The sequence below is a fragment of the Amia ocellicauda genome, unplaced genomic scaffold (assembly GCF_036373705.1).
Source record: "Amia ocellicauda isolate fAmiCal2 unplaced genomic scaffold, fAmiCal2.hap1 HAP1_SCAFFOLD_90, whole genome shotgun sequence".
Lineage (NCBI taxonomy): Eukaryota > Metazoa > Chordata > Actinopteri > Amiiformes > Amiidae > Amia > Amia ocellicauda.
The window spans coordinates 5,588-77,676 of NW_027103015.1; the positions used below are offsets into that span (position 1 = coordinate 5,588).

The 72,089-nt window shown below is 42.3% G+C and overlaps 7 non-coding genes across 7 annotated transcripts; 6 read left to right on the plus strand and 1 right to left on the minus strand.

The window, feature by feature from the left end:
* Positions 1-13,341: 13,341 nt before the first annotated feature.
* Positions 13,342-13,432, minus strand: trnar-ucu (transfer RNA arginine (anticodon UCU)). Its single transcript is given in 2 exon segments — positions 13,342-13,377; positions 13,396-13,432. It is a non-coding gene; the product is annotated as a tRNA-Arg (tRNA).
* Positions 13,433-15,491: 2,059 nt separating this feature from the next.
* Positions 15,492-15,582, plus strand: trnar-ucu (transfer RNA arginine (anticodon UCU)). Its single transcript is given in 2 exon segments — positions 15,492-15,528; positions 15,547-15,582. It is a non-coding gene; the product is annotated as a tRNA-Arg (tRNA).
* A 4,003-nt stretch (positions 15,583-19,585) lies between these two features.
* On the plus strand, positions 19,586-19,676 carry trnar-ucu (transfer RNA arginine (anticodon UCU)). Its single transcript is given in 2 exon segments — positions 19,586-19,622; positions 19,641-19,676. It is a non-coding gene; the product is annotated as a tRNA-Arg (tRNA).
* A 1,728-nt stretch (positions 19,677-21,404) lies between these two features.
* trnar-ucu (transfer RNA arginine (anticodon UCU)) lies at positions 21,405-21,495 on the plus strand. The gene is given in 2 exon segments: positions 21,405-21,441; positions 21,460-21,495. It is a non-coding gene; the product is annotated as a tRNA-Arg (tRNA).
* A 7,179-nt stretch (positions 21,496-28,674) lies between these two features.
* On the plus strand, positions 28,675-28,748 carry trnai-aau (transfer RNA isoleucine (anticodon AAU)). The gene has a single exon. It is a non-coding gene; the product is annotated as a tRNA-Ile (tRNA).
* A 912-nt stretch (positions 28,749-29,660) lies between these two features.
* trnal-caa (transfer RNA leucine (anticodon CAA)) lies at positions 29,661-29,775 on the plus strand. The gene is made up of 2 exons: positions 29,661-29,698; positions 29,730-29,775. It is a non-coding gene; the product is annotated as a tRNA-Leu (tRNA).
* A 1,069-nt stretch (positions 29,776-30,844) lies between these two features.
* trnal-caa (transfer RNA leucine (anticodon CAA)) lies at positions 30,845-30,959 on the plus strand. Its single transcript has 2 exons — positions 30,845-30,882; positions 30,914-30,959. It is a non-coding gene; the product is annotated as a tRNA-Leu (tRNA).
* The last annotated feature ends 41,130 nt before the right edge of the window (positions 30,960-72,089 follow it).

Below are 72,089 nucleotides of genomic sequence, written 5' to 3' on the forward strand. Positions count from 1 at the left end.
GAGAGTCAGGTTTAAAATCCCAATTATTTTATAATCTGCTATTATTGTTCTCCACAATCTTAAATAGCCTTAATTCCCTGTGTTATAGCTCATGTTTTCTTGTGTATTTGATATGCAAATTCCCATAAATCTCCAGCATTGTCATTTAAAAATAATAATAAAATATATAAATACAAAATGTTATGTTTTTTAATTAAATTCCTTTATTGAGAGTTGAACACAGAAGAGTAAAACAGCACTCCTTGCTCTAAGCCTCTCCCAGCATGCATGGAGAGTAGCCTTTTCTACCCTGAGTCTACACTCTGAAATGTGCTGGGTAATAATTTGAACCCAATCATTGGGTTGTGTGTTGAGTCTAGTTTCTTACTGCTCTGAGATCTCAACCCAGCGTGTGGGTTATTTCTCTTAACTACTCGCCGTCACCTGCAGGTAACCTGCACGCGTTACAATGAAGAGCGTTTCAAATCTCTAAGAAGCAGGTAAAGTTTCTGTAACGTACCGTGGGGCACAGGAACACGGGAACCAATTGCAGTGCGTGGTAGAAGTGGTCAGACAGTCGTGGGTCAGATACGATCAGAACAGGGCAATCAAGGGCAAGGCAAAGACGTGGTCGTGGTCACAGGCAAGAGTCAGGCGATCAGGCAAACAGGGGAAGAGCAAGGTCGTGGTCGGGAAGTCAAGGAAGCAAGGCTGAGACAATGCTAAACAAGAAAGAATGCTTGGAATTGTAGAAAGAGCTGACAGAACTTCACAATGTGTGAGAGACAGTGAGGGGTTTATAAGTGGAACAGAAAACCAGGTTGGGAGGTGCAGGGTGAATGGCAGCAGAGGGGCATTGTGGAAGTGCACATGGGTTTCAGGAATGTGATTGAATGATTGAATGAAGGGAGCTGGGAGAGGTGACTGGGAATGGGTGAGTAGTACAGGTAAGTCATATTTTTATTTTATTTTTAAATGTAGGCTATTATATTTAAATATTATAGAATTAAACTATATATATATTTATATATATATATATGTGTGTGTGTGTGTGTGTGTGTGTGTGAACCCTGCAAATAGAAAAATAAGAATAGGTTGTAAGTTGCTGACTCGTGCTAATGTTTTTATATTTAACGTGTGTGTGTGTGTATATATATATATATATATATATATATATATATATATATATATATATATACACACACACAAACACAAACACACATATATATACACTGTATACAGCAGCAATTATAGCCATGAGTCTATGTGGATAAGTCTCTACCAGCTTTGCACATCTGGAAACAGCAATGTTTGCCCATTGTTTGTAAAATTGCTCAAGCTCCATCAAGTTGGATGGGGACCTTTGGTGAACAGCAATGTTCAAATCTTTCCACATATTCTCAATTGGATTGAGGCCCTGGCTTTGACTGGGCCACTCCAGGACATTCACCTTTTTGTTTTTAAGTCACTCCAGTGTGGCTTTGACTGTATGTTTGGGGTCATTGTCCTGCTGGAAGGTGAATCTTCTCCCAAGTCCCAGGTCTCTTGCAGACTCCAGCAGGTTTTCTTCCAGGGTTTCTCTGTACTTTGCTGCATCCATTTTGCCCTGTATTTGTCCTGATGCAGAGCATCCCCATAGCATGATGCTGCCAGCACCATGCTTCACAGTAGGGATGGTGTTCTCAGGATGATGTGCAGTGTTAGGCTTGCGCTAAACATAGTGCTTGGCGTTGAGGCCAAAAAGCTCTATTTTGGTCTTACCAGACTCATCTAGCCGAGATTTGATGTGAGTTTGTTTCAACAATGGCTTTTGTTTTGCCACTCTCCCATGAAGGCCACTTTTGTGAAGCACCCAGGCTATTGCTGCAGTCTGCACTGTCTCCCCCAACTCAGCCGTGGAAGACTGTAACTCTTGGTGGCCTCTGTGACTAGTGCCCTTCTTGCCCAGATACTCAGTTTTTGAGGATGACCTGATCTAGGCAGATTCACAGTCTTCACATTTTATCTCCATTTCTTAATAATGGCCTTTACTGTGTTCCAGGGGATATTCAATGCCTTGGAAACGTTCTTATTTCCTACCCCTGATTGGTGCTTTTAAAGAACCTTATTCCGGATTTGATTTAATGATGTAGTTTCTGTTAGGAATTGTACTAACCAACTGTGGGACTACTAGAATTACATTTTTATATTTTAATCAGAAGAATTCAAATAGTTTAAATAAAACAAATTAACTGTGTAACATGATTGTCACCGAAAGTTACAAAATTCAACAAAACAATCTGTAATTTGTATACAATACATTCACAATTAAACAAAATATACAAATTACATTTAATTTTACTTTATTTTCTCAACTCTGTCTTATCTTACTTTTAATAGGAAATGTAATGTATTTTTTACCCCTCATAAAATAACACAGTACCTAACCAAAATATTAGGAAATGGTATAAGGCAAGGCAAGGGAAAACAAAATCAAGCCATATGTATAGCTTGGTTATGTAACAGACAATCCAGAAAATATAGTAAAGTCTGTAAAAGAAACTCTCTGCACTGGACACGTTCGAAGCAAACATATGCTGACTTCACCAATTGTGCCATCCTATACTAAAGCACCAGTGTCATTGGACTTCTTTTGGTTTAGTTTATTCAATCAATAATCACAGGGTAGCCACAGAGTGCTTTACAGAGTGGTAAACACAACAAATGTACAGCAAAATAAAATAATACGTAAATACAAGTAAAATAAGTAAAATAAATATAGACCTGTAAACAGTTTACATGATCTAAAATAAAGTAAGTGAACATTTAAATAAATAAACCATTTTTGCACGGAGGAGAGAAAAACCAAAAACTAATAATGAATTAATAATATTGTGCATTATGTGAATAATGAATGGCAGAGATTGTTTTAGCAGTTTAGTGGATATAGGGTCTAGTGCGCAGGTTGTAGTATTCATTTTAGTAATTAAGGAGACCAATTCCTGGTGATTTACTGCGTTAAATGAGTCCAAGGTAGGCAGGGGCTGTGAAGGACTGCAGACATCGGCTATAGCATTTGTGTGTGTTTCCACTTCTGTCTGTTTTCTAATGCCGTTAACTTTGCTATTGAAATGATCCATGAAGTCATTGCAGATAATATTGGGGGGGATAACCTCTGAAGGCTTTAAATGCTGATTAGTAAGTGTCGATATTGTATAAAAAACCCTGCTGGTTTTTGTTCCAATTTAGGTTTTAATTACTTAATTGAATGGTATATTGCTTTGTTAGGTCAATTAAGGATTCAATTAAGCAATTTAAGACCCCAGTTGCAGTGAACATTTTGTCAGGGTTCACATCGCAAAAAGTGAGACAAATTCACCTCCATTTGCGATGTATTTTCTTCATCGATTCGTTGATTCTACGATGCATTAAAATACGTTTTTCCGACCCAAATCAAGCATCGAAAATGCTTATAAGCAATGCTGAGGTACCTCAGGACGCCATACAGCACGAAAAAACAAATACAAAGTAGAAAAAATGCAATCTGACAAAATAAATAAAACAAATCAGCTTTCAGAAACAAATCATACATGCGGAGTCTGTTTACAGCACTATGAAAGCCACTGACAGTGTGTTGTTTGCAAGAATAAAACGCCAGGGCGGCGTGGTAGCTGGGATGAGTTACTGCATCAACATAGATAGGAGCTCTTGTAAAGAATAGCCTGTGTCTATGTAAGGCCTGAAGTGACAATATTCAAAAGCCAGATGTTTGGAATTCTGTTTCCCTGTTTAGCATTCTTATGTACTTGTATATAGTTATTCCGGCTGGTGGTAGTCTAATATAAATGGCTGTAATTTCTGTTCTGGAGGTCAGATTTGAGTAGTTATTTTTACACAAGTTCATAAGACTTCGAAGTTTCACTGTCCAGTGTCAAAAGTCTACCTGGAGCACTAAAAAAGTGTTATATTTACAATAAATTCTTCTTATAAGCGCTTTTGATTTTCTTCACTTTTTTGAGTTCTGTATTAACTCTGGTGGGGCAAACACAATTATTTGTTATTTTCCGAATTTCCATTTTGTGCTGAGTGTTTCCATATAAGATACTTGCCTCTAGCCCTTGTAGTTACAGAGTTATATGACAACAGTAAAATCAGGCAAAAATGTGGGGCCTCAGTGGGTTAAATAAAGAAGTTGTATTGAAAGTCAATTGCATAACTGTATTAGTCAAGACAGATATTATGATCTGCATTCAGTCTGATGCTGAATGTTATGCATCTATAGAGTTTCAAACTTGTATTAGCACACCAGTTCCTCTCCTATGCAATGGTGAATGCAGGCATTATTTAATAAGTAGACAATGCAGTCAGAGTCTGTGAGCAGAGATGGATAGTACTGTGCAGGATTCTGGAAAGGCTTGACTACATACTACAGGAGAAGCATGGAAGTCTTGGTGGTATAACTTGGGTACAGGGATGAGCATAGGGCAGGATATTATCTACAGTCACACACCTGCAACATGCAATCATTAAACAACAATGCAAATATCTGTAAAATGCATTTCACAATCTAAAATGCATGCAAAGTAATGTAGATACGAATGCACATATCATATGTCATGAGAACAAATCATAATCACCACTTTTGATAATTGGTAGACCAATTTAAGTTGCTAATCAAGCAACTCGTGTTGCTAAGCAAAATTATATTTGATTAGCATAACTGCTATGCAAATTTGAGACAACAAAATGTACGCTGCAGTTGGAACAAAAACCAGCAGGGCAGGGGGTACTCCAGGACCGGTTTGAAAACCACTGGGTTAGACGATTGCACTGACTCCTTTTTTCACACGCAAAATTACATCGAGAGCAACAGACATGGACGGTCACTACTACTGAGTTCAGGCAATAATTACTATGCATGCTATTTAAAGTCGTTCACATTGTCTGTCAAACCCAGCGGATTGTACATCACGCGTCACACTCCCCTCACACACACGCACACAAAGTAAGAGATAGAGAGACACCGAGAGAGACAGATAGAGAGAGAGCGCTACAGTAATTAACGGAGCACAAGAGGTGGCCGCCGAGGCCACACAAAACACGACAAAGTCAGCACAGTTTCCAAATCGACCCTATTATTTAAAATATATTCAAACTCGGCATTTACGTTTTCAAAGGAGCACAATCTGCCGGTTGTCGTGGTTGGATCGATCCATAATAATGCTAACAATGTTCCAATTTCCCAAATTACTTAGCTAGCTAGCGTTAACTAATTTGACTCAGATCAGTGTAATGTGTGATGCGCTGCATCACTACACTGCATGCTAACGCCCGCAGTTTCACGCAGCAATGACGCAGTGACGCAAATGGAACTGGCTGGCACTTATTCTGCTCGGTGATATTCTTGGTTGTTCCATGGTGGTGCTAAGTTGGGGCTGTAGCCTAACCAAGCCATACCCCGCTGCCGCCCCTGACGCTGTGCAAGATTTCTATGAGGGCAATTATTGCTGTGAGTGACCTAGACAGATGTCATCATGGGCAGACTCTCTCTATATATATTTTTTTTCACAATAATGCATATTGTCTTGTGCATCATAATAATTTACCCTTGGCTAAATTACTGACCATGCCACTCGTTTCGCCCAAATAGTTTTAGATATAATGCGCACAACTCAGGTTTCCCCCTACAAGATCTTTTTAATCAAATAAAAGTAAGCAGAGACCGGAATAAATTGTACAAAATGTTTAACAGTTTATTACAAGGAAAAATCCAAGAATAAAAGCAGGATATGCAATAAACGATTCAATAATTATTCATCTTAAATGCCACAGGCGAACTGGGGTTAGTGAAGTAAAATAAACAAATAAACCACACTAAAAACCAAACTCTCAATGTGAAAACAAATCGTAATCATTGTAACAACTCAACTCCAAAAAAGAAACCATTCAAATAAGAAACCCCAACTACCCGTTCACCAAGTGGCAATTAGACAGATGACTTTTAAAACTATTGTACGTTACAAATCATAATATAACAGTAGTTTAAAGATGGATAAAAACAAAGCAAAAAATACATAAAATCCATTGTCAGAATGATTAAACAAAAGTTACCTAAAATGCAGTTTAAATACAGTTACCTCGGGGAGGACAGGTATGCAGAGCAGCTTCCTTCATCCAAATCCTGTCACAGACAGTTAGATGAGTTGGGAGCTGTGAACACAGGTGGGACTTGATAGGGGTGGGACACTTTCCTGGTTTTCTTCTATTTTTACCCCTTTCAGAGATCCCAGTTTAATACTAATGTCTAATCACATTAATCTGTGTCCCAGTCTGCCTCTTTCATATGATATGCAAGTATTACTGATGTAACAAATATCATTTTATTTTCTAGAAAGGGGTGAGGTGACACATTAGCTGACTAATGTAGGTAGAAACTTTTTTTTTTTAATCTATGTACTATTTGTCAATAGTGAAGTCATGCTGGATTCCAAGACGTGTCTCAGGCTGCCCTCTGACAGAGAAGGAGCTTATTAAGGGCATGTGTTGTGTGCAGGGTATTGTTATTGTTGCATTGCTATGACCAGCAGTACATATTGTGATATTGTGGAGCAGTGTAGCACAGTCACTCAGAGATGGCTCACACTCTGGGCCCTCATTCACCACAGCCCAACACTATAATGGGGATCCCAGACTGACGGGTAGTGGCAAAATAGTTTTCTGTTGGTCTCAGTGTAGGATGTTGTTAATATACACTGCACTGCTGGGTTTACAGGTCACAGTGAGTGTCTCTCCTGGCTGAACAGATTTCACTGATGGAGTCTGAGTCACAGTATACTGTCCGCTGGATTCTGGAAACGAAGAATAAAAACAATGCTTACATATATATGTAATATACATGAAAACAATCTGATTTGGTCTATGAGTTTGATGTGTGCCTGTTTAGATATTACAAAGAAATACATACAAAATGGAAATAATAAAATCAAAATAATTCCCACCCTGAGTGCAGAGTGTCCAGATTAACATGGTGATGAAAGTCATTGTTGATGTGTATTGTGTTGGCATGAAGGGCAGCTGTCAGTCATGAAGTGTTAAACTCACAGGCTATAAACACTCCCAGAGCACTGAAGCATGTGCTGCCGGTGCCAAGTGTCTCGTTGTCGGACCTGCTGCATGGATTCCCCAGATCACCGCTAGCTGTCACCCCTGTCTCAAGTTTTGTGGTTTCCCTTCTAATAATTTAATTATCAATTTCACCTGTCTACTGTCTCCCTGCCCTGCTGAGAAAATCAGCTCAGACCAGCTTCAATTCCAAGATGGTCTAAGGTGGTTCATGATGGGCAATGCTGGTCTATTGCTGGTCCAAGTTGGTTTAGCTGGTTTGATGCTGGTAAAGCTGGTAAATGACAATATGATGCTGGGAGATGGTCATTTGAAAGACCAACTTGGTCAAGCTGGTTGGTTGACCATGTAACCTGGCTAAACCTGGCTAAAGTGACCAGCTAAACTGGCAATGAGATGATCTTTCTTTCAGCCTTGATCAAGATCTAAAGCAATGTATGCTCAAGGTGGTTATTAGTGATCAATTATGAAGTTGCATGCACTTATCAATAATACACGAGAGTCAGGTTTAAAATCCCAATTATTTTATAATCTGCTATTATTGTTCTCCACAATCTTAAATAGCCTTAATTCCCTGTGTTATAGCTCATGTTTTCTTGTGTATTTGATATGCAAATTCCCATAAATCTCCAGCATTGTCATTTAAAAATAATAATAAAATATATAAATACAAAATGTTATGTTTTTTAATTAAATTCCTTTATTGAGAGTTGAACACAGAAGAGTAAAACAGCACTCCTTGCTCTAAGCCTCTCCCAGCATGCATGGAGAGTAGCCTTTTCTACCCTGAGTCTACACTCTGAAATGTGCTGGGTAATAATTTGAACCCAATCATTGGGTTGTGTGTTGAGTCTAGTTTCTTACTGCTCTGAGATCTCAACCCAGCGTGTGGGTTATTTCTCTTAACTACTCGCCGTCACCTGCAGGTAACCTGCACGCGTTACAATGAAGAGCGTTTCAAATCTCTAAGAAGCAGGTAAAGTTTCTGTAACGTACCGTGGGGCACAGGAACACGGGAACCAATTGCAGTGCGTGGTAGAAGTGGTCAGACAGTCGTGGGTCAGATACGATCAGAACAGGGCAATCAAGGGCAAGGCAAAGACGTGGTCGTGGTCACAGGCAAGAGTCAGGCGATCAGGCAAACAGGGGAAGAGCAAGGTCGTGGTCGGGAAGTCAAGGAAGCAAGGCTGAGACAATGCTAAACAAGAAAGAATGCTTGGAATTGTAGAAAGAGCTGACAGAACTTCACAATGTGTGAGAGACAGTGAGGGGTTTATAAGTGGAACAGAAAACCAGGTTGGGAGGTGCAGGGTGAATGGCAGCAGAGGGGCATTGTGGAAGTGCACATGGGTTTCAGGAATGTGATTGAATGATTGAATGAAGGGAGCTGGGAGAGGTGACTGGGAATGGGTGAGTAGTACAGGTAAGTCATATTTTTATTTTATTTTTAAATGTAGGCTATTATATTTAAATATTATAGAATTAAACTATATATATATTTATATATATATATATGTGTGTGTGTGTGTGTGTGTGTGTGTGAACCCTGCAAATAGAAAAATAAGAATAGGTTGTAAGTTGCTGACTCGTGCTAATGTTTTTATATTTAACGTGTGTGTGTGTGTATATATATATATATATATATATATATATATATATATATATATATATATACACACACACAAACACAAACACACATATATATACACTGTATACAGCAGCAATTATAGCCATGAGTCTATGTGGATAAGTCTCTACCAGCTTTGCACATCTGGAAACAGCAATGTTTGCCCATTGTTTGTAAAATTGCTCAAGCTCCATCAAGTTGGATGGGGACCTTTGGTGAACAGCAATGTTCAAATCTTTCCACATATTCTCAATTGGATTGAGGCCCTGGCTTTGACTGGGCCACTCCAGGACATTCACCTTTTTGTTTTTAAGTCACTCCAGTGTGGCTTTGACTGTATGTTTGGGGTCATTGTCCTGCTGGAAGGTGAATCTTCTCCCAAGTCCCAGGTCTCTTGCAGACTCCAGCAGGTTTTCTTCCAGGGTTTCTCTGTACTTTGCTGCATCCATTTTGCCCTGTATTTGTCCTGATGCAGAGCATCCCCATAGCATGATGCTGCCAGCACCATGCTTCACAGTAGGGATGGTGTTCTCAGGATGATGTGCAGTGTTAGGCTTGCGCTAAACATAGTGCTTGGCGTTGAGGCCAAAAAGCTCTATTTTGGTCTTACCAGACTCATCTAGCCGAGATTTGATGTGAGTTTGTTTCAACAATGGCTTTTGTTTTGCCACTCTCCCATGAAGGCCACTTTTGTGAAGCACCCAGGCTATTGCTGCAGTCTGCACTGTCTCCCCCAACTCAGCCGTGGAAGACTGTAACTCTTGGTGGCCTCTGTGACTAGTGCCCTTCTTGCCCAGATACTCAGTTTTTGAGGATGACCTGATCTAGGCAGATTCACAGTCTTCACATTTTATCTCCATTTCTTAATAATGGCCTTTACTGTGTTCCAGGGGATATTCAATGCCTTGGAAACGTTCTTATTTCCTACCCCTGATTGGTGCTTTTAAAGAACCTTATTCCGGATTTGATTTAATGATGTAGTTTCTGTTAGGAATTGTACTAACCAACTGTGGGACTACTAGAATTACATTTTTATATTTTAATCAGAAGAATTCAAATAGTTTAAATAAAACAAATTAACTGTGTAACATGATTGTCACCGAAAGTTACAAAATTCAACAAAACAATCTGTAATTTGTATACAATACATTCACAATTAAACAAAATATACAAATTACATTTAATTTTACTTTATTTTCTCAACTCTGTCTTATCTTACTTTTAATAGGAAATGTAATGTATTTTTTACCCCTCATAAAATAACACAGTACCTAACCAAAATATTAGGAAATGGTATAAGGCAAGGCAAGGGAAAACAAAATCAAGCCATATGTATAGCTTGGTTATGTAACAGACAATCCAGAAAATATAGTAAAGTCTGTAAAAGAAACTCTCTGCACTGGACACGTTCGAAGCAAACATATGCTGACTTCACCAATTGTGCCATCCTATACTAAAGCACCAGTGTCATTGGACTTCTTTTGGTTTAGTTTATTCAATCAATAATCACAGGGTAGCCACAGAGTGCTTTACAGAGTGGTAAACACAACAAATGTACAGCAAAATAAAATAATACGTAAATACAAGTAAAATAAGTAAAATAAATATAGACCTGTAAACAGTTTACATGATCTAAAATAAAGTAAGTGAACATTTAAATAAATAAACCATTTTTGCACGGAGGAGAGAAAAACCAAAAACTAATAATGAATTAATAATATTGTGCATTATGTGAATAATGAATGGCAGAGATTGTTTTAGCAGTTTAGTGGATATAGGGTCTAGTGCGCAGGTTGTAGTATTCATTTTAGTAATTAAGGAGACCAATTCCTGGTGATTTACTGCGTTAAATGAGTCCAAGGTAGGCAGGGGCTGTGAAGGACTGCAGACATCGGCTATAGCATTTGTGTGTGTTTCCACTTCTGTCTGTTTTCTAATGCCGTTAACTTTGCTATTGAAATGATCCATGAAGTCATTGCAGATAATATTGGGGGGGATAACCTCTGAAGGCTTTAAATGCTGATTAGTAAGTGTCGATATTGTATTAAAAAGAAAACGCGGGTTATTCTTATGCGTCTCTATTCAATTAGAGTAGTAGGCAGACCTAGCAGAGGACAGGGCTTGCTTGTATCTTTTTATAATGCCATATGGAAGACCATATGGAAGTTTTGTTGCTCTCCATTTACGTTCATATCTACGGCATCCTGTTTAAAGTGAGCGAGTGTGTTCGTTAAACCATGGTGAGTGGTTTGTTGCTTTAATCTGTCGTGTCCTTAATGGAGCTACTGTATCTAAAGCAGTGCTTAGTGTATTGTTGAAATTATTTAATAATTCATCTACAGATCCCGTTTTGATAAAGCTAGCATTTGGCAACAGAGTAGTACACTTATGAATAGCAGTAGGATTTAGGCAGCAAGTTTCTATGTTCCTCTCCTGTGTGTCTGATTCTACTCCAGGCAGCTCAAATGTAATAAGGCAGTGGTCAGAAATCATCTGGTTCTGGGGTGATATTATTAAGTTGTGAATCTGTACCCCATGGCTAATAACTAGATCCAGTGTGTGATTGTGATGATGTGTGGGTCCTGACACATGCTGAGTGAAGCCTACAGACTCCAATAGGGACAAGAAACTAACACTGAGGGGGTCGTCTTTAATGTCAATATGTATGTTAAAGTCCCCCAAAACATTTTACCAGAGTTTACCATGGTGAATGGCTAAGTCAGATAAGAGATCGCTAAATTCGGTCATAATACAGGAATAGGGGCCTGATGGCCTATAAACAGCTATAAGCTGAAGGTGGATTAAGCCTAAACCTGGTGAATTTCAAAAGATGTGAAGCTGTCAAATGGCTTAGTAGTCTGTGCGGTAGATGGTGGCTAGGCCCCCCCCACAGCCTGTTGTACGGGCCTTCTGGCATTAAGAGAAGTCAATAGGGGAGGCTTCTACTAATGGAATAGTGTCGTCTGGTCTTAACCAGGTCTCTCCAAGCCAATGAAAAATTACTGTTTTAATAGGATAACTATTCATTTTGTTTGTATAAGATTCAATTTCAGGATTATGTGATTTATTCGATGCCCCCAGGCATGGATCTACGATCGGGGTCAGGTTATGCTGGGAGTTCAGGCAGACTGCAGTGTAGGACTGCGAGGCTGCAGCCCGACCGGTGCTCTGAAGAGTCACGTTTTTATATTCTAATGAAAGAACCATTTGTTTATTGATAATACATATTTGGTGATTATACATATGATATCCAATCCAATACTTGGTCACCTGTTGCTCTTAGTACTTTCTTCAAATGTACTTAAACCAAGGAGTACAGTTTTTGAACCATTCAAGATGATTTTATTAATTTGTCCTTTTTAAAAAAAAACTGGTGGTTCAGTTAATTTGCTACAGAAATTCGATACCCTCTCAGTAATGTTGTGTAGATTGCTAAATGGAGAGTCTTTGACAGCATAAACATATTAACTGTGTAGTGGTGCACCTCAACAGAGCTCTTCACAAGCTTAACAAGCTTTCCATTTCCATTTTCAAAATAAGAAGCAGAATGTGCTCACAGGGCTCCCCAGGTGCGTACAATCCCCCAGGAAATTATATACTAGGCTGCAATTTAGTGCGTATCCTCCACTTGTGTTGCAATCTGACCCAAAGGGCAACACCTTTGAGTTACTAACTTAATCCTGTACCAATGTTTACATATTAGATAACTTTCACCATCTGCTGTCAGAGAAACAATGCACTATGTTTGGCAAAGCACTACGCTATGTACAGAACACACTTATTCCTGGGTAGCTGCTGCCATGCTGGAACAGGCTGGCACACAAAATCAGGCACCTGCAAAACAGTTTATATGTTGTTGCTCAACTGTCATAAATTGTAGAATACATGATCTCGATAAAAGCTCAGACATTTATCACACAGGGCAAGCCAGCTAAGTGATGAAAGGAACCATAACCGATTTAATGTGCCTTTTCACAATTGCTGGCGCTCTGTGCCACGATCAGCCGTGTTCAGCCAGCATTAATGACACAGGCCGCTTATCTAGAACGGCAACATGAATTGAGCACCATCAGAGTAAACAGACAGTCGCAGTGCGGGGGCTTCTGTAGACTTTCACAAGTATCCGAATTTACTTTTCTCGCTTTAATTCTGTGCTCTCTATATTATCGCTGGATCCAGGGTGGGGGGGGCGTGCTGGGCGTCCCAGGTGCTGCTCTCTTAGACCGAGGTGGAGCCCGAGTGGTAGTCTGAGGTCACCTTCTCTGTGGCACTCGTCACTTCCTTAGTTATTGTCATCATTGCCGCTGCTGGGGAAACTCTCCACTTTAACCGACACGTGGGATAGAAAGCCACGTGTGCAAAACACAACGGCTTAGTAGTCCATGGCCTTAAGTACAAGGCCACCTGATCCAGCTGTTCCCGGAGATGCAACTGACACGGAGGGGGACTGGTACAGTGACAGTGGCTAGGAAAAGAAGCAGGGTATGAGGTCTTGATAGTCAAGCAAGGATTTGGGACAAAGTTGGCATTCCAGAAAAGTAAGAAGTGAAGGCGTCAGCGAGGCACTTGACTGCAAGATACCTCTGGCTGTCACAAGGAAGCCCAGCAAGCTGTAAGCTTCATGAAGTGAGCACTGACTCTGGTGGGACTTGAACCCACAACCTTTGAATGACCACTGCCCTTTTCACTAGAAGTCCAACACGCTATCCATTGCGCCACAGAGCCCCACAAGACATTTATCGCCATACTGTTCTGCACGCCTACTGATGACGGGGCATCTCAGCGTGCTTGTACAAGTAGCATTTACAGATGTGTTTTTTTAATCCCTGTCTCGCTGATATTGAGACGAAAGGAAATGAATGGTTCTTCTTTTAGATAATGCGACTCATGTTGACTTGACTATGAGGGGATGTATTTGTCAGGCACACTGTGTGTTTGTCTGTTTATCTGTGGCTGTCTTTGTGTCTGTGGCAGTCTGTCTGTGTGTGTGTGTGTCTGTCTGTGTGTCTATCTGTGGCTGTCTGTGTGTCTGTGGCAGTCTGTGCTTGTGGCTGTCTTGTGTGTGTGTCTGTGGCTGGACCGTTGGGGCTGGTTGGAAACATCATCGACCTGGGTTTCTCTTCATCACAAATACATCTTTCCCTGCCCACATGCCCGAATTGCTTTTCAGCTGGATCACAGCCTCGCCCCAGGTGGGCAAAACCTCCAAAAGTGGTACAAACTCATCCACGTATTGCAGTGTTTCTGGGAAAGCTGGCATAGTGAGTGAGAAAGTCAACCCTGACAGTGTGGCGAGAGACGGGAAGCCACGGAATTTATGCGCTCTGTGATGTCATAGAAGTCAGCTGTGAGAGAGTTCTGAGATGTCATCGCTGAACTGGCAGTGAAGGGACTACCATGGCCATGGACTACTAAGCCGTTGTGTTTTGCACACGTGGCTTTCTATCCCACCTTCGTCGTGGGCATTCCTTGATTGACATTTCTTGACGAGTGACGCCGTGTACGTCCAATGGACAGTTCCAAGATTCACAAGACAGAGCTACTTGTGCATTATTGCCCGCTTAACCTGGCTGCCTCTTGAGTGAGCAAAGCATGGAAAGTGGCTGCAACAGAAATCAAGACGGTGGAATCGGACAGAGTATACACCACGCTCATCGGGAGGGATGGGCCTGCAAGATCTTGCCTAACCCTGCTGGGACAGGCTTGAAAGCATACCCATTGCACTTGCTTGCAAGCTGAAGACTCAAGTCAACATGAGCCGCTTTTACCAAATACAAGAACCCATCATTTCCATCCGTCTCAATATCAGCGAGACAGGGATTTAAAAAACACAGCTGTAAATGCTACTTGTCAAATCACGCTGAGACGACCGGTCATCTGCAGGCATGCAGAAGAGTATCTTCGTCGTACAGTTTTGTGGTTCTGTGCCACAATGGATAGTGTGCTTGACTTCTAGTGACACACACACACACACACACACACACACACAGCAATTAAATATTCAATGTGCAAACAAGTTTAACCTTAAGAAACAGAACTCTCTCAATCAAGAAATCATGAATATACATTATAAATCGATTCAGAATTTGCATAATACCATTGTATATTTACTGCGTTCCCATCTCTGCACTCTCTCATTCATCCAATCTGGCCCAGTCAGCGAGAGAAGCCACGTACATGCTTTGCCTTCCTCTCCCTCTCCCTTCACTGCCAGTTCAGCGATGACATCTCAGATCTCTCTCACAGCTGACTTCTATGACATCACAGAGCGCATAAATTCCGTGGCTTCCCGTCTCTCGCCACACTGTCAGGGTTGACTTTCTCACTCACTATGCCAGATTTCCCAGAAACCCTGCAATACGTGGATGAGTTTGTACCACTTTTGGAGGTTTTGCCCACCTGGGGCGAGGCTGTGATCCAGCTGAAAAGCAATTCGGGCATGTGGGCAGGGAAAGATGTATTTGTGATGAAGAGAAACCCAGGTCGATGATGTTTCCAACCAGCCCCAACGGTCCAGCCACAGACACACACACAGACAGCCACAAGCACAGACTGCCACAGATAAACAGACAAACACACAGTGTGCCTGACAAATACTTCCCCTCACAGTCAAGTCAACATGAGTCTCATTATCTAAAAGAAGAACCATTCATTTCCTTTCGTCTCAATATCAGCGAGACAGGGATTAAAAAAACACATCTGTAAATGCTACTTGTACAAGCACGCTGAGATGCCCTGTCATCAGTAGGCGTGCAGAACAGTATGGTGATAACACTCTTGTGGGGGCTCTGTGGCGCAATGGATAGCGCGTTGGACTTCTAGTGAAAAGGGCAGTGGTCATTCAAAGGTTGTGGGTTCGAGTCCCAACAGAGTCAGTGCTCACTTCATGAAGCTTACAGCTTGCTGGGCTTCCTCGTGACAGCCAGAGGTATCTTGCAGTCAAGTGCCTCGCTGACGCCTTCACTTCTTACTTTTCTGGAATGGCAACTTTGTCCCAAATCCTTGCTTGACTATCAAGACCTCATACCCTGCTTCTTTTCCTAGCCACTGTCACTGTACCAGTCCCCCTCCGTGTCAGTTGCATCTCCGGGAACAGCTGGATCAGCTGGCCTTGTACTTAAGGCCATGGACTACTAAGCCGTTGTGTTTTGCACACGTGGCTTTCTATCCCACCTTCGTTGTGGGCATTCCTTGTTTGACATTTCTTGACGACTCACGCCGTGTACGTCCAATGGACAGTTCCAAGATTCGCAAGACAGAGCTACTTGTGCATTATTGCCCGCTTAACCTGGCTGCCTCTCGAGTGAGCAAAGCATGTAAAGTGGCTGCAACAGAAATCAAGACGGTGGAATCGGACAGAGTATACACCACACTCGTCGGGAGGGATGGGCCTGCAAGATCTTGCCTAACCCTGCTGGCACGGGCTGGAAAGCATACCCATTGCACTTGCTTGCAAGCTGAAGACTCAAGTCAACATGAGCCGCTTGTACCAAATAGAAGAACCCATCATTTCCATCCGTCTCAATATCAGTGAGACAGGGATTTAAAAAACACAGCTGTGAATGCTACTTGTCAAATCACGCTGAGACGCCTGGTCATCTGCAGGCATGCAGAAGAGTATCTTCGTCGTACAGTTTAGTGGTTCTGTGCCACAATGGATAGTGTGCTGGACTTCTAGTGACACACACACACACACACACACACACAGCAATTAAATATTCAATGTGCAAACAAGTTTAACCTTAAGAAACAGAACTCTCTCAATCAAGAAATCATGAATATACATTATAAATCGATTCAGAATTTGCATAATACCATTGTATATTTACTGCGTTCCCATCTCTGCACTCTCTCATTCATCCAATCTTGCCCAGTCAGCGAGAGAAGCCACGTACATGCTTTGCCTTCCTCTCCCTCTCCCTTCACTGCCAGTTCAGCGATGACATCTCAGATCTCTCTCACAGCTGACTTCTATGACATCACAGAGCGCATAAATTCCGTGGCTTCCCGTCTCTCGCCACACTGTCAGGGTTGACTTTCTCACTCACTATGCCAGCTTTCCCAGAAACACACGGGGAGATCGGCGGCCGACAACGCCATGCTGCTCAGGGATGTCGTGGCCTACTCGAACGAGAGAGGGCTTCCCCTGGTCCTAATCAGCTTGGACCAGGAGAAAGCCTTCGACAGAGTGGGCCACGAATACCTGCAGCTCGTCATGGAGAGGATGGGTCTCGCTCTTGGCCTGAGGAAGTGGGTTAAGATCATCTACAGCGGCCTAAGCAGCAGGGTCCTTGTGAACCGCCACCTGACCGAACCATTTCCGGTCAGGTCGGGGGTCCGGCAGGGTTGTCCCCTGTCGGCCCTGCTGTACGTCCTCTGCTTGGAGCCGTTCATGCAGGCGATCCGCCGGGACGTCCGGGTGACAGGTTTCCATCTCCCGGGTTCCGGCGGAGAGCAACTGAAGGCCCTGGCCTATATGGACGATGTGGCCGTGGTTTGCACGGACGCTCCGTCCGTGGCCAGGGTCGAGGAACTGCTGGACGGCTTCTGCAGGGCAACGGGGGCCGCTGTGAACAAGGCCAAGAGCGAGGTCTACCTCTCCAGGGCATGGCCTGTCGGCCGGGGCCCGCCGACTGTGTTCCCTGTGAAGCCGTCTATCAAGGTTCTGGGGATCACGATCTACGGGACCAACACGGGCACCCGGAGCTGGGAGGAGGCCATAGCGAAGGTCCAAAGGAAGATCCACGGCTGGAGCACAAGGACCTTGACGATGGCTGGTAAGGTGCTGGTCGTAAAGGCCATCCTCTTCCCGATACTCCTCTACGTAGGAATGATCTTCCCCCCAGACAAGGTCATCGCAAAATTAGTGACCCGAATTATATTCCGGTTTGTCTGGGGGAGCAAAATGGAGAGGCTGAAAAGAGTGCAGATGGTGAAGGGTACCCTGGATGGAGGCAGGGGGGTCCCGGACGTTGTGCGGCTGATAAAGGCGCAGGGGCTGGCCTATGTGGTCAAGAACATCCAGGCTGCTGGCAAGAAAGTGAGTTTCATGAACCGCTTTTATTTTGCCAGCAGCCTGAGACCATTCGGCCTCTGCGCCATGAATAACACCAGGCCGCACTCGTGGGATCCCCCGCCGTTCTACAGGGCGCTCCGAGCCTTTGCGCTCGAAGTAGGCCTCCATAAAGTCGTGCTGGCCTCCTGGGATTATAAGACCATCTGTAGCCAGATGAGATCTACCCAGGAGACCAGCCGGATAGAAGATTTCCCTCCCGAAACCTGCCGGTTTATCTGGGCTAACGCTACGCACGTTTGCCTCACGAATACGCAGAAAGATGTCTCCTGGATGGCTGTGAGTCGGTGTCTCCCCACCCGAGTGTTCATGCACAGAAGGGGCATAGCTCCTTATGACACCTGCCCCTATAAGGGTTGCCTGGGGAAGGAGACGGAGGCTCACATCTTTAGTGAGTGCCCCTCCGCCCACAGGGTCTGGCTCCTGTTTTCTCCGTTCCTCCACAGGTTTGCCGTTCCTGTGCGGGCGACCGCCCAGCAGATCCTGTACGGTCCGGCCAGGGGAATATCATCATCCACCCTGAGGTGCTGGTGGCGTGTCGTCTGCGCAGTGAAGCAGGCACTGTGGGAGGGACGGAACATCTGTCTGTTCAACAAGCAGGAGCTGGACCCGATCGTCATCGCGCGGAGGGGCATGGTGTTCGTAAGAGACTATGTCAATCTGGAGGTCCATCAGAGGGGCAAGGAGGAAGCCTATAAGAACTGGCACATACAAGATCTGGGGGAGCTCAGGATCCCATGATGGGACCCACCTCCGGGGACGGTCAGTTCCCCCTGCTGGAGCCCGAGTCCAAGATCTTTTAAAGATTTTATGGATGATTGTTTTTAAAAAAGATTTTAAAAATGAATCTTAATTGTTTTTAAAGATTTAGTTGTTTTTAAACCACATTGTTTAGGGTCTTTTGATTTAGTTTTGTTATATTCTTTTGTCAAATACATTGACCGTTTTGGATTTAATTTTAAATGCATTGGACTTTTTTTTGTTTGTTTTTTATTTTTACCTTTTTAATTGTTTCTTTATTTTGTCCAATGCATTTTCAGTTATTTTCAATGTATTTGACCTTTATGTTGGTGAGCAGTTTTTGCTTTTATCACGTTTGTTTTGTTGTTTTGGGCACGTTTATTTTGAAGTTAATTGTTTTGTTCTTTGTTAAAATCACAGATTTTAAAAATTTTAAGTGATTTAAAGATTGATATTTTAATGATTTTAATCATGAGCATTAAAAAATTTGAATTGTTTTTATTTAATGTAAATGTAAAATACTAAACCAAATAAACAGTATTTCCCAGAAACACTGCAATACGTGGATGAGTTTGTACCACTTTTGGAGGTTTTGCCCACCTGGGGCGAGGCTGTGATCCAGCTGAAAAGCAATTCGGGCATGTGGGCAGGGAAAGATGTATTTGTGATGAAGAGAATCCCAGGTCGATGATGTTTCCAACCAGCCCCATCGGTCCAGCCACAGACACACACACAGACAGCCACAAGCACAGACTGCCACAGACACACAGACAGCCACAGATAGACACACAGACAGACACACACACACAGACAGACTGCCACAGACACAAAGACAGCCACAGATAAACAGACAAACACACAGTGTGCCTGACAAATACTTCCCCTCACAGTCAAGTCAACATGAGTCGCATTATCTAAAAGAAGAACCATTCATTTCCTTTCGTCTCAATATCAGCGAGACAGGGATTAAAAAAACACATCTGTAAATGCTACTTGTACAAGCACGCTGAGATGCCCCGTCATCAGTAGGCGTGCAGAACAGTATGGTGATAAATGTCTTGTTGGGCTCTGTGGCGCAATGGATAGCGTGTTGGACTTCTAGTGAAAAGGGCAGTGGTCATTCAAAGGTTGTGGGTTCAAGTCCCACCAGAGTCAGTGCTCACTTCATGAAACTTAGAGCTTGCTGGTCTTCCTCGTGACAGCCAGAGGTATCTTGCAGTCAAGTGCCTTGCTGATGCCTTCACTTCTTACTTTTCTGGAATGCCAACTTTGTCCCAAATCCTTGCTTGACTATCAAGACCTCATACCCTGCTTCTTTTCCTAGCCACTGTCACTGTACCAGTCCCCCTCCGTGTCAGTTGCATCTCCGGGAACAGCTGGATCAGCTGGCCTTGTACTTAAGGCCATGGACTACTAAGCCGTTGTGTTTTGCACACGTGGCTTTCTATCCCACCTTCGTTGTGGGCATTCCTTGTTTGACATTTCATGACGACTCACGCCGTGTACGTCCAATGGACAGTTCCAAGATTCGCAAGACAGAGCTACTTGTGCATTATTGCCCGCTTAACCTGGCTGCCTCTCGAGTGAGCAAAGCATGGAAAGTGGCTGCAACAGAAATCAAGACGGTGGAATCGGACAGAGTATACACCACACTCGTCGGGAGGGATGGGCCTGCAAAATCTTGCCTAACCCTGCTGGCACGGGCTGGAAAGCATACCCATTGCACTTCCTTGCAAGCTGAAGACTCAAGTCAACATGAGCCGCTTGTACCAAATAGAAGAACCCATCATTTCCATCCGTCTCAATATCAGTGAGACAGGGATTTAAAAAACACAGCTGTGAATGCTACTTGTCAAATCACGCTGAGACGCCTTGTCATCTGCAGGCATGCAGAAGAGTATCTTCGTCGTACAGTTTTGTGGTTCTGTGCCACAATGGATAGTGTGCTGGACTTCTAGTGACACACACACACACACACACACACACACACACACACACACACACACACAGCAATTAAATATTCAATGTGCAAACAAGTTTAACCTTAAGAAACAGAACTCTCTCAATCAAGAAATCATGAATATACATTATAAATCGATTCAGAATTTGCATAATACCATTGTATATTTACTGCGTTCCCATCTCTGCACTCTCTCATTCATCCAATCTTGCCCAGTCAGCGAGAGAAGCCACGTACATGCTTTGCCTTCCTCTCCCTCTCCCTTCACTGCCAGTTCAGCGATGACATCTCAGATCTCTCTCACAGCTGACTTCTATGACATCACAGAGCGCATAAATTCCGTGGCTTCCCGTCTCTCGCCACACTGTCAGGGTTGACTTTCTCACTCACTATGCCAGCTTTCCCAGAAACACTGCAATACGTGGATGAGTTTGTACCACTTTTGGAGGTTTTGCCCACCTGGGGCGAGGCTGTGATCCAGCTGAAAAGCAATTCGGGCATGTGGGCAGGGAAAGATGTATTTGTGATGAAGAGAATCCCAGGTCGATGATGTTTCCAACCAGCCCCATCGGTCCAGCAACAGACACACACACAGACAGCCACAAGCACAGACTGCCACAGACACACAGACAGCCACAGATAGACACACAGACAGACACACACACACAGACAGACTGCCACAGACACAAAGACAGCCACAGATAAACAGACAAACACACAGTGTGCCTGACAAATACTTCCCCTCACAGTCAAGTCAACATGAGTCGCATTATCTAAAAGAAGAACCATTCATTTCCTTTCGTCTCAATATCAGCGAGACAGGGATTAAAAAAACACATCTGTAAATGCTACTTGTACAAGCACGCTGAGATGCCCTGTCATCAGTAGGCGTGCAGAACAGTATGGCGATAAATGACTTTTTGGGCTCTGTGGCGCAATGGATAGTGCGTTGGACTTCTAGTGAAAAGGGCAGTGGTCATTCAAAGGTTGTGGGTTCGAGTCCCACCAGAGTCAGTGCTCACTTCATGAAACTTAGAGCTTGCTGGTCTTCCTCGTGACAGCCAGAGGTATCTTGCAGTCAAGTGCCTTGCTGATGCCTTCACTTCTTACTTTTCTGGAATGCCAACTTTGACCCAAATCCTTGCTTGACTATCAAGACCTCATACCCTGCTTCTTTTCCTAGCCACTGTCACTGTACCAGTCCCCCTCCGTGTCAGTTGCATCTCCGGGAACAGCTGGATCAGCTGGCCTTGTACTTAAGGCCATGGACTACTAAGCCGTTGTGTTTTGCACACGTGGCTTTCTATCCCACCTTCGTTGTGGGCATTCCTTGTTTGACATTTCATGACGACTCACGCCGTGTACGTCCAATGGACAGTTCCAAGATTCGCAAGACAGAGCTACTTGTGCATTATTGCCCGCTTAACCTGGCTGCCTCTCGAGTGAGCAAAGCATGGAAAGTGGCTGCAACAGAAATCAAGACGGTGGAATCGGACAGAGTATACACCACACTCGTCGGGAGGGATGGGCCTGCAAGATCTTGCCTAACCCTGCTGGCACGGGCTGGAAAGCATACCCATTGCACTTGCTTGCAAGCTGAAGACTCAAGTCAACATGAGCCGCTTGTACCAAATAGAAGAACCCATCATTTCCATCCGTCTCAATATCAGTGAGACAGGGATTTAAAAAACACAGCTGTGAATGCTACTTGTCAAATCACGCTGAGACGCCTGGTCATCTGCAGGCATGCAGAAGAGTATCTTCGTCGTACAGTTTTGTGGTTCTGTGCCACAATGGATAGTGTGCTGGACTTCTAGTGACACACAGACACACACACACACACACACACACACACACACACAGCAATTAAATATTCAATGTGCAAACAAGTTTAACCTTAAGAAACAGAACTCTCTCAATCAAGAAATCATGAATATACATTATAAATCGATTCAGAATTTGCATAATACCATTGTATATTTACTGCGTTCCCATCTCTGCACTCTCTCATTCATCCAATCTTGCCCAGTCAGCGAGAGAAGCCACGTACATGCTTTGCCTTCCTCTCCCTCTCCCTTCACTGCCAGTTCAGCGATGACATCTCAGATCTCTCTCACAGCTGACTTCTATGACATCACAGAGCGCATAAATTCCGTGGCTTCCCGTCTCTCGCCACACTGTCAGGGTCAACTGAAAAACATATTAATTGAACTTAATTTTTCAAGTTTTCACAACTGTAAACCAAGTCTAATTGACAAAATAGTCATTCTTCCTCAACTTTCATTACTTACAGTGAGGGAAAAAAGTATTTGATCCCCTACTGATTTTGTATGTTTGCCCACTGACAAAGAAATGATCAGTCTATAATTTTAATGTTAGGTGTATTTTAACAGTGAGAGACAGAATAACAACAAAAAAATCCAGAAAAACGCATTTCAAAAAAGTTATAAATTGATTTGCATGTTAATGAGGGAAATAAGTATTTGATCTCCTACGCCATGAAGGACTGAAATCCTGCAGCGCCCGCAAGGTCCCCCTTCTCAAGAAAGCACATGTACAGGCCCGTCTTAAGTTTGCCAATGAACATCTGAATGATTCAGAGGAGAACTGGGTGAAAGTGTTGTGGTCAGATGAGACCAAAATCGAGCTCTTTGGCATCAACTCAACTCGCCGTGTTTGGAGGAGGAGGAATGCTGCCTATGACCCCAAGAACACCATCCCCACCATCAAACATGGAGGTGGAAACATTATGCTTTGGGGGTGTTTTTCTGCTAAGGGGACAGGACAACTGCACCGCATCAAAGGGACGATGGACGGGGCCATGTACCGTCAAATCTTGGGTGAGAACCTCCTTCCCTCAGCCAGGGCATTGAAAATGGGTCGTGGATGGGTATTCCAGCATGACAATGACCCAAAACACACAGGAGTGGCTCAAAAAGAAGCACATTAAGGTCCAGGAGTGGCCTAGCCAGTTCTCCAGATCTTAATCCCATAGAAAATCTGTGGAGGGAGCTGAAGGTTCGAGTTACCAAACGTCAGCCTCGAACCCTTAATGACTTGGAGAGGATCTGCAAAGAGGAGTGGGACAAAATCCCTCCTGAGATGTGTGCAAACCTGGTGGCCAACTACAAGAAACGTCTGACCTCTGTGATTGCCAAAAAGGGTTTTGCCACCAAGTACTAAGTCGAAGGGGTCAAATACTTATTTCCCTCATTAACATGCAAATCAATTTATAACTTTTGAAATGCATTTTTCTGGATTTTCTTGTTGTTATTCTGTCTCTCACTGCTAAAATACACCTACCATTAAAACTATAGACTGATCATTTAATTGTCAGTGGGCAAACGTACAAAATCAGCAGGGGATCAAATACTTTTTTCCCCCACTGTACTTATTAATTTCATTATTTGCAATCCACAAAGTCCATCTATAATCATTCAAACGCGGGCTACTTCATCTTTTCTTGCATGATCAGCAACTTTATCCCATGCTAATTAATACAAAAAATGTCTCAACTCCGGTAAAGTAGTATGTCATCATGACGTGATGGTTTTGGCACATGCGCATTAAACAAAACGTTCATAGAACATATGTTTTGTGGTTACCTGAACACGTTATTTAAAGTTTTACAATTCTGTTCAAGTTGAGGTTGTTGTAACTCATCTTATTGTGTGGTGAGACACTGCAATTTCACAGAACATGATTTTACTTGTCCAATTTCCAAAACGAGCTCTCTTCAATCTCCGTTTCAAATCCATGTTGATTTGCGGGTAATCACTGTATCCACTCAATCTTACTACAGTTGTAAGAAAACACCTGTAATGCTGTACAATGCATGTGTTTTTCAAGCACATGAAAGATTGTAGACAGGTAGAGATCGCCACTTGAGTGCCAGACTGACTCTATTGTAAAGGGAAGGCAGGATTATGTGTTATATTTGATTTATTATGTATTTAAATGACCAGTCAAAATAACCCGATTTTGGCTATTCTAGGTAAATGTGTTTATAACTTATTTATTTTCGTGTTTATGCAGCTAAAACGCTGTAGGCATGTTTAATACATATAGTTAGGAATAGTCACGAATGGGTATATGCGCAGTGTATTTTGGAACACAGTATAATTCAAATTTGAATAACCAAAACGGTCAAATTGACCGGCTCTGCGCTTGTAGTGTTAAATGTGGGTGTCATATCGTGGGCCGCACTTCCATGTGTGACGGGCCGCAGGTCGAGAACCACTGCCCTATTCAGAACAGGTTGGTCAGATAGGACCAGAACCAGTGCAGACCCAAAGAACAGAGGACGAGCGTTAGGCAGACAAACCCCAGGGCCCCAGGGCCACAGGTTAGTGCTTTCCTGGAGGTCTTTAGCTCCCCTGTATAATGGACCATTCCAGAGAGATTCCCCTTTGCAGTCAATATCATCAGCTCAGCAGTTTGCCAATACAGATCCCTGGGGAGGTGGGGGCTCAAATCCAGGACCAGGGTTAGCCACCCCTAGCATAAAGCAAAACATTACATGTGTTTAAATGGTTGAAGTCAATACAATGATTAATGAATTGATGTATTTATTGAGGTGGCTGTGACAGAGCAGCTATAGAGACTATTGCACTCCTTCACAGCAGCATCTCTGTTGCTTATATTAAGTTATACTAAGGTATGCTGAGCTGACGATATTGAGGTTTTTACTAAAGAAAAAACAGATAACATGCCACAGGTTAACAACCAGTCCAGTCAAACCCTAAGAGAGATCAGGATAAATGAGGAGGAGGTAGTAAAGGGACTAGCAGAATTAAAAACAAACAAATCACCTGGGCCAGATGGTATATTTCCAACAGTACGTAAAGAAATTATGGAAATGATTGTATTAATTATTTCTAAATAGCACTGGTTTCACTGTTTGTGAATGTTTTGATGGTTTTTTTATTTGTCAAATGCATTGACCGTTATTGTTCTTTTAAATGCATCAGATTGTTTTGATAGTTTTTTTTTGTTTGTTGTTTTTTACATTTCAGTTATTTTGACAATTTTTTCACCATTGCATAAATTAAATAGTCTAAAATGTGCTTTTTATTATTTTGTCTTGCTTTTCAAAGACAAAATCAATTACAAAACTACAATTAAAAAATATATATTTAAGACTGAACATTAAACACTGTGCCAACAAAGCACAATAAATAAAATAAAATAAAATAGATACATTTATATCTGGCCATCTTTGAGCCCCCCTTCTTGAATAGCCTACTGTGAAAGCCGGACACAAATAACGGGGAGAGAGAGAGGGAGAGTCTCCGGTTTCGGTTGTGTCCGGGCTTTATTGAGTTCAGGTATGTCAAAAAAGGGCGGAGATACAAAACAAAAACAAAATCAAAAGCAAAAGCAAAAGCAAAAAGTGTCCACAATCGGGGTGCTCCGGGCAGACAGGGGTAATAGACTCAGTCCACCTTCTTGTCGGTTAGCTGCTTCCGTCGGGGAGGGAGAGGGATTAAATAAACAGGGCACAGCCCACTTTATAGCGAGACACTCCTTTTCAATGGTGCTATATTTACGCTCCTGGGCGATAATTGTTTACTTAGATAGAGGACGGGGTGTTCCTGACCCCCAACACTCTGGGACAGGACCGCGCCCACTCCAACTTCTGAGGCGTCGGTCTGTAGAATGAAAGGGAGAGAGAAGTCAAGGCATTTAAAAAAAGGGTGTTGGCAGAGGTGGTCCTTAATCGCCTGGAAAGCCACCTGGCACTGCTCCGTCCACTGGACCGTATCTGGAGCACCTTTTCGCGTCACTTCGGTCAGGGGGTAAGCCAGGGTGGCAAAGTCCGGCAGAAACTGGCGATAATACCCGGAAAACCCCCAAAACTGCCGAACTTCCTTTTTGGACTTAGGAGGCGGACAGGAGGCAATAGCGGACACTTTGTCAACGACTGGCCGTACCTGCCCCCCTCCTAAGAGGTACCCCAGATACTTGGTCTCCCTCCTCCCAACTGTTCACTTGCCCGGGTTTTCCGTGAGCAGCGCCCAGCCGATCCAGCAACTCATCCACACGGGGCATCGGATAGGCATCAAACCTAGACACTGCATTGAGCTCCCTATAATCAACGCAGAATCTAGTGCTGCCGTCAGGCTTTGGCACCAAGACTATAGGGCTACACCATTCCGATTGTGACTTTTCAATGACTCCCAGCTCCAACATCTTCTGCACCTCTTCATTGACAGCCTACTTTTTGTAATAAGGGGTGCGATAGGGTTTGACACGCACGCAGGTGTCCAGTGCCGTGTGGATGTGGTGTTCAATGAGAGGTGTGAGCCCGGGTCGGTGAGAAAAGACATGCTGGAAGTGGCACAATAAAGAGCGAACCTGCTGTTTCTGGGCGTTTGTTAAATGGGCGTTTGTTAAATTGAGTTCAGTGCGAACCTCAGAAACAGCGGCTTCAGACTCTTTGTTGTGGGGGGAACTAGAAGCACCCAATGCTTCCTCCTCTCGCCACTTCTTCAGCATGTTCAGATGATAGATCTGCTTTTCCCTCCGACGATCCGGGCGACACACCTCATAATCAACATCCCCTAAGCGGCGTGTGACCACAAAGGGTTCCTACCACTTAGCCAGCAGTTTAGATGTTGAATTTGGGAATAACACCAGTACCTTGTCCTTGGGTGAATGATCGTAACCGGGCTCTCCTGTTGTACATGCGCTGTTGTCGCTCCTGGGCCTGTAAGAGATGCGACTGTGCAAGTTTCCCCAGTGCCGATAGCCGATCTCTCAGGTGCAGGATGTGCTGTACCATAGAGGTCTGGGAGGGGGCGGTCGCCTCCCAGTCCTCCTTTATTAAGTCGAGGATGCCCCTCAGCCGCCTCCCGTACAGCAGCTCGAAGGGAGAGAAGCCGGTGGACATCTGGGGCACCTCGCGTACAGCGAACAGCAGGGGTGGCAATAACTTGTCCCAGTCCCGAGCGTCTGTGCTCACAAACTTACAGATCATGTTCTTTAGGGTTTTATTAAAGCGCTCCACTAGGGCGTCTAAATGGGGATGATAGATTGAGGTCCTGATGGACTTTATCCCCAGCAGCCTACAGAGGTCTCGCATCACGCTTGACATGAATGGAGAGCCCTGATCTGTCAGGATTTCCTTTGGGATCCCCACCCGAGTGAAGACCTTAAACAGCTCCTCGGCGATCCTAGTCGCTGACATTGTCCGTAGATGAATTGCCTCCAGGTACCGAGTGGCATAGTCTACTATGACCAGCACAAATTGATACCCCGGGGAGCTTTTCTCCAACGGACCGATCAAATCCATCCCAATGCGCTCAAATGTTATCTCCATGAGAGGCAGCGGTACCAGCGGAGCCCGCGGTACTGCACTGGCATTGGTCTTCTGGCACTCTGGACAGGCAGCACACCATCTTTCTACCACCTTTTTGATGCCTGGCCAGAAGAATCGGTCCATTATCCGGCTTAAGGTCTTGTCACGACCCAGGTGACCTGCCCCAGCCAAATCAGATGAGAGCCTATGATCCTTAATATTAGATAGATAGTTTTCACTAGCGAGCACCCGGCCGGGCGATGTCCAGGCTGCCCGCAACGCCGGCACATCACCGTGGTTTTTCCAGGGGACCGCACACTGCCGGGAGAGAGAGAAAAAGAAGGAGCTAAGGAGACAGATTTGTTTTTGGGACGGGTAAGGCAAGAAGGGGAAGTGGGTTGGGGAGAAACATGTTTAGGTGTGGTGTTTGGCAACGTGCTGGTATCCAGGACAGTCAGGGTCTTGGGAACGGAAGGGAGGGTGCCTGCCATCGGGCATCAGAAGGTGGCATCGTCCCAGGCAATGATGGTTCTGTGCCAGCCTGGAGCCCTCCTCCAGGTCTTCGGGTTGGACGTGAGGACGTGGGAGATGGCAGATGAACTGCTCCAAGGCCACCAGGTCGGCAACTTCCGTGGCGGAGTGCTCCTCCGGCTTGAGTCAGCGGTGGCAGGCGCCGGAAGCCAGGTTCAAACCGGAGGCTTCTGAGCTTTCAGCGCTGGCCGTCTGACGGATGGATGGAGGCATGTGTTCAAATCCCACTTCTAAAACACTGATTTATAACATCACCAATGCTAGGAATTACAAAAGTGTTCTTTTCACACTTGTGTGTAATGCATTTTGCAGCCATATTACATAAACATGAGCAAATGCCTGGCAGATAGATTGCTTTTGCTGGCCGGTTAGCTCAGTTGGTTACAGCGTGGTGCTAATAACGCCAAGATCTTGGGTTCGATCCCCACATCAGCCAATGCCAATCCAAGGTGCTCGTTCGTCCAGTAAGAGTCATGTTTTTTGCAAGTTATAGATGAAACTCCCTGAAGGCAAGCGTAGTAGTGCACTTAAGCAGTGGTAGGATCCACAAGACTTCATCAAGCCGTGTCAAAGTCGCCCATCTACATGCACACGGGAAAATGTCCTTTCTCTGCTTTGCTTTTCTCAGAACACTTCATTTGCATTCTGTCCTCTGATTGTTTCAACTCGTGGGCTCCTGCCAAATCCTAATTACACAGACTTGGAGAGGGAAGCAAAGCCAATGGCTTCAAGAATCAACGCAAGTTTCATGAATGGCACATCTAAGCCATGTTGCCAACCAGACATTTAGCTGTTGGTCACCTCGACTCGGTTTCATAAGTGTTGAAAGTCACGGAATCCAGCAATTCTGGCATATCGATCTTTACAGTTAGGAAGCCTAAGCGGTTGTGAATCACTGTCTCCATTTTTGGTGCAAATGAAAGTGACAGCAGGTGCACCGGAGAGAGGCAACAGCAAGACAACCCCAAAAAGGGAATGGTTTTGCAGGTGGTGGCCACAGACGATTGCTCTCTCCTTATCCTTCCCGACTGATTCTTCTCTCGTTTTGCCTTTTGCTAGTGTCCTTGTCACTACTGGTAATATGAGGCGCTCCCTGCAGTCCATTCAGGTTGCACAGGTAGTCCAGCTCCTCCAGTATGGCACATCCATACGTGGCGCTTGAAGAAAGTTTTCTGTGTCTCACAGTACAGTCTCAAAAGCATGAAGGTGGGAGAGTTACGAATTTTGCAATGTACGGTGAAGATTTTGAGGTTTCCTAGACTTCGATCAGGGAGATCCGATGTGTGATTTAAGTGTCCCCGCAGTTTTCTTGAGCACTATATAATCTCCCGGTGGACGTGTACATCCTGTCAGAATGGCCGAGTGGTCTAAGGCGCCAGACTCAAGGTGTTGTTCCCTCGAAGAGTGTAGAAGGGTCTTCTGGTCTCCTGATGGAGGCGTGGGTTCAAATCCCACTTCTGACAGATTGATTTATAGCATCACCAATGCTAGGAATTACAAAAGTGTTCTTTTCACACTTGTGTGTAATGCATTTTGCAGCCATTTTACATAAACATGAGCAAATGCCTGGGAGAGCTTGCTATTGCTGTCTGGTTAGCTCAGTTGGTTAGAGCATGGCGTTAATAACTACGAAGTCTTGGGTTTGATCCTCACATCAACCAAGGCCAATCCAAGGTGCTCGTCTGCCTAGTTCAAGTCCTATTTTTTGAAAGTTATAGACGACACTCCCTGAAGGCAAGCGTAGTAGTGCACTTAAGCAGTGGTAGGATCCACAAGACTTCATCAAGCCGTGTCAAAGTCGGCCATCTACATGCACACGGGAAAATGTCCTTTCTCTGCTTTGCTTTTCTCAGAACACTTCATTTGCATTCAGTCATATCAATCTTTACACTTAGGAAGCCTAAGCGGTTGTGAATCACTGTCTCCATTTTTGGTGCAAATGAAAGTGACAGCAGGTGCACCGGAGAGAGGCAACAGCAAGACAACCCCAAAAAGGGAATGGTTTTGCAGGTGGTGGCCACAGACGATTGCTCTCTCCTTATCCTTCCCAACTGATTCTTCTCTAGTTTTACCTTTTGCTAGTGTCCTTGTCACTACTGGTATTATGAGGCGCTCCCTACAGCCCATTCAGGTTGCACAGGAAGTCCAGCTCCTCCAGTATGGCACATCCATACGTGCCGTCTGACGATTGCTCTCTCCTTATCCTTCCTGACTGATTCTTCTCTCGTTTTGCCTTTTGCTAGTGTCCTTGTCACTACTGGTAATATGAGGCGCTCCCTGCAGCCCATTCAGGTTGCACAGGTAGTCCAGCTCCTCCAGTATGGCACATCCATACGTGGCGCTTGAAGAAAGTTTGCTGTGTCTCCCAGTACAGTCTCAAAAGCATGAAGGTGGGAGAGTTACGAATTTTGCAATGTACGGTGAAGATTTTGAGGTTTCCTAGACTTCGATCACGGAGATCCGATGTGTGATTTAAGTGTCCCCGCAGTTTTCTTGAGCACTATTTAATCTCCCGGTGGACATGTACACCCTGTCAGAATGGCCGAGCGGTCTAAGGCGCCAGACTCAAGGTGCTCTTCCCTTGAAGAGTGTAGAAGGGTTTTCTGGTCTCCTGATGGAGGCGTGGGTTCAAATCCCACTTCTGACAGATTGGTTTATAGCATCACCAATGCTAGGAATTGCAAAAGTGTTCTTTTCACACTTGTGTGTAATGCATTTTGCAGCCATTTTACATAAACATGAGCAAATGCCTGGCAGAGAGATTGTTTTTGCTGGCTGGTTAGCTCAGTTGGTTAGAGCATGGCGTTAATAACTACAAGGTCTTGGGTTCGATCCTCACATTGACCAAGGCCAATCCAAGGTGCTCGTCTGCCTAGTTCAAGTCCTATTTTTTGAAAGTTATAGACGACACTCCCTGAAGGCAAGCGTAGTAGTGCACTTAAGCAGTGGTAGGATCCACAAGACTTCATCAAGCCGTGTCAATGTCAGCCATCTACATGCACACGGGAAAATGTCCTTTCTCTGCATTGCTTTTCTCAGAACACTTCATTTGCATTCTGTCCTCTGATTGTTTCAACTCGTGGGCTCCTACCAATTCCTTATTACACAGACTTGGAGAGGGAAGCAAGCCAGTGGCTTCAAGAATCAACGCAAGTTTCATGAATGGCACATCTAAGCCATGTTTCCAACCAAACATTTAGCTTTTCGTCACCTCGACTCGGTTTCATAAGTGTTGAAAGTCACGGAATCCCGCAATTCTGTGGCCTCATTCTCAAGGCTATCTTCTATAATACACCACTCAAAAAAATAAGGGAACAAGTAATCATCACAGCATAACACCAAGTCAGTTACACTTTAGGCATATTAATCTGTACAGTTAGGAAGCCTAAGCGGTTGTGAATCACTGTCTCCTTTTTTGGTGCAAATGAAAGTGACAGCAGGTGCACCGGAGAGAGGAAACAGCAAGACCACCCCAATAAGGTAATGGTTTTGCAGGTGGTGGCCACGGACGATTGCTCTCTCCTTATCCTTTCTGACTGATTCTTCTCTAGTTTTGCATTTTGCTAGTGTCCTTGTCACTACTGGTATTATGAGGCGCTCCCTGCAGCCCAATTAATGTAGAGTAGGAAGTCCAGCTCCTCCAGGATGTCACATCCATACGTGCTATCAGAAGAACCAGAAGGACCAGTATCTGCTTCTTTGTGCGAGGAGGAACAGGAGGAAACAGACTTTATGAGGGTGGCATGAGGGCCCGTCATCCTCTAGTGGGACCTGTGCTCACAGCCCAGCACCGTGCAGCTCGATTGGTATTCGTGAAAGAGTCTGGAGGCACCGTGGTGAACGTCATTCTGCCTGCAACATCATCCAGCATGACCGGTTTGGCTGCTGGTTTGGAGAGAAACACAAAGTGCCCTCTGTGTATTCACTATGCAACCATCAACAACTCTGACCTGGTCATATATACGTCCCAGGGCATCATCCTGTGTCTGGTCCATAGCGAAATCGGAAAACCTGTTGAAGGTGGGATCCAGTATTGGGCCTTCCACGGGAAGAAGGAGAGAGGAGGTGAGTCCCAGAACTCGTTCCTTCCCCTGGGTCCAACAGGGTACTGTTGGCTGCTACACGACTGGAGTCAGAGGGAAGGCTGTCCCTGCCCCGCTCATCACCTGCAGTCACTAATGGTGATCGGTCCCAAGAGACATGTCCCAATTGTGCCCCAGCCAAATCAGACAATGAGAGCCTAGGATCTTTAATATTGGACAGAAATTCAGAGCAGCCGCAACACCGGGCAGTACGTTCAAAGATGATGAAGAAAGCCTCTGGGTCGTCCTCCGGTCCCATCTTTGGAACCTGCAGACCTGCCCAAGCTGGGTTTGCTGCGGCCACAGCAGGGTTAGGTGCAGGAGTTGGTACTTGAAGTTGCTGGACAAGCGTCTCGAGAGTTTGTTGTTTTTGAGCCTGCAGCTTCACCACTGGGGCCAACAACTGTTCCACTGGAGACGCCTCCATAGCTGTCCTTCCGGGTACAGAGTTCAGGGTAAGTATGTCACAAAGCTTCCCCACATTGGCCACCAATTGTAAATGCCGGACACAATAAACGGAGAGAGTCTCGGGTTCCGGCGGTGTCCGAGCTTTATTGGGGTTCACAATAGTCCAACAGAAAAAAACACAAAAAGGGGAAAACAAGGCAAAACCAGCACACAAAACATCCACATAAACAGGGTGCTCCGGGCAGTCAGAGGTAGGATCACCAGTCCTCCTTCTCAATGGTTAGCTGTCTCCCTCAGGGAAGGAGAGGGATTAAATAGATGAAGCACACCTGCCAATGACATCACAGTCGCCTCAGTGCTCATTGCATGCAGCCGTGAGCTCACAAGCTGTCTGCGAAGCAGCGGACAACACGGCTGCAACACATGAGCACCTAATTAGTGTGCGTCAGCAGCAGCCATGCCGTGACAGACAGCGTCCTGCCAAAATCACAATAAGATGTATAAAAGTACAGAAAAACAAAATGTAATAAACTATAAATGATCTTTAATACATAGAACTAAAGAAAATAGGTTTAGTGTTTACAGATTCCTTTTTGGAAATACAATGACATGCATTACAAATGAGTATTTACATTTTATTTACAGCTGGTGCTCATGTGTCACTGTGCCCCTCAGGCTGTGGCAGGTGGTGACATATTGGGCAGCCAGGGAGGCTGTGTGTCCCTCCTCCAGGAGGACTGACCATTTTAATTTTTTCTCAGTTTTGTCAAAGGTAGGGTGGCATTCATTATTTTGTTAAGGAATGTGTCCCTTATTTTGGGCATATTTATTGCATTGCAGGAGGAAGTGCAACTCTCTCTCTCTGTCTCTTTCTCTCTCTGTGTGCGTCCGTCTGTCACTGGAGGCGTTTGTCGTCCCCGTCCAGTGACTCCCTCTTAACTCCCCCGGCCCCCTGGAGCGTGACCTACAGCCGAAGGGAGCGCCTGAGGGCTGGTTGGAAGCATCTTGGACTCGGGTTCCTCTTCATCACCAGAAGGGGGAGCCGGAGTAGATTCCTGCAGAGATTGACACTTGTTTTTTTGTTTCAGTAGAAACAGTGCGGAGGCGACCCTAATCCTGGTGGGGGGAGGTGTTTAAAAAAAAAAAGTTTTATCTTCTTCATAATGACATTATCCTTCAAGAAAAGACAAAGGGCATCAGATGATCAATACGTTAATACATCTCTTATAATCTCTCTTTAAAATACCAACTATTACAATGTTAACCATACATAAACAAAACAACCTATGCTTTTGTTTTTAATGTTGCTAGATCTCACAGTGATAAAATAAGGAAGATATGGTTTAACCAAAGTTGATAAAACATTTCTTGGCAGAGCGCAAACAGAGGACATGTAAATAGGCTGACATTAAATTAAAGATAAGATTCTAAATAAGCTATCTTTTCTCTTCAGTCATGATGAGGAAAAAATAATAACTTGAATAATTTCATTCAGAATGACAAAGTTGCTCAATGTAAGTGCATTTTTCAGAGTAACGTTAGCACAGCTTTCTACAAATTGTCTGATAGATAAGATTAAAAAAGAAATCAGCTATCGGCTATGTTACAAATGAGAATTATACTATTAATATTGTACATTTATGATCATTATGTTTGTAGTTTGGATATGTCGATAATATATTTGACAGTAAATGGGTTTTATACGTTGTGTCCAAAAAAACAAAACAAAAACCCATCCCAATTTGCGTTACGTGATCGGGACCACTCCGTGGACCACAGTGCCGAGGTCCGGACCACTCAGTCGCTGTGATCCAGACCTTGGACCAAAAAATGCTACAACCCCTACTGCTCCGCTGTGTCAGTTGTTGCTGTAACTGAATCACAAAACTGGGTTTTGATGTGCTCCCCACGTGCGTGTTTACAACGTCACTGAAGAAAAAAAACATTGAATCTGGAACACTGACGAGAATTGGAAGAAGCCGTGGCTGTGGCTAACTGTGTCTGTGAGTAGTATAGATGGCAGCATCACTTATTTTGACAGCCGGAAGTCCCGCCCTCCCTATGTACCTTTGAACTGGAACTCCTCTCTCCTTCCCAGCACCACCCTGGGTTACCCTTTGACCCTCCCTCCTTATGTACCATTGAACCGGAACTCCTCTCTCCTTCCCAGCACCCCCCAGGGTTACCATTTGACCCTCCCTTGTCAGCCATCTTGGATGATATCAGCCATTTTGGCTGATATCGACCATTTGTAAGGTCATAGGTCATCTGGTAAGATGGTAGCCATTTTGTTAGGGTGACATCCATCATGGTGAATGTCCAAGGGCACCTCACCCTGCTGGTGTGGAGGTGTAATGTTTAATAGCATAAACTGTGTTTTTAAGGTTATATTGTTTTATGATACTGTGTTGGTAAATTAAAAAATAAGAAAATTAAAGTTTAATATATTTTAGGTTATATTGTTTTATGATACTGTTTAAGTAAATAAAAAGAGAATAAGAAAAGTTTTAAATACATATATATATTTAAAGTTATATTGTTTTATGATACTGTTTTAGTAAATAAAAAGAGAATAAAAGTTTTAAATACAGATTTATATATATATATTTTAGTTTAAATTGTTTTATGATACTGTTTTAGTGAATTAAAAAATAAGAAAAATTAAAGTTTAATATATATATATATACATATATATATAACAATAGGTTATATTGTTTTATGATACTGTTTTAGTAAATAAAAAGAGAATAAGAAAATAAAAGTTTGATATTTTATTTTAGGTTATAATGTTTTATGATTCGTTTTAGTAAATTAAAAAATAAGAAAAATAAACGTTGTATATATATTTAAGGTTATACTGTTTTATGATACTGTTTTAGTAAATTAAAAAAGAAACATGAATATTTACCCAGAGTGGGATTTGAACCCACATGTGTTTTTAGTTTATATGTTTTATGATTAGGCTTAGGATGATACTGTGTTGGCAAAATAAAAAGGTAAGAAAAAATCAATTAAGAAATGTATAGACTTACATATATTGCATGTCATTACATATATATTTAAGCAAACACTGATAAACACACATACCTATATCTCTTTAGTTTATATTTATCAATAGACAATAGAGAACAACAGTGAAATGTATAGAATTATTTCTGTACATTTTGACCAGCCCTGTACTTATTATATTTGTTACATTAGTGAATGCTCAAACGTAGTCTTAACATGTATCATATTTAAGAATATACTGCATTTCATTCCATTACACACACACACACACAAACATATATATATATATATATATATATATATATATATATATATATATATATATATATATCTTGTAAGGTTTTATTTATCAATAGACACTAAAGACATGCACACCACTTTTCTTACAGAGACACAGTGAAGCACTATTTGTGAATACTCATATGTAATAAATAATATATGTATATATGATTTGTTTGTGCTCAAATGTATAGAATTAATAAAATACACACACACACACACACACACAAACATATATATATATATATCTTGTAAGGTTTTATTTATCAATAGACACTAAAGACATGCACACCACTTTTCTTAGAGAGACACAGTGAAGCACTATTTGTGAATACTCATATGTAATAAATAATATATGTATATATGATTTGTTTGTGCTCAAATGTATAGAATTAATAAAATACACACACACACACACACACACACAATGGTGACTTTTATTGTGACAAACAAGCATTTTACAACATGGAACATAGTCAGAAGTAGAAAAAGATACTCCATGAAATGTTGTATAGATACTTGTAATCATTAATTTCTGGTTCACAACACCAACATTGGACAGAAAGAAACACTGACCTGTACGGAGTAATGTCATTTCCAGCATATTCCATATATATTCTATTAAGTCTTTCACTCTTGGCTTCTTTTTCAAAGTTATACCAGGTTCTGGCGACAAAGTACATCAGGTATCTATTGTAAATAAAGTGAGAAACACTTAAGTTTCTATTCCTTTGGAAATACCTTATTTTTCAAACCTACAAATACATGGTGACAACTGCAAGCATGACACACATACAAAACACAGAAATAGGGACCACATTGCAAGGATATAATAAGCACAGATGGTATTTTACTGCAAATTTTAAGTTTTGTAAAATTATTTATATAACTTCTAGGAATAATCTGCAAACTACATAGTGAAAATGCAATCAGTCTTCAGGAAACACACACAGCAGACTGAAATAAGCACAACGTCATATTTATATGAACCAAAACTGCATTCTACTAAACCCTGAAACTCTGAAAAATCACTACAAACTCTATGTTTTGTAAAATGGCTTATTTCACAGACACAGAAACAAATAGGCTCACCCTCAACATATTCCAACACTTACAAAAATTATGATGTAAACTTAAAGGTTTACCAGTAGTACAGGGGTATTATTAATCTATTCATGCAACTTTTAGACACTTGTCTAATACAGAGCTAACAACTGCATTGATAACGGGTAGCAGGGCTTTGACAATGCTGTGCAGTGGGGTTTAAAATGACTTTGTAGGCCAGGGCTTCAAAACCTTACCCCATTTTAACATTGTCAAATTAGCCTCCAACCCCTAAAATACTAAGACATGTTTTTTGTATCATATGTATCATGTTGTATTACTATGTACATTAATGTGGTTTATAATTTTGATTTAATTTGACATAATTGTATCATATTTATAATTACAAATTCATATATTTAAATAACAAATACTATATAATAATAGTAATAATAATGCAAAAACATATTAAGCAATCATATTTTTACTTACAAAATAATATATATAAAATAACAATATAATAATTTAATAATAATAATAATAATAATTTAAAAACATATTAAACAAAACTCACCCTGACTTTGTCACAACCTCAGGATGGGGAACCTCTGCTGTAGACCCTCATCCACTCTGTCAACAGTTTGTAGGTGACATGTGCAGAAACATGAAAACTCAGTCTTGGTGGGGTGTTTCTGTCCAGTGGTCTGATCTGATACAACTTTCTACTACATTTCATATTCTATTAAAATAGAACAAATTAGTAGTTCATAAAAAAGTGTTAAATCTGCTACTCTGATGAGTGTCTCTACAGCCCCTCATTGCTCCCTTGCATTACAGAGCATGACACGTGCTCTTCACATTGAAATTCACATTCATGTTGATGTAGGACTCGTCAACACAAAACTGTACAAAAATACATGAAATACGTAAACAATACAAACATTAAGAACAGAAACCACTTTCAATCTGACATTTCACAGTATAGAAATTAAATAAGTTTGAATTACCTCATGGTTTTCCTCAGGCTCGGAGCCAGGCCCCATGTTGCCATCAGCGTCAGAAGCTGAGCGCTCTGTGTAAGATTCAGAATAACGTTCAGCTGTGTGCGGTGGAGAGGGGAAATGGCGATGCAGAGCAGGCAGAGTGTCTGTGAGACGGGTCTCTGTCCTGCTTGTCCTGCAGAGCCTCTCTTATCTGAAATGGCACTGGACACAACCAAAGCAGCAACGTCCCACAGGCAACAGGTCCTTAAGAGAGAACACTGTCAAATTTAACATTCAATAAAAGTCCACAGTTTTGACCATTTTCAGTTGAATTAATCCTCCGCATCAAATGCATTGAGACCATACACAGCTTTCAGATGCCTTGTACTTTAAGATATGTTGTATATTTAGGCTACCCTGTTATTGCTTGAATAAAATGTTATTTTAAGAGAGCAGTAAGAAAAAGGGGGAACAAAGATATATAATTCAATTAATAATTTTAAGCACTCTTGCTATTAGAAATAACTAAGATGAAGGCCTAAACTGGCTATCTAGTAACTGTTTAAAAATAAATGGTTTTCCGTGAGTGTGCTAAAGAAATGAACTTCTCATTTCTGTCATTACAGTGAACTAACTGGAATACGTACAGCATACACCTAACAATTGCTAAGAATTAAATGCTTTTCTTTATGAAATGTAAGATTAGTGCTCAAAATAATTAGACATCTATATTTCTACCTGGGCTTGATTATGTTGACAGTTTATGGCTGTGCTTTGCCATTAATCCAGATTTCACCTTGTTCTCTATGGATTGGTTTCAGAGCATGATTAGCACTAGTTTAAGTACATTACTCAGAATATGTCACTCACCATTGTTTGGTATACAAAATGATTTAGCCTGAAGGACAATAAAGCATTGGTATATAGTACTATACTAGGCTAGCAAAAGTAATTTACCCATGTACATAAACAACCTACAGTCTGAATTCAACCTTCTTGGCTCTGTCTCACATGTACCAACTTTTAAAATCTCAATTTGACTTACTAGTAAAAGTTACAAAGTGAGAGGGATTTAACCATAGACAAAGAATGATAGGTTGCATATGCAACCCCGGTTATCTGAGAAAAGAAGGACTTCCCAAGGGGGAGGGGTTTTCAGCGTGCATCGCTGGACGCATCAAAGACTTTTGTCTATCAAAGCTGCCATTGGCCCTTGTGCCCGTCACTCAAACAGGACCCTTCCACTTCCTGTTTGTATAAAAGGTGACGTCTGCACAAGGACTTCCTCTTTTTGCTGGGAGCTTGAACTCCCGCGCGAGCTTGCAACCCTTGGGCAGTGCTTCTTTTCTCAGATAACCGGGGTTTCATACGCAACCTATCGTTATCTTTCGAGTCAGAAGCACTGCCCAAGGGGGAGGGGTTACAGTATAACCAAACCGTCGCAAGGGAGGAGGCAGCGAGCTGGTAAGAGAGCCTGCCCCGAGGCGAACCTACTAGGAGCCGTACCAACTCTATGATAGAACCACAGGGGCCCCTTGGGCCACATCTGTGCTGCTCAGATGCGAAGACCACAGTCACGCTGAACTGGGAAGAAATAAGCAATGGTGTATCCACAGGCAACAAGACCTTGTGCCTACCATGAAGCCTAGTAATAGCAGCCTCCTGCTCTACTAGCAGGGCTAGGAGCAGGGCCAATACCCAGACCACACCATATAAGCACAGGGCGTAGTGTCGCAGCCCGTGCTCAACATACAGCGTGCTAACCAGACTAGATAGCCACTGCTGGATAGTTCAATTATGAATAATGGAACAATATACACAGTGGACCAACAAGAACCAACTCAAGTGCCTTCCGCTGGACACCACAGCAGTGGCCTCAGTACTAGCATAGCTAGGGCGGGGCCACAGACTGCTGGCAAAGGAACTATATACATAGCGAAGCACAAGTGCCCTCGCTAACAACAGGAGCAGTTGTCCATGCTAAACTTAATAAGGAGCGGACAAGCTCAACTGTATATTCTAAAGAACTATATACACTGCGGGGCGCAGGAGCCAGTTCATGCACCACACACAAGACACAGGAGCAGGTTACCCACTGCGGCAGCTAGCGGCAACAGATGCTCTACTGATGTCAATAAATGAACTATATACACAACGGGGCACAAGAGCAAACTCAAAGCCTACTGCTGAATACAGCAGCAGCGGCCCTCAGCACAGCTAGTATAGCTAGGGAGGGGCCAAGGCCTGCTGACAAAGGAACTATGTACAATGGCGGGGTACACGTGTAAAAAACACATGCACTCCCACCTATAGAATGAACTGTATACAAGTCACAGTCCGGTAGGAAGGGATAACGGTTCTGCATTGCTTTTCCCAAGCATGCTCAACAGGGGCAGACAGGGATAGAAAAGCCAGGAGCCAGTGCCTAACAGGCTACTGCGACTCAGCTGAAGCCAACACCGGATTCCCAATAGAAGGAACTGGGCCTGTCACGTCCAGCCTGTAGAACCGAACAAAGGTGTGCGGTGAGACCCAACTCGCAGCCGCACAGATGTCTGCCAGTGGGGCGCCTTGGAAAAAGGGCCCACGACGTGGCTACACCTTGAGTCGAGTAGGCCAGCAGGTGTTCAGGCACTGGGGCTCCAGTTGACTCATAAGCCGTGGTAATGGTGTCCACAATCCAGTGCGAGAGGCGCTGCTTTGAAAGCGCCCGGCCACAAACAATTGGTCCGAGCATCGAATGTCCTTGGTGCGCTTCAAATAGCACCTGAGAGCCCGCAGCAGGCACAACAGGTGTAGCCTACTCTCCTCCTCCGAAGAGAAGGGTGGAGGATGGAAAGCCATTAACTCAATAGGCCTGTTGATATGGAAAGGAGACATATCCTTCGGGAGGAATGCAGGATTAGGCCAAAGTGTAACCCTGGAACCATCTCCTGCAAAACGCACACACACAGGGTGAACAGACAGGGCATGTAACTCGCTCACACGTTTTGCTGACGTGATTGCCAGCAAAAATGCCGTCTTCAGTGACGCAAACCTTAAGTCATATGAGCAAGGGCTCAAATGGGGCCTTGGAAAGCGCGTCCAGCACTACATCAAGGCGCCATGCGGGCAAATTTCAGAAACTGCGCTGCTAAAAAATGAGGGCCCGGAGGCTCGCCATCAATCCTGACATGACATGAGGAGAGGGCGGCTAAATAAACCTTGAGCAGCCAGTAGGGCACAGATCTGGTCCATCCTGGAGCAGCATCTCGCCCCCTGTCTTTCAGGACGTGACTAGGACCCCCGGTCCCTGACAGAGGGGGCAGATCACGTCACCACTCCAAGCCGGTAGCATGCGGTGGCCACACGTGGCACAGCAGCGGGGACGGGAGGAGAAGGAACGGGGTCTCTCCATACCGTCAATACCACGCTCGTGCACTGCAACGTACGCGCAGCGAGCACTCCGGTCAGCCATCACCTTTTATACAAACAGGAAGTGGAAGGGTCCTGTTTGAGTGACGGGCACAAGGGCCAATGGCAGCTTTGATAGACAAAAGTCTTCGATGCGTTCCAGCGATGCACGCTGAAAACCCCTCCCCCTTGGGCAGTCCTTCATTTCTCAGATAACCGGGGTTGCATATGCAACCTATCGTTCTTTGTCTATGGTTAAATCCCTCTCACTTTGTAACTTTTACTAGTAAGTCAAATTGAGATTTTAAAAGTTGGTACATGTGAGACAGAGCCAAGAAGGTTGAATTCAGACTGTAGGTTGTTTATGTACATGGGTAAATTACTTTTGCTAGCCTAGTATAGTACTATATACCAATGCTTTATTGTCCTTCAGGCTAAATCATTTTGTATACCAAACAATGGTGAGTGACATATTCTGAGTAATGTACTTAAACTAGTGCTAATCATGCTCTGAAACCAATCCATAGAGAACAAGGTGAAATCTGGATTAATGGCAAAGCACAGCCATAAACTGTCAACATAATCAAGCCCAGGTAGAAATATAGATGTCTAATTATTTTGAGCACTAATCTTACATTTCATAAAGAAAAGCATTTAATTCTTAGCAATTGTTAGGTGTATGCTGTACGTATTCCAGTTAGTTCACTGTAATGACAGAAATGAGAAGTTCATTTCTTTAGCACACTCACGGAAAACCATTTATTTTTAAACAGTTACTAGATAGCCAGTTTAGGCCTTCATCTTAGTTATTTCTAATAGCAAGAGTGCTTAAAATTATTAATTGAATTATATATCTTTGTTCCCCCTTTTTCTTACTGCTCTCTTAAAATAACATTTTATTCAAGCAATAACAGGGTAGCCTAAATATACAACATATCTTAAAGTACAAGGCATCTGAAAGCTGTGTATGGTCTCAATGCATTTGATGCGGAGGATTAATTCAACTGAAAATGGTCAAAACTGTGGACTTTTATTGAATGTTAAATTTGACAGTGTTCTCTCTTAAGGACCTGTTGCCTGTGGGACGTTGCTGCTTTGGTTGTGTCCAGTGCCATTTCAGATAAGAGAGGCTCTGCAGGACAAGCAGGACAGAGACCCGTCTCACAGACACTCTGCCTGCTCTGCATCGCCATTTCCCCTCTCCACCGCACACAGCTGAACGTTATTCTGAATCTTACACAGAGCGCTCAGCTTCTGACGCTGATGGCAACATGGGGCCTGGCTCCGAGCCTGAGGAAAACCATGAGGTAATTCAAACTTATTTAATTTCTATACTGTGAAATGTCAGATTGAAAGTGGTTTCTGTTCTTAATGTTTGTATTGTTTACGTATTTCATGTATTTTTGTACAGTTTTGTGTTGACGAGTCCTACATCAACATGAATGTGAATTTCAATGTGAAGAGCACGTGTCATGCTCTGTAATGCAAGGGAGCAATGAGGGGCTGTAGAGACACTCATAAGAGTAGCAGATTTAACACTTTTTTATGAACTACTAATTTGTTCTATTTTAATAGAATATGAAATGTAGTAGAAAGTTGTATCAGATCAGACCACTGGACAGAAACACCCCACCAAGACTGAGTTTTCATGTTTCTGCACATGTCACCTACAAACTGTTGACAGAGTGGATGAGGGTCTACAGCAGAGGTTCCCCATCCTGAGGTTGTGACAAAGTCAGGGTGAGTTTTGTTTAATATGTTTTTAAATTATTATTATTATTATTAAATTATTATATTGTTATTTTATATATATTATTTTGTAAGTAAAAATATGATTGCTTAATATGTTTTTGCATTATTATTACTATTATTATATAGTATTTGTTATTTAAATATATGAATTTGTAATTATAAATATGATACAATTATGTCAAATTAAATCAAAATTATAAACCACATTAATGTACATAGTAATACAACATGATACATATGATACAAAAAACATGTCTTAGTATTTTAGGGGTTGGAGGCTAATTTGACAATGTTAAAATGGGGTAAGGTTTTGAAGCCCTGGCCTACAAAGTCATTTTAAACCCCACTGCACAGCATTGTCAAAGCCCTGCTACCCGTTATCAATGCAGTTGTTAGCTCTGTATTAGACAAGTGTCTAAAAGTTGCATGAATAGATTAATAATACCCCTGTACTACTGGTAAACCTTTAAGTTTACATCATAATTTTTGTAAGTGTTGGAATATGTTGAGGGTGAGCCTATTTGTTTCTGTGTCTGTGAAATAAGCCATTTTACAAAACATAGAGTTTGTAGTGATTTTTCAGAGTTTCAGGGTTTAGTAGAATGCAGTTTTGGTTCATATAAATATGACGTTGTGCTTATTTCAGTCTGCTGTGTGTGTTTCCTGAAGACTGATTGCATTTTCACTATGTAGTTTGCAGATTATTCCTAGAAGTTATATAAATAATTTTACAAAACTTAAAATTTGCAGTAAAATACCATCTGTGCTTATTATATCCTTGCAATGTGGTCCCTATTTCTGTGTTTTGTATGTGTGTCATGCTTGCAGTTGTCACCATGTATTTGTAGGTTTGAAAAATAAGGTATTTCCAAAGGAATAGAAACTTAAGTGTTTCTCACTTTATTTACAATAGATACCTGATGTACTTTGTCGCCAGAACCTGGTATAACTTTGAAAAAGAAGCCAAGAGTGAAAGACTTAATAGAATATATATGGAATATGCTGGAAATGACATTACTCCGTACAGGTCAGTGTTTCTTTCTGTCCAATGTTGGTGTTGTGAACCAGAAATTAATGATTACAAGTATCTATACAACATTTCATGGAGTATCTTTTTCTACTTCTGACTATGTTCCATGTTGTAAAATGCTTGTTTGTCACAATAAAAGTCACCATTGTGTGTGTGTGTGTGTGTGTGTGTATTTTATTAATTCTATACATTTGAGCACAAACAAATCATATATACATATATTATTTATTACATATGAGTATTCACAAATAGTGCTTCACTGTGTCTCTCTAAGAAAAGTGGTGTGCATGTCTTTAGTGTCTATTGATAAATAAAACCTTACAAGATATATATATATATATATGTTTGTGTGTGTGTGTGTGTGTGTATTTTATTAATTCTATACATTTGAGCAGAAACAAATCATATATACATATATTATTTATTACATATGAGTATTCACAAATAGTGCTTCACTGTGTCTCTCTAAGAAAAGTGGTGTGCATGTCTTTAGTGTCTATTGATAAATAAAACCTTACAAGATATATATATATATATATATATATATATATATATATATATATATATGTTTGTGTGTGTGTGTGTGTGTGTGTAATGGAATGAAATGCAGTATATTCTTAAATATGATACATGTTAAGGCTACGTTTGAGCATTCACTAATGTAACAAATATAATAAGTACAGGGCTGGTCAAAATGTACAGAAATAATTCTATACATTTCACTGTTGTTCTCTATTGTCTATTGATAAATATAAACTAAAGAGATATAGGTATGTGTGTTTATCAGTGTTTGCTTAAATATATATGTAATGACATGCAATATATGTAAGTCTATACATTTCTTAATAGATTTTTTCTTACCTTTTTATTTTGCCAACACAGTATCATCCTAAGCCTAATCATAAAACATATAAACTAAAAACACATGTGGGTTCAAATCCCACTCTGGGTAAATATTCATGTTTCTTTTTTAATTTACTAAAACAGTATCATAAAACAGTATAACCTTAAATATATATACAACGTTTATTTTTCTTATTTTTTAATTTACTAAAACAGTATAATCAAACATAATCTAAAATAAAATGTATATGTGTATTTACAACTTTTATTTTTCTCAAATGTATACAATATAACCTTGTATATATATAAAACTTTTATTTTTCTTATTTTTTAATTTACTAAAACGAATCATAAAACATTATAACCTAAAATAAAATATAAAACTTTTATTTTCTTATTCTCTATATAACCTTATATATATATATATATATATATATATGTATTTAAAACTTTTCTTATTTTTTAATTTACCAAAACAGTTTCATAAAACAATATAACCTAATATATATATATATATATATATATATATATATATATATATATATATATATATATATATAACTTTTCTTATTCTTTTTATTTACTTAAACAGTATCATAAAACATTATAACCTAAAATATATAAAACTTTTATTTTCTTATTTCTTAATCTTCCAACACAGTATCATAAAACAATATAACCTTAAAAACACAGTTTACGCTATTAAACATTACATCTCCACACCAGCAGGGTGAGGTGCACTTGGACACTCACCATGATGGATGTCACCCTAACAAAATAGCTACCATCTTACCAGATGACCTATGACCTTACAAATGGCCGATGTCAGCCAAGATGGCTGACATCCAAAATAGCCAATATCATCCAAGATGGCTGACAAGGGAGGGTCAAATGATAACCTAAGGGGGGTGCTGGGAAGGAGAGAGGAGTTTCGGTTCAAAGGTACATAGGGAGGGCGAGACTTCCAGCTGTCAAAATAAGTGATGCCGCCATCTATACTACTTCTGTGGCTGTCTGTGGCTGGACCGGAGGGTTGGACCTGGGTTTCTCTTCATTACGAATACATCTTTCGATTTCTATTATGTCATCGCTGATATAGCAGTGAAGTGAGAGGAAGAGGAAGGGATAGCACGTGTGTGGGCTCACTGGCTGCCTCAGCTGGAATGGGTGAATGAGAGAGTGCAGGAACGGAACGCAGGAAATATACAATTGTATGTGACAGGCCGCTGTCTGTCACGGCACGGCTGCTGCTGACGTCTACTGATGAGGTGCTCATGTGCCACAGCTGTGTTGTCGCTGCCTCGCTAACAGGCTGTGGACTCACGGTTGCGGACAATGAGCACCGAGGCCATTGTGACGTCAGTGGCAGCTGTGCCTTCTCTATTTAATCCCTCTCCTTCCCAGACGGAGGCAGCTAACCCGCTGAGAAGGAGGACTGACACTCCCAACCCTGACTGCCCGGAGCACCCTGTTTTGTGTGGACGTTTCGTTTTGGTTGTTTTTACCCCTTGTATTTTGTCCCGTTTACCCTGTGAACCACAATAAAGCCCGGACACCAACGGAACCAGAGATTCTCTCCCTCCCTGTGTCTGGCTTTTACATTGTATTATGCATATTCTGAATCGATATGTAATGTATATTAATGATTTATTGATTGAAAGAGTTCTGTTTCTTCTGGCTAAACTTGTTTGCACATTGAATATTGAATTGTAGTGTGTGTGTGTGTGTGTGTGTGTGTGTGTCACTAGAAGTCCAGCACACTATCCATTGTGGCACAGAACCACAAAACTGTACGACGAAGATTCTCTTCTGCATGCCTGCAGATGACCGGGCGTCTCAGTGTGATTTGACAAGTAGCATTTACAGCTGTGTTTTTTAAATCCCTGTCTCACTGATATTGAGACGGATGGAAATGATGGGTTCTTCTATTTGGTACAAGCGGCTCATGTTGACTTGAGTCTTCAGCTTGCAAGCAAGTGCAATGGGTATGCTTTCCAGCCCGTGCCAGCAGGGTTAGGCAAGATCTTGCAGGCCCATCCCTCCCGACGAGCGTGGTGTATACTCTGTCCGATTCCACCGTCTTGATTTCTGTTGCAGCCACTTTCCATGCTTTGCTCACTCGAGAGGCAGCCAGGTTAAGCGGGCAATAATGTACAAGTAGCTCTGTCTTGCGAATCTTGGAACTGTCCATTGGACGTACACGGCGTCAGTCGTCAAGAAATGTCAAACAAGGAATGCCCACGACGAAGGTGGGATAGAAAGCCACGTGTGCAAAACACAACGGCTTAGTAGTCCATGGCCTTAAGTACAAGGCCACCTGATCCAGCTGTTCCCGGAGATGCAACTGACACGGAGGGGGACTGGTACAGTGACATTGGCTAGGAAAAGAAGCAGCGTATGAGGTCTTGAGAGTCAGGCAAGGATTTGGGACAAAGTCAGCATTCCAGAAAAGTAAGAAGTGAAGGTCTCAGCGAGGCACTTGACTGCAAGATACCTCTGGCTGTCCAACACACTATACATTGCACCACAGAGCCACATGAACAACTGGTGATGATGCTCTTCTGCACGCCTACTGATGACGGGGCATCTCAGCGTGCTTGTACAAGTAGCATTTTCAGATGTGTTTTTCAATCCCTGTCTCGCTGATATTGACACAAAAGGAAATGATGGGTTCTTCTTTTAGATTATGCGGCTCATGTTGACTTGACTGTGAGGGGAAGTATTTGTCAAGCACACTGTCTGTGTGTCTGTCTGTCTATCTGTGGCTGTCTGTGTGTGTCTGTGCTTGTGTGTGTGTGTCTCTGTGTGTGATGTGGGACAGTGCCCTGTCTGAGTGCCAAATATATTATATTCCCACCATTGTTGCAGCAAGATTGTGTAACCCATATATGAATTTAAGCTTTGTGTATGGCTCCGGAGAGGACAGGTACAGTAGTTCTGTGCAGGTGATTTTTAGAAAAACATTTTCATCCAAGGACATAGAAAGAACATAATGTAAGACACAGGAGACGTGTGTGTTAAAGTTTGAGGTACCTCATTACCATCATCTAGTTGCCCAGAAACCAAAGGGAGTCCTTTTGTATATGATAGCAAGTTCTTTAGAAAAACTTTAGATGTGTCTTGCCCAGTGACCATCTCCGGAGCGCTTCGTTGTAGCTCAATAAACTTTTTTGGTATTATTTCAGTTAAATCAGGTCCTGATTATTCCTTGTCCGCCTGTTTATTAAGGGAGTAAAATTTGTCCCTATCAGTGCGTCTGTGTCTGTGTCTCTGTGTGTGTGTGTCTGTGGAGGGTTGACATTTTTGATATCCGTAACATCACAGCAGATGAGCTGAACATGTTTCTCATTATGCACACTGGGCACACTATATTGAAAAGCGATAACACTACACACATATGAACACCAAACTATTGCTGAAACTTTAGTTATGCTAACTCTGAAAATGATAAAATGATCATCTGAAACACACAACAATAAAGCAAAGAACATCATTCCACAAAGCAAAGCGAGTACATACAAGGATACTGTAACATTGTAACTGTACGCATACACTTAAACTAGTTCAACTAATGTACAAGCACAATGACCATGAACTCAGACCCAATTCTTGGTGGGGGGGTTTAAGACTATAAAAGTCACTGGTGCCATCACTGGTATACATTGATTACAGATCGGGCCCTGTGTTCAGTGTGGCCACTGCTACCTTCCTACATACCAGAGGAGGCTGGTGCATAGAGGTGCGAGAGAGCAGTTCTGGATCAAACACACCTGCTGCTGCGCTCTGCTCTCCAATGCGCACTGCAGGTCAGTCTCAGAACCAGACAGTGCGCAGTAAGTTGACCATTGAAATACTCTTGCTGTGCTGGATTTTATTTCTGCTATGACACTGACAATTTGATGAATGGTGATAGCTAGTTTAGGGTTACCATACATCAGAGGAGGCTGGTCCACAGAGGCAGAGGAGGTTGCTCCTCCTCTATCTTTGAGTGTTTAGCTGTTACTGTTTCTTCAGTTATATTTGTACTATATTACCTTGTTATAGTGTTAAAATGTATTTTCATTTAATAGTGTGGTTTTTCAAAGTAAATAATTTTTATATACATTAATCATATTAACTAAAACAAATATGATATTCTTTTTAGTAAAAATAATACTAATCGTTAATGTTATTTATTGTTTGTTATTGATTGTTAAAAAAATATGTTTTAGCTCACAAGTTTTTGTGATCTTTTCTTGGTAAAGCATTTTAGCACCTTTTTGCCATGTATTGAACAAAGAAGTGCTTTTGCACAGTATATAATGTTACATAAGGGTCCAGGGATTGAATGTTACACTCATAACTTATTGTTCAGACATTAATACATAGATTTTGTTTTGCATGTAAATACTTGTTTGAGGTCATAACACTTTGTTGTAAAAGGGACTACTTAACATACAGTGTTAAAGATGCATTCTAGTGATGTTGGGGGGAGTTGTGTACCCATTCTCTCCAGTCAGGCATTTTCTTTGTTTTTGCATATTAAGGGGACCCTATTTTGTTCACTAATACCATTCCCTCTTGCACTGAACACATGCTCAAGGAATGTGTCCATATTGAAGCACTTTTGGGGGTGAGGCGGGTGGAAAAGTTGTCTGTATTGTCTTGTGTTCATGGCAAGAAGGCATCACCGTTGTCTATTGTGTTCATTTTAAAATACATTTGTCACTAGCAAATGGTAGCAAATATGGTGGTACATTAATGCTGGATTGTTATGAATAGCTCAGCTTATCCTTGTAATTTGCTTCAATCTTGACTTACAAACTGAGTTTTTAAAATCAATTTTAAAAGCATGCCCCCAGACCCCCCTAGCAGACCTCTCTGTAATAATCATGGCCTCCTTATGGCCCCCACCCCATTTTCAAAATCCTAGAAATCACCCCTGTTCATCAGTGAAATTGTTTTTGTCCTGTTTTTCATGTTGTACAGAATTGATTTCTTATTATCATGGTTGTACAGTAAACTGTCCAATTTATTAATTCGGGACCGTTTAGGCTGGAGCTTAGGCTCACTCAAATCTTCCTCTTGAAAGTGGCGACTGCAGACGCTAGTATGAGGGGTTATGCTGAACTGCTCACACCAAATATTTTGTATCCACTTTTTGAGAGTATCTTCCATGGCAGGGAAAGTATGAAAAGAAAGCTCAACACGCAGTTGAACTAGAGGAAGCCTCACGCAGCGGGACATCTGATACCCCACTCCCCCGCTGTTATTGTGAAAATGGTGCGGTCGAAACACTTGGCCAGTCAGATGTGCGGAACACACTGATGTGCATTTTGCAGCTCAGCAAAGCGGAAACTGACTAGCGAGTCAAAATGCTCACCAAAGTCAAAAATCAGGGGACAGAGAGGAAAAGGAATCGAAACAAGCAGAGAGGCAATGGCCACATTTCTTGCAAAGCATGAACACCAGGTATGATAGGCGAAGCTGAACATGGCAAAAGTGAGGAGCTGGTAGACTAGCAAATAAAACGTCAGCTAGAAAGCTTAACCTTTAAGTAACGTTAGCACATTCACTTCACTAGATAAGAAAAAAAAAAACACTGCTTCACTGGCCATGAGAAGGGCTGTGTACCAACCCGGTATTAAACGGGCCCCGGTGCTAAATGATTAAAGACTGTAGTATTGATGAGCTCCGACGTTACGGTTCTTTTGAACGTGTCGGTGTCATTGGAAATCACGCAGCTGCAGCCGCTGCTCTGCTCTGTCGGACTGACAGACACACACACACACACACACACACACACACACACACACACACACACACACACACACACACACACACACACTATGGCAGGGATGGCGAACCCGTAATGCAACGTCTGAATTTCAGTGTGAATACATATACAATAAAATAGCACCCTTCCCAGTAGCTAGAAATACCACGCATTAGGCTGCTATGAGTTAGATCATGGGTTTTCAAACCGGTCCTGGAGTACCCCCTGCCCTGCTGGTTTTTGTTCCAATTTAGGTTTTAATTACTTAATTGAATGGTATATTGCTTTGTTAGGTCAATTAAGGATTCAATTAAGCAATTTAAGACCCCAGTTGCAGTGAACATTTTGTCAGGGTTCACATCGCAAAAAGTGAGACAAATTCACCTCCATTTGCGATGTATTTTCTTCATTGATTCGTTGATTCTGCGATGCATTAAAATACGTTTTTCCGACCCAAATCAAGCATCGAAAATGCGTATAAGCAATGCTGAGGTACCTCCCCTTTAAGAAACGCGTATTTTTTTTTTTATTGTGACGCCCGAGAGGCGGCCCGCACTCCGTGCCCTGTCACCCGAATCCCGTCCCTCATTGGCCAGCGGGTCTGTCACTCATACAGGGCAGGGCTGTAGCTTTCCAATTACACCAGACACGCCCATATCCGAGCACTTGGCTGCGCTGCGTGTTTGTGTGAGAGGCACAGAGCGCACATGGGGAAGACGGGGCGCACACAGAATAGAGGCGATTCACAGACAGCAGAAAGACGCCATACATCACGAAAAAACAAATACAAAGTAGAAAAAATGCAATCTGACAAAATAAATAAAACACCTCAGCTTTCAGAAACAAATCATACATGCGGAGTCTGTTTACAGCACTATGAAAGCCACTGACAGTGTGTTGTTTGCAAGAATAAAACGCCAGGGCGGCGTGGTAGCTGGGATGAGTTACTGCATCAACATAGATAGGAGCTCTTGTAAAGAATAGCCTGTGTCTATGTAAGGCCTGAAGTGACAATATTCAAAAGCCAGATGTTTGGAATTCTGTTTCCCTGTTTAGCATTCTTATGTACTTGTATATAGTTATTCCGGCTGGTGGTAGTCTAATATAAATGGCTGTAATTTCTGTTCTGGAGGTCAGATTTGAGTAGTTATTTTTACACAAGTTCATAAGACTTCGAAGTTTCACTGTCCAGTGTCAAAAGTCTACCTGGAGTACTAAAAAAGTGTTATATTTACAATACATTCATTTTTTCTTATAAGCGCTTTTGATTTTCTTCACTTTTGTGAGTTCTGTATTAACTCTGGTGGGGCAAACACAATTATTTGTTATTTTCCAAATTTCCATTTTGTGCTGAGTGTTTCCATATAAGATACTTGCCTCTAGCCCTTGTAGTTACAGAGTTATATGACAACAGTAAATTCAGGCAAAAATGGGGGGCCTCAGTGGGTTAAATAAAGAAGTTGTATTGAAAGTCAAGTGCATAACTGTATTAGTCAAGACAGATATTATGATCTGCATTCAGTCTGATGCTGAATGTTATGCATCTATAGAGTTTCAAACTTGTATTAGCACACCAGTTCCTCTCCTATGCAATGGTGAATGCAGGCATTATTTAATAAGTAGACAATGCAGTCAGAGTCTGTGAGCAGAGATGGATAGTACTGTGCAGGATTCTGGAAAGGCTTGACTACATACTACAGGAGAAGCATGGAAGTCTTGGTGGTATAACTTGGGTACAGGGATGAGCATAGGGCAGGATATTATCTACAGTCACACACCTGCAACATGCAATCATTAAACAACAATGCAAATATCTGTAAAATGCATTTCACAATCTAAAATGCATGCAGAGTAATGTAGATAAGAATGCACATATCATATGTCATGAGAACAAATCATAATCACCACTTTTGATAATTGGTAGACCAATTTAAGTTGCTAATCAAGCAACTCGTGTTGCTAAGCAAAATTATATTTGATTAGCATAACTGCTATTCAAATTTGAGACAACAAAATGTACGCTGCAGTTGGAACAAAAACCAGCAGGGCAGGGGGTACTCCAGGACCGGTTTGAAAACCACTGGGTTAGACGATTGCACTGACTCCTTTTTTCACACGCAAAATTACATCGAGAGCAACAGACGTGGACGGTCACTACTACTGAGTTCAGGCAATAATTACTATGCATGCTATTTAAAGTCGTTCACATTGTCTGTCAAACCCAGCAGATTGTACATCACGCGTCACACTCCCCTCACACACACGCACACAAAGTAAGAGATAGAGAGACACCGAGAGAGACAGATAGAGAGAGAGAGCGCTACAGTAATTAACGGAGCACAAGAGGTGGCCGCCGAGGCCACACAAAACACGACAAAGTCAGCACAGTTTCCAAATCGACCCTATTATTTAAAATATATTCAAACTCGGCATTTACGTTTTCAAAGGAGCACAATCTGCCGGTTGTCGTGGTTGGATCGATCCATAATAATGCTAACAATGTTCCAATTTCCCAAATTACTTAGCTAGCTAGCGTTAACTAATTTGACTCAGATCAGTGTAATGTGTGATGCGCTGCATCACTACACTGCATGCTAACGCCCGCAGTTTCACGCAGCAATGACGCAGTGACGCAAATGGAACTGGCTGGCACTTATTCTGCTCGGTGATATTCTTGGTTGTTCCATGGTGGTGCTAAGGTGGGGCTGTAGCCTAACCAAGCCATACCCCGCCGCCGCCCCTGACGCTGTGCAAGATTTCTATGAGGGCAATTATTGCTGTGAGTGACCTAGACAGATGTCATCATGGGCAGACTCTCTCTATATATTTTTTTTTTCACAATAATGCATATTGTCTTGTGCATCATAATAATTGTAACCAGGTGGCTGATGTGTACACTCTACCCTTGGCTAAATTACTGACCATGCCACTCGTTTCGCCCAAATAGTTTTAGATATAATGCGCACAACTCAGGTTTCCCCCTACAAGATCTTTTTAATCAAATAAAAGTAAGCAGAGACCGGAATAAATTGTACAAAATGTTTAACAGTTTATTACAAGCAAAAATCCAAGAATAAAAGCAGGATATACAATAAACGATTCAATTATTATTCATCTTAAATGCCACAGGCGGACTGGGGTTAGTGAAGCAAAATAAACAAATAAACCACAGTACAAACCAAACTCTAAATGTGAAAACAAATCGTGATCATTGTAACAACTCAACTCCAAAAGAGAAACCATTCAAATAAGAAACCCCAACTACCCGTTCACCAAGTGGCAATTAGACAGATGACTTTTAAAACTATTGTACGTTACAAATCATAATATAACAGTAGTTTAAAGATGGATACAAACAAAGCAAAAAATACATAAAATCCATTGTCAGCATGATTAAACAAAAGTTACCTAAAATCCAGTTTAAATCCAGTTACCTCGGGGAGGAGAGGTATGCAGAGCAGCTTCCTTCATCCAAATCCTGTCACAGACAGTTAGATGAGTTGGGAGCTGTGAACACAGGTGGGACTTGATAGGGGTGGGACACTTTCCTGGTTTTCTTCGATTTTTACCCCTGTCAGAGATCCCAGTTTAATACTAATGTCTAATCAGATTAATCTGTGTCCCAGTCTCCCTCTTTCATATGATATGCAAGTATTACTGATGTAACAAATATCATTTTATTTTCTAGAAAGGGGTGAGGTGACACATTAGCTGACTAAAGTAGGTAGAAACTTTTTTTTTTTAATCTATGTACTATTTGTCAATAGTGAAGTCATGCTGGATTCCAAGACGTGTCTCAGGCTGCCCTCTGACATAGAAGGAGCTTATTAAGGGCATGTGTTGTGTGCAGGGTATTGTTACTGTTGTATTGCTATGACCAGCAGTACATATTGTGATATTGTGGAGCAGTGTAGCACAGTCACTCAGAGATGGCTCACACTCTGGGCCCTCATTCACCTCAGCCCAACACTATAATGGGGATCCCAGACTGACGGGTAGTGGCAAAATAAATCAGTTTTCTGTTGGTCTCAGTGTAGGATGTTGTTAATATACACTGCACTGCTGGGTTTACAGGTCACAGTGAGTGTCTCTCCTGGCTGAACAGATTTCACTGATGGAGTCTGAGTCACAGTATACTGTCCGCTGGATTCTGGAAACGAAGAATAAAAATAATGCTTACATATATATGTAATATACATGAAAACAATCTGATTTGGTCTATGAGTTTGATGTGTGCCTATTTAGATATTACAAAGAAATACATACAAAATGGAAATAATAAAATCAAAATAATTCCCAAGGTGAGTCCAAGGTAGGCAGGGGCTGTGAAGGACTGCAGACATCGGCTATAGTATTTGTGTGTGTTTCCACTTCTGTCTGTTTTCTAATGCCGTTAACTTTGCTATTGAAATGATCCATGAAGTCATTGCAGATAATATTGGGGGGGATAACCTCTGAAGGCTTTAAATGCTGATTAGTAAGTGTCGATATTGTATTAATAAGAAAACGCGGGTTATTCTTATGCGTCTTTATTCAATTAGAGTAGTAGGCAGACCTAGCAGAGGACAGGGCTTGCTTGTATCTTTTTATAATGCCATATGGAAGACCATATGGAAGTTTTGTTGCTCTCCATTTACGTTCATATCTACGGCATCCTGTTTAAAGTGAGCGAGTGTGTTCGTTAAACCATGGTGAGTGGTTTGTTGCTTTAATCTGTCGTGTCCTTAATGGAGCTACTGTATCTAAAGCAGTGCTTAGTGTATTGTTGAAATGATTTAATAATTCATCTACAGATCCTGTTTTGATAAAGCTAGCATTTGGCAACAGAGTAGTACACTTATGAATAGCAGTAGGATTTAGGCAGCAAGTTTCTATGTTCCTCTCCTGTGTGTCTGATTCTACTCCAGGCAGCTCAAATCTAATAAGGCAGTGGTAAGAAATCATCTGGTTCTGGGGTGATATTATTAAGTTGTGAATCTGTACCCCATGGGTAATAACTAGATCCAGTGTGTGATTGTGATGATGTGTGGGTCCTGACACATGCTGAGTGAAGCCTACAGACTCCAATAGGGACAAGAAACTAACACTGAGGGGGTCGTCTTTAATGTCAATATGTATGTTAAAGTCCCCCAAAATAATGAGTTTACCATGGTGTATGGCTAAGTCAGATAAGAGATCGCTAAATTCGGTCATAATACAGGAATAGGGGCCTGATGGCCTATAAACAGCTATAAGCTGAAGGTGGATTAAGCCTAAACCTGGTGAATTTCAAAAGATGTGAAGCTGTCAAATGCCTTAGTAGATAGGCGCAGGTCTGTGCGGTAGATGGTGGCTAGGCCCCCCCCACAGCCTGTTGTACGGGCCTTCTGGCATTAAGAGAAGTCAATAGGGGAGGCTTCTACTAATGGAATAGTGTCGTCTGGTCTTAACCAGGTCTCTCCAAGCCAATGAAAAATTACTGTTTTAATAGGATAACTATTCATTTTGTTTGTATAAGATTTAATTTCAGGATTATGTGATTTATTCGATGCCCCCAGGCATGGATCTACGATCGGGGTCAGGTTATGCTGGAAGTTACAGGCAGACTGCAGTGTAGGACTGCGAGGCTGCAGCCCGACCAGTGCTCTGAAGAGTCACGTTTTTATATTCTAATGAAAGAACCATTTGTTTATTGATAATACATATTTGGTGATTATACATATGATATCCATCCAAGACTTGGTCACCTGTTGCTCTTAGTACTTTCTTCAAATGTACTTAAACCAAGGAGTACAGTTTTTGAACCATTCAAGACGATTTTATTAATTTTCCTTTAAAAAAAAAAAACTGGTGGTTCAGTTAATTTGCTACAGAAATTCGATACCCTTTCAGTAATGTTGTGTAGATTGCTAAATGGAGAGTCTTTGACAGCATAAACATATTAACTGTGTAGTGGTGCACCTCAACAGCTTAACAAGCTTTCCATTTCCATTTTCAAAATAAGAAGCAGAATGTGCTCACAGGGCTCCCCAATTATTGACATTTGAGGCCAGAGGAGTAAATTGATGCACATTGAATGTCATATTTTTTTCTCCATAAAGGATCTGAACACGAATTACAAATTCTACAAGGATAAGGGCAGCAAAATGAGTATCCCGCTTATCAATTTCACTTTCTAACAATATATGCATTGGTTGCACAAGCAGAGCAAATTGAGCATTATTTAAGAAGCATCTTTCAATCACAAAGGCAACATGTTCCCTATGACCCACTGGGCTTTGGAAAGCTGTTCCTCTGCTCTATATCGGACCTCCGGATCATTTGTTTGTTGCTAATTGATTGGTTTAAGCCGCAGGTGCGTACAATCCCCCAGGAAATTATATACTAGGCTGCAATTTAGTGCGTATCCTCCACTTGTGTTGCAATCTGACCCAAAGGGCAACACCTTTGAGTTACTAACTTAATCCTGTACCAATGTTTACATATTAGATAACTTTCACCATCTGCTGTCAGAGAAACAATGCACTATGTTTGGCAAAGCACTACGCTATGTACAGAACACACTTATTCCTGGGTAGCTGCTGCCATGCTGGAACAGGCTGGCACACAAAATCAGGCACCTGCAAAACAGTTTATATGTTATTGCTCAACTGTCATAAATTGTAGAATACATGATCTCGATAAAAGCTCAGACATTTATCACACAGGGCAAGCCAGCTAAGCGATGAAAGGAACCATAACCATTTAATGTGCCTTTTCACAATTGCTGGCGCTCTGTGCCACGATCAGCCGTGTTCAGCCAGCATTAATGACACAAGGCCGCTTGTCTAGAACGGCAACATGAATTGAGCACCATCAGAGTAAACAGACAGTCGCAGTGCGGGGGCTTCTGTAGACTTTCACAATTATCCGAATTTACTTTTCTCGCTTTAATTCTGTGCTCTCTATATTATCGCTGGATCCAGGGGACTGGGGACAGTGCTGGCTCAGTACCGGTACACTGTGTGTGTGTGTGTGTGTGTGTGTGTGTGTGTGTGTGTGTGGGGTGGCGGGAGGGACGTGCTGGACATCCCAGGTGCTGCTGTCTTAGACCGAGGTAGAGCCCGAGTGGTAGTCTGACGTCACCTTCTCTGTGGCACTCGTCACTTCCTTAGTTATTGTCATCATCGCCGCTGCTGGGGAAACTCTCCACTTTAAAAGCGTCATTGTCCTCACCATACCTGGAGAAATAAAATAAAACGGTTCAGAATGGTTACTGGAAATCAGGGTGTGTGCCCTGCGCTGAAACCAAATACAAGAAAGGACGAGAGTGAAAAGGAAGAAAGGGAAATAAGGAGAGAGAAACGCTCACCTGCACCACAGCTCTCCAGGGTCGACCCATAGTGAGCGCCCAACAAACCAAATGGCCCATCCCTAGCTCCATAATATCACTATCTATATCATATATGTTTGCTTATATATTGACTTAAATACGGTGTTGCTTATTTATGGTGTATGCAACTGTGTTAAAGGATTTATGCACAAAGTTTCTTCAGTTTAATCTAGTACCCCCCCCAATACCAAATGGCCCATCCCTAACTGCACAATATCACTCTATACGTTTACTTGTATTTTAACGTAGCTTATTTATGGTCTATGCAACTGTATTTAAGGATTGATACACACGTTTTCTTGTCTTTTGGCTTTGTTTTAGGATTATACTCACGTTTAATGATGCTCTGGTCACTCCACAGACTGCCTCTGTTGTCTGCTGCAAGTGGTACATTCGATTACATCTTGACGTGCGCTAGTAGCGATCGTTTCCAGTACATTTCTATATAAAATACTACCGGAGTAAGGCTGGAGGACACAAACCGAACGCAACCGCTGGCACATTGTCAGTTGCACGCATGCGCGAAACTAGCGCACCGAGGAAAAATCTGTAGATTTAAATCGTAACAGCTGTAAAACGTAAGATAATATGCACTAGCCACACGGACTAGTTCTAGAGAATCTGTACTGACCCGCAGCGATCTGCACTAGCCATTGGCAAGTGGGCTCGCGTTAAGATCGACCCCTGTAGTAGAACAGTGTGTCTCTATGGTTACCTATGTAGAAGCCCCAGTATAGACCAGTGTGTCTCTGGTCTATTAGATGGACTGTATTATAGAGTTAGACTTATAATTGTCACATTGTGCCAAATGTTGTGTCAAACGTAGTGAGAAGTCTGTTAATTATACAGTAGTCAAGCTGGCTTGCATTAGTCAGTCACTAGTCAGTGGGAACTGTTTCTCTTTGGGTCTAGTCCAGTATGGTCCTGCCTATGACTAGTCTATTGTTGAATGGATTGTTGTTTTAATGAGGGCTCAGATTCTAGTCCAGTTGATGTTCTACTCTCAGACTTTTGATTTTAAAATTTACTTTTCACGTTGTGCCTCAGAATGCTCAGGAGTATATGAATCAGATGTGAATTGATAATGAAACAATGATTGGTAAAAATCGATGAAGATCGATGGTTCCATGTTTATGAAATGTTTTGATTCTTGAAGGCAATGTCACTCAATGCGTGTGACTTCTTAATTATAAGTATTACAGTTCAGGCCAAATGGCAGCTGGAATTTGAATACTCTGTATTTCATGTGTTTTAAGTGGTATTGTTCAAATACAGCACATTTAGAAGCCTGAATGATGCAGCAAATTGACAAAACATTGAGTGACAGTGAGTGCAAATTAAATAAGAAATAACAAAGTTTGTTACAGTTTTAAATAATACAAATTGACAATATTTTCAACAATTTTCTTTTCCTGACAATAATTTAAAATCAGGACTGGATCCAAATTGGCGGGCTAGTGCAACTTGAGAGCCACTAGTCCTGTTGGCTAGTGGGAAAAATAGTTAAGATCTACCCCTGTACTACATACATACAGGTAACCATAGAGACACACTGGTCTATACTGGGTCTACTACATAGGTAACCATGGAGACACACTGGTCTATACTGGGGCTACTACATAGGTAACCATAGAGACACACTGGTCTATACTGGGGCTACTACATAGGTAAACATAGAGACACACTGGTCTATACTGGGGCTACTATATAGGTAACTATAGAGACACACTAGTCTATACTGGGGCTACTACATAGGTAACCATGGAGACACACTGGTCTATACTTGGGCCACTTCATAGGTAACCATAGAGACACACTGCTCTATATGGGGCTACTACATAGGTAACCATAGAGACACACTGGTCTTAACTGGGGCTACTACATAGGTAACCATAGAGACACACTGGTCTATATGGGGCTACTACATAGGTAACCATAGAGACACACTAGTCTATACTGGGGCTACTACATAGGTAACCCAGGGCTCTACAGTGCGAGCGTTATGCTCGAATTTGTGAGTGAAAATAATGTTGTGCGAGTGTGAAATACAATTTGGGCGCACAGTGCGTATACAATATTTGAACTCTATAAGTAAATACTACATTGACAGGATTTTGATAATAATTATATTTTACACTAATCATTATTACGTTAGAAAATGTGGGAAATGTAGTTCGGTTGTGTATTGTCGCAATTAACATTAATTAGGCAATGAAAACTACAAGAACCGTGAATGACGTTCATGACCCAGTGCTGCAGCGGTACATTTGGTACAACATCCAATCACCTACCATCTGGCGTCATTAAAACACACTTACGGATACAGTAGTACTCAGCGACAGCGGGGCTGCCAACGACTTAGCGATAAAGTTGATTAAAATCGAATAAAATCTTAAAATGTAATTAATCGTCGATTACTTGGGTCTACCTGGGGCGCAGCTACTAGAAAAAACCTTGAGAGAGGCAACAGCTACACCCGTGGAAAGTAAAGGAGCACTTTACATGGAATTTACACTGAAGAGTTTGCTGCAACATGTGCACAGGTGAACTCACACGGTGCGGGCACAATGACACAGAAAACTGAAGAGACGCACTTGAGCCGATGGCAGGATGGAGACATTCAGCTGGTACATGTCTGGACCGAAAACTTGTCCATTAAGGATGGCACAGTGGACCCGTTTAAACCACACAAGTACTCAACCTTTCTGTTACTTGAGCTACACCTAGTTTGTTTCTTACGGTGGCCCTGAAGTGCAACTGCTGAAAACATAAAACAGCAGCTGCGAGATTTGCAGTGGCTGTGAGATTTGGAAGTGCTGAAAAATAGAGCCGCTGCTGCAGCATTTTCAGAAGCAATTACGGAAAGGGAGGGTGTGTTTTAAAATATATTTGACTGATGCCATTGGACAGCAAACAAGTCACGTCGGCCGAGCTGCTTCTCCAGAAGAGTCAACAGAATCTGAGGAAGGGGCGCCAACTGCGCAGTGCGCGAAGTATTCATATTAATATTGTTGTGATCTTCTGCTCTCTCAAGGCTCCACTGTACAGCACTGTATTTAAATGTCTTGCACATTGTTACATTTGTTTTTCATTTTAGCATTAAATATGAACCATTTATGATGATGTACCACTAATTGTTTTTTCTTCTGAGTGTGACCCTAAATTTTGGACTGTGCCCCTACATTTTTTTCAATTTAGGGTAACAGTGCTCCTGAGGAAAAAAGTCAACGTAGAGCCCTGTAACCATAGAGACATGTGGTTCTAAACTGGGATTAGGTAACTATAGAAACACACTGTCCTATACTGGGGCTACTACACAGGTAACCATAGAGACACACTATTGTATACTGGTCCTACTACATAGGTAACCATGGAGACACACTGGTCTGTACTGGGCATACGAAAGAGGTAACCATAGAGACACACGGTTCTATACTGGGACCAGGTAACCATAGAGAGACACTGTCCTATACTGGGGTTACTATTTTATTTTGTAATAATTATCTGAATCTCAGCCAATGAGTTCCTCATCCACCTAACAGACACTCATACAAGACAGTGTCCTAGTCCTGCGCTCTTGTTGGGAAGGATATATCACAAGAACCATCTTAAATTACCCACTGTTCTAAAACTTACTATATAAGGACCTACCTCGCTCTCCTTGTTTGTTGGGTAGAAAGATTGTGGTGGTTTTGACTGTGTTAATATATATATATTTTAAGGATTGCTTGTGTTTTTGATTTGGACTGTTACTGAGAACCCTGATTTTGTGATTGAACCTGGACTGGCTGAGGACCCACTGCCTACTGATTTGGACAAGCACTTTCACAATGTCAGAGAAGCCTCTGGTGTTTGATCACTTTGTAAACTTAAGTGATGGTAACAAAGAAGGAAACCTGGACCCCACCGGACCTCACTTTCGCAGCCCCCCAGCCCCCCCGGACCTCACTTCATCAGCATCAGGTCTATACTGGGGCTACTACATAGGTAACCATAGAGAGACACCATTCTGTACTGGGGCTTCTACATAGGTAACCATATGTAACGAGGAGTTTGTAAATGTCCTGCTGTTGTAGGGGTTCTAAGCTAGATATCTTGGATGGATGAGAAACTAAAGGATCTAAGTCCGCGCCCCCAACACAGTTCGTCCCTATACCCCCCAAATTTGAGGTATGTGCCCATCCTGCGCTATCTTTTTTTTACATACCGAAGTATAGCTGTGACCTAATTTGGCAAAGTAGGGTTCAAGATTTAAATTCACAATGGCTACCTGAACTAACAGTAATGGGGCACACAAAAAGTAAACAGAGAGGATAACTAAACTATTCCTACCCTCCCGAATCTTACAGGACAGACGAGACACCCCTACACCAAGATACTTATACAATAGAAAAACTATGGTCATGCTATGCTTCAAAGAAAGAAAATGCTATTGCTGCTTACTTGCGTTTTTCCCTTTTTACCTTCTCTGATCACAATGCTTTTTGACAAAAACTCAGGTGCAGGTGCACCCTGCGCTATCCTTTGCCCGAGTTTGGCCAGGAAATCTCACTGTAGTCATCTTAGTTCAACACGGGCAGTCATTAACTGCGTGTCACACGGGTCCAGTTCACTTTGCACCTAGAACAGTCTCTTCTAAAAAAAAACTTGAAAAGAAACACAATTGCAGGCCAGTGTTCAGAAACAAAGTTCATTGTTTTCATATAAAAAACATGTTTATTTCCTCTGCACACTACACAGCTCCAATTAGCACACTCAACTAATCATGGCGACTACTCTTCCCGAACTACAGCCCACCCTTTTTCTCGAGAAAGCTACATTCCGATTGGACAGCAGGTTAGGCGATTCAGTAATTCAGTTGGTTTGCGAAGCCATCCATTACATTAGACCTCTCTGGTGTTCTTAATGTAACAATACCATATTCTGAACAAAGTAGTATCCCTTACAGTATCCCCCCTGTTGAAAACCTGCTGAATTAATACAGGTTATATATCAAAACATTCCAGGCAATTTCAGGATACCTTTTAAGGGGTCTGTGATCTATAATGTCAAAACACTGCATATTTTTTGTAAATACCCTTCTATTAAGCTTACTGGAAGTGTACCCTTGTTATGTCTCTGGGAGCATCTCACAACAGGGGAATCCTCCCTCTCTAGCTCTAGATCATCCAAGGGTTCTGGTTCCTGCCCATCTAGAATTCCCTCTGGTTCTAGAATATTTTCCATCTGTGTTTTTGTGACTACACACAGAGACGCACTGTTCTGTACTGGGGCTTCTATATAGCTAACCATAGAGACACACTGGTCTATACTGGGGCTTCTACATAGGTAACCATAGAGACACTGTTCTACACTGGGGCTTCTACATAGGTAACCATTAGTAATATTACGTATTAGTCCTTCTATTCCCTGGAAGATAGCACTTCACAGCATTTTATCATGCTTCTTGTGTTACTAATACTTGTATTATTGATTGATTTCCCCCTTGCTCCCTTTCCCGTAACCCTTGACTGTGACCTTACATCTTGACAGCACTTAGCTTTTACGTTCCAGGATGTATGACCTCACTTACTGTACTTTCCTGTGTAAATTGGAAGTTGTAAAATGTATTATAGTTTGAATTGCTTTGTACAATGTAAATTTGTATTTGTAATATTTGATGCCTTGTACTTAACTGTATTCTTGCAATTTGTATAGCACTTATGTTATAAGTCGCCCTGGATAAGGGCATCTGCCAAGAAATAATAATAATAATAATAATAATAATAATAATAATAATAATAATAATAATAATAGCCATAGAGACACACTGGTCTGTACTGGGACAAGGTAACCATAGAGACACTGGTCTATACTGAACTGATGCTGGTCTTGAAATGTACCCCGTGATGAGGTGTGTGTGATGGTAAAGCAGTAGCTCTTTTGGAGTATCAGGGCTCATAGTGTTGCATTTTTGCGGAGTTCTTCAAGACAGGTTTGTATTTCACTATCATGTTTACTTTAAATAGCTCAGAGAAATGTCCTTTATGTAGAGCTTCTCTGAGACCCCTGATTGGCATTCACTGCTTTGTGCAGTACATCAGAATGTCAGTCACAGCTTTAATCACAATTCCTCTCAAATAAGCCTTCCTGGAATCCCGATTTAACCGATTAAAAATGTTTCTGTGTGGCTTTGTCTGTAACCTTCGGATGGACAGTACCAATTGCTTGCTTCATGTTTTGAACGGCTCTGATTCAAATGCTTCCAATCTTTAAAACCATTTTTAGTGAACGTTTCTTCAGTGTGGGAATCAGAACAAATGCCTGCATATCTACAGATAATTGCATTTCTGGCTATGCTGTATTCCATCCAGCGATACTTCTCATACCACCACTGTGATGAAAAACTTTGGGATTTAACACAAATTAAAGCAAATGCCTGCAATTTTGGCCATGTAGGTGACTCATCTATTCCTTATAAATCCGAGGGACAGTTAAATGTTTCCTTACCGAATTCAACACTGGCCTGTGGATGCAAAGCAGTGCTTATATTGGTTTCTTCTGATGCAGTTGGTGATTTATCAGGTTGTGTAATGTGCTGTTCTGATAGTTCTCTTCTCGTCTTTTGAAATAATTCAACAAATAATTTTGTTTCACCATTTGTAGGAACTCTGTTCACAACTACATTTGTTCAGTTGTCATGGTGTGATGAACTACGTAAAAAAACATTTACCACAGCCAGTTATAACCTGCTTGTGCATAACTTAGCCAAAATGTAACCATTAGACTTGAAATGAACCAGCCCCCATGCTTTGGAATAAAGCCTGTGATTTGCTGAAACACGTTATTGCTTCAGAATCTTGTATTTATAATGTTTTTTTAACACGCTTGAGAAATTTTACACTCTCTGATTGGGTGGACCTGAGAGGTAAGTAGGTGGGCCATGGCCCACCCAGGCCCACCCAGGCCCACCCATGGCTACGCTCCTGTTGTGGCCCAGGTGCTTATTTGACACCCAGACTTACGGCCCACTGATTAATTTAGGTTAACGTTGTAGCTCCCCCGTCTGGGGATACAGTGGAATTGTTGCCTTTATTAAAGAGTCTAAAGACGGCTGTCCGGTTCTGAACTTGTACCTGAAGTATTGCGTAGTATAAGTATCGCCTGTCTTCAAAGCATGCAGGGAAAAAGTACAATGACTCGAGATCGTCACCCTTGAACTCCCTCACTACTTTTGTTCTCTGAAAGTAGCTGATAGAAACTTGCACACAACTAGTTATTCAGAGATAACATTACCACTTTAAACGATTTCTGAATTGGGCTATAGTGGCTGTTATAATGGGGTTTTAGATTTCCTAAACATTGACTGGGAAAGCCCAGTTGAGACTACAGAAGCAGAAGTAGAAATGCTTTAGAGGGCAAACGACTGCTTTCTACCTCAATTAGTCAGGGAACCAACCAGAGAGAGCAAATGCTAGTTAGCTTTGAGGCATACTTTCACAAAACAAGGACCTACACTCAGTTGAGCCACTTACTAAAAATGAAGCCACATTTCTTCAAATCATAAATGTAACCACTTCACTGTAAAAATTATTTGTTGACGCAACGTGACTTAGTCAAGTCATCTTGTTGCTTTGACTCAGTTTAGCAAACATGAAGTGTTAAGTTTACTCACTGTTGAAATAACATGCAGTACATTGAGCCAACGTACTCTATCAATTAATAAGCATTTAGAATTTTTAGTTAAGTCAACTGAAAAACATATTAATTGAACTTAATTTTTCAAGATTTCACAACTATAAACCAAGTCTAATTGACAAAATAGTCATTCTTCCTCAACTTTCATTACTTACAGTGAGGGAAAAAAGTATTTGATCCCCTACTGATTTTGTACGTTTGCCCACTGACAAAGAAATGATCAGTCTATAATTTTAATGTTAGGTGTATTTTAACAGTGAGAGACAGAATAACAACAAAAAAATCCAGAAAAACGCATTTCAAAAAAGTTATAAATTGATTTGCATGTTAATGAGGGAAATAAGTATTTGATCTCCTATCAATCAGCAAGATTTCTGGCTCCGAGGTGTCTTTTATACAGGTAACGAGCTGACATTAGGAGCGCTCCTAATCTCAGCTCGTTACCTGTATAAAAGACACCTGTCCACAGAAGCAATCAATCAATCAGATTCCAAACTCTCCACCATGGCCAAGACCAAAGAGCTGTCCAAGGCTGTCAGGGACAAGATTGTAGACCTACACAAGGCTGGAATGGGCTACAAGACCATCGCCAAGCAGCTTGGTGAGAAGGTGACAACAGTTGGTGCGATTATTCGCAAATGGAAGAAACACAAAATAACTGTCAGTCTCACTCATTCTGGGGCTCCATGCAAGATCTCACCTTGTGGAGTTTCAATGATCATGAGAACGGTGAGGAATCAGCCCAGAACTACACGGGAGGATCTTGTTAATGATCTCAAGGCAGCTGGGACCATAGTCACCAAGAAAACAATTGGTAACACACTACGCCATGAAGGACTGAAATCCTGCAGCGCCCGCAAGGTCCCCCTTCTCAAGAAAGCACATGTACAGGCCCGTCTTAAGTTTGCCAATGAACATCTGAATGATTCAGAGGAGAACTGGGTGAAAGTGTTGTGGTCAGATGAGACCAAAATCGAGCTCTTTGGCATCAACTCAACTCGCCGTGTTTGGAGGAGGAGGAATGCTGCCTATGACCCCAAGAACACCATCCCCACCATCAAACATGGAGGTGGAAACATTATGCTTTGGGGGTGTTTTTCTGCTAAGGGGACAGGACAACTGCACCGCATCAAAGGGACGATGGACGGGGCCATGTACCGTCAAATCTTGGGTGAGAACCTCCTTCCCTCAGCCAGGGCATTGAAAATGGGTCGTGGATGGGTATTCCAGCATGACAATGACCCAAAACACACAGGAGTGGCTCAAAAAGAAGCACATTAAGGTCCAGGAGTGGCCTAGCCAGTTCTCCAGATCTTAATCCCATAGAAAATCTGTGGAGGGAGCTGAAGGTTCGAGTTACCAAACGTCAGCCTCGAACCCTTAATGACTTGGAGAGGATCTGCAAAGAGGAGTGGGACAAAATCCCTCCTGAGATGTGTGCAAACCTGGTGGCCAACTACAAGAAACGTCTGACCTCTGTGATTGCCAACAAGGGTTTTGCCACCAAGTACTAAGTCGAAGGGGTCAAATACTTATTTCCCTCATTAACATGCAAATCAATTTATAACTTTTGAAATGCATTTTTCTGGATTTTCTTGTTGTTATTCTGTCTCTCACTGCTAAAATACACCTACCATTAAAACTATAGACTGATCATTTAATTGTCAGTGGGCAAACGTACAAAATCAGCAGGGGATCAAATACTTTTTTCCCCCACTGTACTTATTAATTTCATTATTTGCAATCCACAAAGTCCATCTATAATCATTCAAACGCGGGCTACTTCATCTTTTCTTGCATGATCAGCAACTTTATCCCATGCTAATTAATACAAAAAATGTCTCAACTCCGGTAAAGTAGTATGTCATCATGACGTGATGGTTTTGGCACATGCGCATTAAACAAAACGTTCATAGAACATATGTTTTGTGGTTACCTGAACACGTTATTTAAAGTTTTACAATTCTGTTCAAGTTGAGGTTGTTGTAACTCATCTTATTGTGTGGTGAGACACTGCAATTTCACAGAACATGATTTTACTTGTCCAATTTCCAAAACGAGCTCTCTTCAATCTCCGTTTCAAATCCATGTTGATTTGCGGGTAATCACTGTATCCACTCAATCTTACTACAGTTGTAAGAAAACACCTGTAATGCTGTACAATGCATGTGTTTTTCAAGCACATGAAAGATTGTAGACAGGTAGAGATCGCCACTTGAGTGCCAGACTGACTCTATTGTAAAGGGAAGGCAGGATTATGTGTTATATTTGATTTATTATGTATTTAAATGACCAGTCAAAATAACCCGATTTTGGCTATTCTAGGTAAATGTGTTTATAACTTATTTATTTTCGTGTTTATGCAGCTAAAACGCTGTAGGCATGTTTAATACATATAGTTAGGAATAGTCACGAATGGGTATATGCGCAGTGTATTTTGGAACACAGTATAATTCAAATTTGAATAACCAAAACGGTCAAATTGACCGGCTCTGCGCTTGTAGTGTTAAATGTGGGTGTCATATCGTGGGCCGCACTTCCATGTGTGACGGGCCGCAGGTCGAGAACCACTGCCCTATTCAGAACAGGTTGGTCAGATAGGACCAGAACCAGTGCAGACCCAAAGAACAGAGGACGAGCGTTAGGCAGACAAACCCCAGGGCCCCAGGGCCACAGGTTAGTGCTTTCCTGGAGGTCTTTAGCTCCCCTGTATAATGGACCATTCCAGAGAGATTCCCCTTTGCAGTCAATATCATCAGCTCAGCAGTTTGCCAATACAGATCCCTGGGGAGGTGGGGGCTCAAATCCAGGACCAGGGTTAGCCACCCCTAGCATAAAGCAAAACATTACATGTGTTTAAATGGTTGAAGTCAATACAATGGTTAATGAATTGATGTATTTATTGAGGTGGCTGTGACAGAGCAGCTATAGAGACTATTGCACTCCTTCACAGCAGCATCTCTGTTGCTTATATTAAGTTATACTAAGGTATGCTGAGCTGACGATATTGAGGTTTTTACTAAAGAAAAAACAGATAACATGCCACAGGTTAACAACCAGTCCAGTCAAACCCTAAGAGAGATCAGGATAAATGAGGAGGAGGTAGTAAAGGGACTAGCAGAATTAAAAACAAACAAATCACCTGGGCCAGATGGTATATTTCCAACAGTACGTAAAGAAATTATGGAAATGATTGTATTAATTATTTCTAAATAGCACTGGTTTCACTGTTTGTGAATGTTTTGATGTTTTTTTTATTTGTCAAATGCATTGACCGTTATTGTTCTTTTAAATGCATCAGATTGTTTTGATAGTTTTTTTTTGTTTGTTGTTTTTTACATTTCAGTTATTTTGACAATTTTTTCACCATTGCATAAATTAAATAGTCTAAAATGTGCTTTTTATTATTTTGTCTTGCTTTTCAAAGACAAAATCAATTACAAAACTACAATTAAAAAATATATATTTAAGACTGAACATTAAACACTGTGCCAACAAAGCACAATAAATAAAATAAAATAAAATAGATACATTTATATCTGGCCATCTTTGAGCCCCCCTTCTTGAATAGCCTACTGTGAAAGCCGGACACAAATAACGGGGAGAGAGAGAGGGAGAGTCTCCGGTTTCGGTTGTGTCCGGGCTTTATTGAGTTCAGGTATGTCAAAAAAGGGCGGAGATACAAAACAAAAACAAAATCAAAAGCAAAAGCAAAAGCAAAAAGTGTCCACAATCGGGGTGCTCCGGGCAGACAGGGGTAATAGACTCAGTCCACCTTCTTGTCGGTTAGCTGCTTCCGTCGGGGAGGGAGAGGGATTAAATAAACAGGGCACAGCCCACTTTATAGCGAGACACTCCTTTTCAATGGTGCTATATTTATGCTCCTGGGCGATAATTGTTTGCTTAGATAGAGGACGGGGTGTTCCTGACCCCCAACACTCTGGGACAGGACCGCGCCCACTCCAACTTCTGAGGCGTCGGTCTGTAGAATGAAAGGGAGAGAGAAGTCAAGGCATTTAAAAAAAGGGTGTTGGCAGAGGCGGTCCTTAATCGCCTGGAAAGCCACCTGGCACTGCTCCGTCCACTGGACCGTATCTGGAGCACCTTTTCGCGTCACTTCGGTCAGGGGGTAAGCCAGGGTGGCAAAGTCCGGCAGAAACTGGCGATAATACCCGGAAAACCCCCAAAACTGCCGAACTTCCTTTTTGGACTTAGGAGGCGGACAGGAGGCAATAGCGGTCACTTTGTCAACGACTGGCCGTACCTGCCCCCCTCCTAAGAGGTACCCCAGATACTTGGTCTCCCTCCTCCCAACTGTTCACTTGCCCGGGTTTTCCGTGAGCAGCGCCCAGCCGATCCAGCAACTCATCCACACGGGGCATCGGATAGGCATCAAACCTAGACACTGCATTGAGCTCCCTATAATCAACGCAGAATCTAGTGCTGCCGTCAGGCTTTGGCACCAAGACTATAGGGCTACACCATTCCGATTGTGACTTTTCAATGACTCCCAGCTCCAACATCTTCTGCACCTCTTCATTGACAGCCTACTTTTTGTAATAAGGGGTGCGATAGGGTTTGACATGCACGCAGGTGTCCAGTGCCGTGTGGATGTGGTGTTCAATGAGAGGTGTGAGCCCGGGTCGGTGAGAAAAGACATGCTGGAAGTGGCACAATAAAGAGCGAACCTGCTGTTTCTGGGCGTTTGTTAAATGGGCGTTTGTTAAATTGAGTTCAGTGCGAACCTCAGAAACAGCGGCTTCAGACTCTTTGTTGTGGGGGGAACTAGAAGCACCCAATGCTTCCTCCTCTCGCCACTTCTTCAGCATGTTCAGATGATAGATCTGCTTTTCCCACCGACGATCCGGGCGACACACCTCATAATCAACATCCCCTAAGCGGCGTGTGACCACAAAGGGTTCCTACCACTTAGCCAGCAGTTTAGATGTTGAATTTGGGAATAACACCAGTACCTTGTCCTTGGGTGAACGATCGTAACCGGGCTCTCCTGTTGTACATGCGCTGTTGTCGCTCCTGGGCCTGTAAGAGATGCGACTGTGCAAGTTTCCCCAGTGCCGATAGCCGATCTCTCAGGTGCAGGATGTGCTGTACCATAGAGGTCTGGGAGGGGGCGGTCGCCTCCCAGTCCTCCTTTATTAAGTCGAGGATGCCCCTCAGCCGCCTCCCGTACAGCAGCTCGAAGGGAGAGAAGCCGGTGGACATCTGGGGCACCTCGCGTACAGCGAACAGCAGGGGTGGCAATAACTTGTCCCAGTCCCGAGCGTCTGTGCTCACAAACTTACAGATCATGTTCTTTAGGGTTTTATTAAAGCGCTCCACTAGGGCGTCTGTCTGGGGATGATAGATTGAGGTCCTGATGGACTTTATCCCCAGCAGCCTACAGAGGTCTCGCATCACGCTTGACATGAATGGAGAGCCCTGATCTGTCAGGATTTCCTTTGGGATCCCCACCCGAGTGAAGACCTTAAACAGCTCCTCGGCGATCCTAGTCGCTGACATTGTCCATAGATGAATTGCCTCCAGGTACCGAGTGGCATAGTCTACTATGACCAGCACAAATTGATACCCCGGGGGCTTTTCTCCAACGGACCAATCAAATCCATCCCAATGCGCTCAAATGTTATCTCCATGAGAGGCAGCGGTACCAGCGGAGCCCGCGGTACTGCACTGGCATTGGTCTTCTGGCACTCCGGACAGGCAGCACACCATCTTTCTACCACCTTTTTGATGCCTGGCCAGAAGAATCGGTCCATTATCCGGCTTAAGGTCTTGTCACGACCCAGGTGACCTGCCCCAGCCAAATCAAATGAGAGCCTATGATCCTTAATATTAGATAGATAGTTTTCACTAGCGAGCACCCGGCCGGGCGATGTCCAGGCTGCCCGCAACGCCGGCACATCACCGTGGTTTTTCCAGGGGACCGCACACTGCCGGGAGAGAGAGAAAAAGAAGGAGCTAAGGAGACAGATTTGTTTTTGGGACGGGCAAGGCAAGAAGGGGAAGTGGGTTGGGGAGAAACATGTTTAGGTGTGGTGTTTGGCAACGTGCTGGTATCCAGGACAGTCGGGGTCTTGGGAACGGAAGGGAGGGTGACTGCCATCGGGCATCAGAAGGTGGCATCGTCCCAGGCAATGATGGTTCTGTGCCAGC